Consider the following 72,089-nt stretch of genomic DNA (forward strand, 5'->3'; position numbering starts at 1 on the left):
TTTGAAAACCAACTATCCATGTAAGGTAACCTGGACTGATGTCTGTTAACTCCTCTCAGCTATTGGACCTCCCTAGAGTGCCTCCGGAGTCAGTTTCCAGAGGGGAGCCTGGCAATCTGCTAACATGGACCTGCTTGTCCTCGGTGGCAGATCGGCTGGGAGACTGCTCCAGCCACTGGTATCCTGGCCAGGAGTGGAAGGGGAGTCTATAATGATTAATCTTAATGACATATAAGCAGTCATCATCCAATGAAATGATTCATCAAAGTCACTGACCACTTGGGACTGAAGATCAGGCAAGAGATCAGCATTATAAGTCTGTAAATGTCTGCAGAGGTACTGATAGTGGACAGGATTTATTGTGAGGAGATTTTGCAGACATGAGTAACACACAAGAGTATATGAACAACAAAGAGCATGATCAATTACTGGCTCACTGTTGCATGTGAGACTTCCCTTCCATAGCTTAGTCAATGGAAGATATAATATCCCTTGATTCAACTTAAAGTCTCACATAGAATGGCATAGGACAGTTATGACCTTCTCAGCCCTTGTCTTACTATTGAGTTTCTGATGAAATTCATTATCATGATTGCCAATTGTGTTCATACATGTGGCTGTTGATACATGGTCTGGCCCCAGGTGTTCATGAGAAAATTGTCCCTGGAGTATATGCCATTGATATGAATGAAATCATGGCACCTGAGAATGAAGAGCATGATCTTCACAACATGTTTTCAGAAATATTTTGATCAAAAGTTTTTAGACAAGACATCAGATGTAGAGCTTGAGGCCAAAATTTTCCCTATGTATCCAGGGAGCATGATATAGAAAGAATGGAAAGGAACTGTTGAATATAAGTAAGTGGATTTCCAAACAGCAATAACCTTAAAACAGGCACATAGGTTTAAATGTTTGTGTGTCTCTCTGTGTGTGATGTTTGTCTTCTTAAGAAACAGATTTCAAAACTGCTCCATCTTAGATCCTAACAGACATGAAGAAGCTGCATGCTTTCAGTATTTCCCTTTTGCTCCTAAAGGTTTCTCTTATCATGTGCAGTTTGACTGATCTCAGTTGTTTTTGGAGGATAAACAATAGTGAAGATCATGATAGAGATTTGCAAAGTGACTGTGGTTTTGTCCTTTGGTTAAATGAGGAACCTATTGAAAAAAGAGTTTATAAAGAATTTGCTGATTTTAGGTAAGTTATTAACTTTATTTCCTGCTTCAATGTCATGAATTACAAATATGTAGCTGTGTACACAAACTGTGGAGTTCTGTTCTTTCCTTTCCCCTGTAACTTTAGGAACAACTGATAATTAATGATTACATCCATCACTATTTTAATACTTTCAAATGTGTCACAGTTTAGTTGGCTTTATTACATTGGTTTTCAGTTCACAAAGCTGGACAATGGGAGAGACTGGATTCCATCTGTTGAGTCTGTGGATATCATATGTAGAAAGATGCCTCTTCATCTGCCTTGAGTTCATAATTTCCACCTTTGGCAAGAGCTCAATGTGAAGAGACTGCATCACTGGCTTTATTCAATTGTATGCCAATGATTCCTGTATAAGCATGCATCTAAATGCCTTCATAAAAAGGTTATCTAATTTTGGTCTCTAATAGTTGAACATTTATTTATACCTTGAAGTATTTGTGTATGTTTGGGTCGACTTCTCCTGATTACATGTATAATATCACATATATACTTGTGAGTATACATACCCTTTAATATAGTCTTTAAATGAGCCCCTCCTGCCATTCTGGAGCTGATGCTAAATGTAGAAAATGAATGCCAGCCTTCATATTCTGTTACCAAAATAATCTCCAAACGAGATTATTGGCCCAATTATGCAAATGCCCAGTTACATATTAGGTTTAATATCAGTATCACACAGATGGTCAATGTTTATATTAATTATTAGATAAATATACTATTAGAGAAAATCTAAAAGAATAAGTATACTTATTGTTGATAAGAAACTGTTCTCAATGTGGCTACATAGTTCTGAGATCCTAAGTGTGAGATGTTATCATTTGTGCCTGAAGATCATGAGGGAACAAGTGTTAAAATCACTCACCTTTGAGCTAATCAATGTGCCTGGGACTTCTTTATTTCAGGAACTGAGGTTTCCAGTGCTTTTCTCACTCTGAATCTCATCTCATCTCCTATTCAATTTTCATGTCTTTGGTATTTAAAGAATATGTTTTCCCAATGTTAGCCACAGTACACTGTGTATATTTTGATAGCGATGATGGCTTTGCATTATTATACTTCTCTGTTGGGTCAATAAAAATTTCATTTCTGATATATTCTGTATGATCCCACACCTCATTTGAAAATAGTGAAAATTCTCATTGGTGACACTTTTGTAAGTCATATTAAGGTTTAAAATTACAAATATATGAACTGTGTCAATGCACTTTTCAAGATTAGAAAAAAAACTTAGCTCCGAACTCTCAATTGAAAAATGCAACTTTCATCAAAAGAGCATATTTGGTGTTTCTACTCCTGATGAGAAGTAATTGCTTATGGTAACAGATGAACTGTCAGCTGTGCTGGGGCAGATGAACATACTTAGCATGAAGAGAAGATCTCTGTGCTCAGACATCATTGAAGGGTCTCAAAGAATTAGGAATTCTGAGGTGTTAAGAGAAATCTGATACCTTTTTAATGAAATTGACATATTAACAAACCACTAAAATGTAACATTAAATAGATGTGTAAAAGAGCCTAAAGGACAATATTCTGGTTTTGTGTTAAATTGTATAATTTTGTGTATTTTTAAAAGGATGAAAATTTAAATGGAATGAAAATTTAAATTTAAATGGAATACATATTAAAATATAATTCTCTTTGATGAATTTTAATATAGAAAAGATTAACATTGTGTTCTACAGAGATCATGGAAAGATTACTGATAGTTTTTCTCACTGTGAATGAAATTAACATTTTTAAATGTTTAATTTCAAAAACATTTTTTCCATTTTGAAATTTATAAAATATTCTTATTGATAAAATAACTTTCATCCTTATAACATTGATAATCTTTATTACTGGATATTTTATTTACATTTCAGATGTTATCCACTTTCCTCATTTCTTCCACACCCAAAAACCCCTATCACATCCCCCTCCTCCTGCTACTATGAGAATGTACCATGAAGGGATGTTGAATTTTGTCAAATGCTTTCTCAGCATCTAGTGAGATTATCATGTTGTTTTTTTTCTTTGAATTTGTTAGTATGGTGGATTACATTGATGGATTTCCAAATAATGAACCATTACTGCATTCCTGGGATAAAGCCCACTTGGTCATGATGGATTATTGATTTGATGTGTTCGTGGATTCAGTTTGCAAAAATTTTATTGAGTATTTTGCATTGATATTCATAAGAGAGATTGGACTGAAGATTTCTTTCTTGTGTCTTCGTGTGGTTTAGGTATGAGCATAGTTGTGGCTTCAAAGACTAATTCGTTAGTGTTCCTTTTGTTTCTATTTTGTGCAGTACTTTGAAGAAAAATGGTATTAGGTCTTCCTTGAAGGTCTGATAGAATTCTGCCCTAAAACCATCTGGTCCTGGACTTTTTTGGTGGGGAGACTTTTAATGACTGCTGCTATTTCTTTAGGGGTTATGGGATTGTTTAGATGGTTTATCTTATCCAGATTTGACTTTGATACCTGATATATATCTAGAAAATTGTCCATTTCATCCAGATTTTTCAGTATAGACTTTTGTAGTAGGATCTGATGTTTTTTATAAATTTCCTCAGTTTCTGTTGTTATGTCTTCATTTTCAGTTCTGATTTTATTAATTTGGATACTGTCTCCGTGTCCTCTGGTTAGTCTGGCTAAGGGTTTATCTATCTTGTTGATTTTCTCAAAGAACCAACTCCTGGGTTGTTGATACTTTGTATAATTCTTTTTGTTTCTACTTGGTTTATTTCAGCCCTGAGTTTGATTATTTCTTACCATCCACTTCTCTTGGGTGTATTTGCTTCTTTTTGTTCTAGAGCTTTCAGGTGTGTTGTCATGGTGATAGTGTATGCTCTCTTCAGTTCCTTTTTGTAGGCACTTAGAGCTATGAGTTTTCCTCTTAGCACTGCTTTCATTGTGTCCCATAACTTTTGGTGTGATGTGTCTTCATTTTCGTTAAATTCTAAAAAGTCTTTAATATGTTTATTTCTTCCTTGACCAAGTTATCATTGAGTAGAGCATTGTTCAGTTTCCATGTGTATGTTGGCTTTCCATTGTTTTGGTTGTTACTGAAGACTAGCCTTAGTCCATGGTGATCTGATAGGATACAATGAATTATTTCAATCTTTTTGTATCTGTTGAGGCCTGTTTTGTGGCCAGTTATATAGTCTATATTGGAGAAGGTACCATTAGGTGCTGAGAAAAGGGATATATTCTTTTGTTTTAGGATGTCATGTTCTATAGATATCTGTTAAATCCATTTGTTTCATAACTTCTGCTAATTTCACTGTTCGTTTTTGTTTAGTTTCTGTTTCCATTATCTGTCTATTGCTGAGAGTAGTGGTTGAAGTCTTCCAGTATTATTGTGCGAGTTGCAATGTGTGCTTTGAGCTTTATTAAAGTTTTTTTTTTTTTTTTTTTTATTTTTTATGAATGTGAGTGCCCTTGCATTTGGAGCATAGATGTTCAGAATTGAGAGTTCATCTTGGTAGGTTTTTTTTTTTTTTTTTCTTTGATGAGTGTGAAGTGTCCTTCCTAATCTTTTTTGATTACTTTTGGTTGAAAGTTGAATTTATTCAATATTAGAATGGCTACTCCAGCTTGTTTCTAGGGATCATTTGCTTGGAAAATTGTTTTCCATCCTTTTACTCTGAAGTAGTGTTGTGTCTGTCTTTGTCACTGAGGGGCATTTCCTGTATGCAGCAAAATTCTGGTTCCGATTTACATACCCAGTCTTTTATTCTATGTCTTTTTATCGGGGGTATTCAGCCCATTGATATTAAGAGATATTAAGGAAAAATGATTATTGCATCATGTTATTTTTGTTATTAAAGATGTAATTATGTTTATGTATCTACCTTCTTTTGAGTTTGTTGGAAGATTACTTTCTTGCTTTTTCTAGGTTGTAGTTTCCCTCCGTGAGTTCAAGTTTTTCATCTATTATCTTCTGTAGGGCTGGATTTGTGGGAAAATATTGTGTAATTTTTTTTCATGGAATATCTTGGTTTCTCCATCTATAGTGATTGGGACTTTTGCTGGGTATAGTAGTTTGGGCTGGCATTTGTGTTATCTTAGGGTCTCTATAATATCAGTCCAGAATCTTCTGGCTTTTATAGTGTCTGGAGAGAAGTCTGGTGTAATTCTGATAGGTCTGCCTTTATATGTTACTTTACCTCTTTCCCTTACTGCTTTTAGTATTTTTTCTTTGTTTTGTGCATTTGATGTTTTGATTATTATGTAACAGGAGGTATTTCTTTTCTGGTCTAGTCTATTTGGAGTTCTGTAGGCTTCTTGAGTGTTCACCGGCATCTTTCTTTAGGTTAGAAAAGTTTTCTTCTATATTTTTGTTGAAGGTATTTACTGGCCCTTTAAGTTGGTCTTCTCATTGTGTCCTGGATTTCCTGGATGTTTTGAGTTAGGAGATTTTTGCATTTTGCATTTTCTTTGACATTTGTGTTAATGTTTTCCATGGTATCTTCTGCACATGATATTCTCTCTTCTATCTCTTGTGTTCTGTTGGTGATGCTGAGTCTACTGATCTCTTTCTAGTTTTTCTATCTCCAGGGTATTCTCCCTTTGGGATTTCTTTATTGTTTCTACTTCCATTTTTATATCAATGATGGTTTTGTTTAATTCCTTTACTTGTTTGGTTGTGTTTTCTTGCAATACTTTTAGAGATTTTTTTTTTGTTTCCTATTTAAAGGCTTCTACCTGTTTACCTGTGTTCCCCTGTATTTCTTTAAGGGAGTTATTTATGTCCTTCTTAAAGTCCTCTATCATCATCATGAGAAGTAATTTTAAATCTGAATCCTGCTTTTCTGATGTGATGAGGTGTCCAGAACTTGCTATGGTGGGAGAACTGGGTTCTGATAATTCCAGGTAACTTTGGTTTCTGTTTCTTGTGTGCTTGTGCTTGCCTTTCGCTATCTGGTTATGTCTAGTGCTACCTGCACTCACTGTCTCTGACTGGAGACTCTTTCCAGTTATCTTGTGTCAGAATTCCCCAGAGTCCAGCTGTCTCTGTGATCCTGTGATCCTGAGCTCCTGGGTGGAAGAGCTCCTGGGACTCAGACTGCCTATCCAATCCTGAAATCCTTCTGCTCTGAGTACAGTAGTTCCTCTGTTGTTCCGAGTAAAGTGGTTCCTCTAGAATGGTTCAGGATATGGTGTCTTCACAGGAGCAGACCAACTAGCTGATAATCTTTTTTAAGTAAACTGATCATTAGACAATATACACAGGTATATAATGCCATTTTAATACTCTCACACAATGCCAGGTGGTATCATTTAAGTGCTTTTAAATATTTTTTCTTTTCTTTTATTGGATATTTTCTTTATTTACATTTCTTTACCAGTTTCCCCTCTGGAAACTCCCTATCCATATGTCTTCCCCCTTCTTCTATGAGGGTGTTCTCACAACACCCACCCACACACTCCTGCCTCCCTACCCTGGCATTCCCCTACACTGGGGTATTGAGCTTTCATAGGACCAAGAGGATCTCCTCTCATTGATGCCAGACAAGGCAATTCTCTGGGACATATGTGGCTAGAGCCATAGGTTCCTCCATGTATTTTTTGATTGGTGGTTTAGTCCCTGGGAGTTCTGGGAGGTCTGGTTCATTGATATTGTTGTTCTTCCTATGAGGTTGCAAACCCCTTCATCTCCTTCAGTCCTTTCGCTAACTCTTCCACTGGGGACCCTGTGCTCAATCCAATGGTTGGCTGTGAGCATCTACCTCTGTATTTGTCAGGCTCTGGCTCATCCTCTCAGGAGACATCTATATTAGGCTCCTGTCAGCAAGCACTTCTTGATATTTGAAATAGTGTCTGGGATGGGTGACTGTATGGGATGGATACCCAGGTGGGAGAGCCTCTGGGTGGCCTTTCCTTCAGTCTCTGCTCCACACTTTTTCTCCTTATTTCCTCTCATGAGTATTTTGTTTCCCCTTCTAAGAAGGACTGAAGCATCCTCACTGTGGTATTCCTTCTTAACCTTAATGTGTTCTGTAAATTTTATCTTGGCTATTCCAAGCTTTTGGGCTAGTATCCAATTATCTGTGAGTGCATACCATGTGTTTTCTATTGTGATTGGGTAACCTCACTCAGGTGTTGGGGGCCAACTTTTAGCAGAAAGCGGCTATCAGCTTTGCAGCCATCTTGAGCCATATACCCTGACATGAGACTTGGATTACAATAGCCTACAACAGCTGAGCACACTCAGATAATCTTGGTTTAGATACCTTGAGATTAAAGGTGTGTGAGATTAAAGGTGTGTGAGATTAAAGGTGTGTGACTTAAGAGTATGACTTAGAAGTATAGAGAGTAGAGTTAGAGACAAGACCTAAGGGCATGATTAAAGGTGTAACTTAGAGGTGTGGCTTAGAAGTAAGACATATTAAAGGCAGAGACAGAACAGATCAGAATCAGACACATCAGACATTAGGTAGAAGACACTTGGCTCCAGACAGAATCAGACACAGCAGACAGAGGAGACAGAGAAGGAGACACTTAGAGGAAGAGAGACTGAAGAATAAACGGGATTGAATCACACCCTGTCTGGTCTCCATTCTTCGAGTCTGCCCTCACCCTCACTCTTGCTGAACCCCGACCCGCAGACCGGAGCGGCAGCTTGGGCCGGGATACAGTGGCCGCCCAAATGTGGGTCGGCCCAGGCCTCAACATTTTGCCTGGGCTGCGACATTTTTTGGCCGCCCCAACGTGGGGCTAGTGTGGACCCCAACATTATTTTGGTGCCCAAACAGGGACTAGTGCGGTTCCCAACACTCAGGATGATATTTTCTAGTTCCATTAATTTGCCTAAGAATTTCATGAAGTCATTGTTTTTATAGCTGAGTAGTACTCTGTTGTGTAAATGTACTACATGTTCTGTATCCATTCCTCTGTTGAAGGACATCTGGGTTCTTTCCAGCTTCTAGCTATTATAAATAAGGCTGCTATGAACATAGTGGGGCATGTGTCCTTGTTATATGTTGGAGCATCTTTTGGGTATATGCTCAAGAGTAGTATAGCTGCGTCCTCAGGTAGTATCTGTCCAATTTTCTGAGAGTGCTACTATCTGAAATTACTGCTAGAGTGATTTCCAGAGCTGTTGTACCAGCTTGCAATCCCACTAACAATAGAGGAGTGTTCCTCTTTTCCACTTCCTCACCAACAGCTGCTATCACCTGAGTTTTTAATATTAGCCATTCTGTCTAGTGTGAGGTGGAATTTCAGGCTTATTTTGATTTGCATTTACCTGGTGCCCAAGGATGTGAAACATTTCTCTAGGTGCTTCTCAGACATTTGAGTATGCTTAGAATTCTTTGTTTAACTCTCTACCTCATTTTTAATAGGGTTATCTGAATGTATGGGGTCTAATTTCTTGAATTCTTTCTATATACTTATTATTAGCCCTCTATTAAATATATAATTGGTAAAGAACTTTTTCCCTTGGGTTGGTTGCCATTTTATTCTATTGACAGTGTCCTTTACCTTACAGAAGCTTTCAATTCTATGAGGTCCCATTTCTCTATTGTTAATCTTAGAGCATAAGCCATTGGTGTTTTTTTCAGGAAATTTTCCCCTGTGCAAATGTGTTTGAGGCTCTTGCTCACTTTCTCTCCTATTAGTTTCAGTGTATCTGGTTTCATGTGGAGGTCCTTGAGCCACTTGAAATTTAGCTTTGTACAAGGAGATAAGAATGTATTGACTTACATTCTTCTACATACTGACTGCCAGTTGAACCAACATCATTTTTTGAAAATGCTGTCTTTTTTCCACTGGGTGCTTTTAGCTCCTTTCTTAAATATCAGTTGTCCATAGGTGGGTAGGTTCATTTCTGGGTCTTCAATTCTAGTCCATTAATCTACTTGCCTGTCTCTATAGGAATACCATGCAGCTTTTATCACTATTGTTCTGTAATAGAGCTTGAGGCCAGGAATGGTGATTTCTCCAGAAATACTTTTATTGTTGAGAATAGGTTTTGTTGCCTGGGTTTTTTTATTATTCCACATGATTTTGAAAATTGGTCTTTCAAACCTATGTTTGATTGAGTTGGAATTTTGATGGGGATAGCACTGAATTTGTAGAGTCCTTTCAGCAAGATGACCATTTTTACTATATTAATCCTGCCAACCCATGAGCATGGGAGATTTTTTAATCTTCTGAGGTCTCTTTTTTCATTTCTGATTTTGTTAATTTTGATATTGTCTCTATGAACTCTAGGTAGTCTTTCTAAGTGTTTATCTATCTTGTTGATTTTCTCAGAAGAACCAGCTCCTAGTTTTGTTGATTCTTTTTACAGTTCTCTTTGTTTCTACTTGGTTGACTTCAGCCCTGATTTTGATTATTTTCTGCCATCCACTCCTCTTAGGTGCATTTGCTTCTTTCTGTTCTAGAACTTTCAGATGAGCTATTAAGGTGCTAGTGTATAATCTCTCCAATTTCTTTATGTAGACACTCAGGGCTATGAGTTTTCCTCTTAGCACTGCTTTTATTGTGTTTCATAATTTGGATATGTTTTGCCTTTATTTTCACTAATTTCTAAATTGTCATCAATTTCTTTTTTATTTTTTCACTGACCAAGTTATCATTGAGTAGATAGTTGTTCAGCTTCCATATATATTTGGGCTTTCTGTTGTTTTTGTTGTTGTTGAAGACCAGCCTTAGTTCTTGGTGGTCTGATAGAATACATTGGATTAATTAAACATTCTTTCATCTGTTGAGATTTGTTTTGTGTTCCTTATACGGTCAGCTTTTGAGAAGGTACCAATCGATTTCTTGATGGTTCAGTTTTTAATATTTTATGCACTTTTACTATGCTTAATTCCCTAAGAATATTTTGTATGTTTTGAAACAACTTAATACTCAATATTAGATATAAGATTCTCAACTATGGATATTATTAAATATGCATTAGTGATATTTTAGGGTACAAAAGGATATGAATATAAATGTTGACCAAAATTTGTGATTTATTATTTTATTCCAAAATACTAAATATTATTAAGGTGTTTGATGTATAAAATGCATTTAAATAATAAAAATGAGAACAATATGCTCTACATTACATATATGGTTTAAGTCATGCTGTTTTTAAAGGTATCTGTTCAATTACAACTAATAAATATTTTATAATAGTATCATTCAGTAGGAATGTAATCTAGTTCAAGAATGGCATTCAGAGATAAAAACAAACTCCTTATCAATTTTCATGAATATAAAATTTATCATATCATAGTTCCCTATGTCTATGAATTCTTAAATTGTATTCAGCTTTAAAGATTTCTAATTTATGAGTCATTTCTTATTTCATGTCTAATTTCATGATATTTAGATAGAAATTTAGCATGTCTCATAGCACAAACTGTACCACAATTGTAATTTTATGTTTCAAACGTCTCCCTTAAGCACCACTATGCCATGTTTTAGAATACCAGCAAGAAGATATGAGTTTTTTCTGGTAATGTTTTTTGCTACTGAGGAGATCAACAAAAATCCTTATCTTTTACCCAACATGTCTTTGATATTCACCATGTTTCTTGCCCTTTGTGACGATACCTTGGAACTTTTGGATAAAGTATATTCAGAACAAAAAAAATGTCTGAAATTTATGAATTATAACTGTGATATAATGCCAAACTGTGATGTAGAACTTACAGGACCATCATGGAAAGCATCCTTAAAACTGACAACTTATTCTAAGACAACAAAGGTAAGACTATGTAACACTGGATGAGTTAACAACATTAAATTCCATTTACAGGTGCCTAGAAGAAAATGTGGACAACATGCATTTATGAGTGTGCTGCTAAACCATATATATATATATATATATATATATATATATATATATATATATATGTGTGTGTGTGTGTGTGTGTGTGTGTGTGTAATTATATATAATTAGACTATATATATATAATTATGTATAATTAGACTATAGTTGTACTGCATAAAAAGTGTTTTCTAGAACAATCATACTTGCAAGTAACATTCTAGATTCTAATAGGAATAATACATGATATTTATAGTATAATCTTAATGTCCTTAATAGGAGTTATCAAAGGTGAGTAATACTACTTGCATAAAGTCCAAACATTCTAACAATCATACTTCTCATTTTGATATTTCAACCTCTCTTCAACATTCTTTAGGTTTTCTTTGGACCATTTAATCCTAACCTAAGTGATCATGACCAGTTTCCCTATATCCATCAGGTAGCCACCAAGGACACACATTTGTCTGATGGCATGGTCTCCTTGATGCTTCATTTTAGATGGAATTGGATTGGACTGGTCATCTCAGATAATGACCAGAGTATTCAGTTTCTCTCAGACTTGAGAGAAGAAATGCAAATGTATGAGATCTGTTTAGCTTTTGTTAATATGATCCCAGAAACCATGCAGATGTACATGACTAGGGCTAAGATTTATGATAAACAAATTATGACATCTTCAGCCAAGGTTGTTATCATTTATGGTGAAATGAACTCTACTGTAGAAATCAGCTTTAGAAGATGGGGATATTTATGTGCTCAGAGAATTTGGATCACGACCTCTCAATGGGATGTCATCATAAATAAAAAAGATTTCACCCTTGATTTCTTCCATGGAACTGTCACATTTGCACACCACCACAGTGAGATTACTGTATTTAGGAATTTTATGGAAACAATGAACACTACCATATACCCAGTAAACATTTCTGATTCTATACTGGTGTGGAATTATTTTAATTGTTCAATCTCAAAGAACAGCAATAAAATGGATCATTTTACATTCAACAACACATTGGAATGGTTGGCACTGCACAAATATGACATAGTTCTGAGTGAAGAAGGTTACAATTTATATAATGCTGTGTATGCTGTTGCCCACACCTACCATGAACTCATGCTTCAACAAGTAGAGTCTCAGAAAATGGCAAAACCCAAGGGAGTGTTCACTGACTGTCAGCAGGTAAAGTTTCTTACATTTCATTATGCTTAGATAAATCAATGTGATCTTTTAAATGTACCCAGAGAAATAAATGCACATCCTTAGAGATTATTTTCTCAGTGGAAAGATTTCTACACTGCAAAACTCTCTAAAGAATCTTTTACATGGATAACTATCATGCACAAGGATAATATTTAATAGTAGGCTATACATGTCTTATGAATATCAGTAAGTTTTATAAAAATGTGTCTCAACATTTCACCAAAGGACTTCAAAATTTAAAATAAGAGCCAACATTTCTATCACAAAAGCCTTAAGTGATGAATAGAATATTTTTGTTAAATATTTCTGAAGGATAAGTACATGTGCTGTGATTAATAGTTAATCACTTAAGGTAACAATTATTTTCAAAACCATAAATGATTAAGATTCACATTTTATTATATTTATGTTTATTTTATATGTGTATACCTTATGAACATGAAAGACCCACAACCATTCTTTATTTTCACAATTTTCAGATATCCAGACTTACCCTTCATTCTCATATACATGGCTTCATTTTTTGAAATGTTTTTTGACAAACATGTGTCCAAACACACACACACACACACACACACACACACACACACACACACACTCACATACCATGTTATTGTTATCTGGCAATAATTTTTCTAGCATGTTTTACCTCTGAACATTAATATTAAGTATATTAACTTTTAATTATCCATGATGTATATTGTATTTTCCTATATTGGATTACTTTAATACAACTGTCTTTTCTGAAAATCATTTAAAAAATTAGGTGATATTATCAATTTGGCATTCCCTTTATTGATATGGATATATAAGCATCTAATGATTCACTTCATTTAGGTGGCTTCCTTGCTGAAAACCAGGGTATTTACTAACTCTGTTGGAGAACTGGTAAATATGAGCCATAGAAAAAATCAGTGTGCAGACTATGACATTTTCATCATTTGGAATTTTCCACAAGGCCTTGGATTAAAAGTAAAAATAGGAAGCTATTTTCCTTGTCTCCCACAGAGTCAACAACTTCATATATCTGAAGACTTGGAGTGGGCCACAGGAGGAACATCAGTGGGTATACCACAGTTTTTACTTTTTTCAAATCATCTAAATTTTTACATACGAGGCCCTGAAGTAATATCTCTGTGGTTAAGACCATTTCTACTGTTGCAAAAGACCATCCACAGACACAATCATCAAAATTTGATAACTCTCAGCTTCATGTAAATCTGGTCATAGGGATCAAAGACCTTTGGATTCCATGTTCAGTTGCACCAACATGCCTATTCATCCCATGCTAAGTGAATATGTTTATATATATACACACACACACAGACACAGACACACACACACACACACACACACACACACATATGTATAAAATTAGCATTTTGTAACTCCATAATCCATGGAATTTTCTGATTCTGTGTTAACATATTTATAGCCTAATTAAGTATAGCATTTATTCATTAACTAAAATTTTCTCCAGATTCAAGGTTTTCTGTTTTTTAATTTATACATTTTTATTAGTTTTATATTTATTTAAATTTTAAATAATATCCGCCTTCCAGGTTCCTCTGCTCTTCAGACATTGCCTTATCTGGCATCAGTGGGTAGAGGGGCCTTTGATCTAGTGGAGGCTGGATGCCCCAGCATAGAGGAATGCTAGGGTGTTGAGGCTGGAGTGGGCAGGATGGGGGGAGCTCCCTCACAGAAGATGGGAAGGACAGGTGATGGGATGGGGGTTCTAGGTTTTATTTGAAACTTTAAAAAAGCCATTAATTTTATGAGAGTCTTATTTAACATACTTTGTTCATATTCATCAAACAATGCTTTCTTGATTTGCCCTATCTTATCTCTCCATGAAATTCAGGATACTTATTCTTTTAATTATAAATCTTAAGAGAGAAACTGATGCCATATAAACATTGCTTTTGTCTTAGTCAGCATAGGAAAGAAAAGTTTTAAATTGCTCTAACCTAGATGTTACATATATAGTATTATAGGTTGTAGTAAATATTGTACGACAATCTGTGCACTGCCTGGCAATAAAAAAATCAAAATATGTTTGAAGTTGTTAAGTAATGCTGGTTGTCAAAAGAATATTTTAGCCATATCTATTAATGACCCATATATTAATCTATGGGTCATTAAACATGTGATGTATACTAGATATACACATATTACATATTTAGTATATATATATATATATATATGTGTGTGATAAATATATACTATAAGTATAAATATATTAAATTTTTAATATATATTTATATAAATATATATTTATATATTTATTTATTTATGTATTTTCTCAGGTTCCCTCCTCCATGTGTAGTGTGACATGTACTGCTGGATTCAGGAAAATTCATCAGAAAGAAACAGCAGACTGCTGCTTTGATTGTGTCCAGTGCCCAGAAAATGAGGTTTCCAATGAGACAGGTATATGCTGGCATGTAGAAGAAAAAAATGTTGAATTTGAATACCTTTTCTTTCCGAACTAGAAATATGATATGGCCTAGATATAACTGAAGATCTAAAATCTCTGTGTTTCAGAACATAATGAGTTAAATAATATCAACTTGTTTTTGACCCAGCAAATTACCTGCAATTTCTTCAACAAAAAATACATTTCTCTCACAATATGCTGGTTACTGATTTTATATTATGTAGAAAACTTTTAGGAGGACATACATGTGTAACAATTTTTTAAAAATTAGGTATAATCTATGCATATGTTTACTCTTCTTTGATTCTTTGTACAAAGAAACTTGATTAGACGATCAGTCCACAATCTTTTGATCTATCACATAGCTTAGTCCCTGACAAAGACCAGATACTCAGAGTAACAGTTGTTGTTTAATGAAATATATTGTAAGAGCTTAGATGGCTTAAAGGATTAAGCATTTCCTGTGAAAGAATTAGAACAAGAGTGATTTCAAGAATGTAGCAAGAGAGGGGATAGTGCTTATCATCAATCACAGCCTAGCTAAGGAAAGAGGGATGAATGTGAATATCCATAACCTTCACACCACATAGCTTTGAATGTGTAGTTGGAAAGAAAGAGCTTGTACCACAACAAGAGGCATATGCATAGGTCTATGAGGTATACAGCTCCAGAAATGAAAATATTCCCTTAAGCAAATAGTATTTGCATGTGGTATTATATGTTCTGGTGCTGTTTTGTAGATACAGACAAATTGCACAACTCTCAAAGCAAGCAAAGTACATAATGCATTTCATCAACTAGCATCAATAACTATGTCTGCACAATACTCTTGACTTTTACTAGTGAATTTATAGTTTGATGAATTAAATAATTGAAGATTATGCATACTATTATTCATATTTTTCTTTCTTCTTTGTTTAATAAATAATTCTTTTTCTCTTTCATTACCTATATTGTTGATTGTTTTCTTCCATCACAAAGCATAGGTTAATAGAGAGAAACCTTAAGTCAGTGGTCTATAAAGCAATAAGAAACAGACTAGATATTCAACACCAAAATATTTACTGATATTCCTCCAAATAATACAAATACACAATGATTGACTACTTAATTATGATATTTTATAAAGATTTATTGTTGATGGCCAGCAGATATGGAACAGTGTGTGATGTGTCCAGATGATAAGTATGTCAACTTAGAGCAAACCCACTGCTTCCAAAGAGCTGTGTCATTTCTAGCTTATGAAAATCTATTGGGGATTGCTCTAGGCTGCATAGCCCTATCCTTCTGGACCATCGTAATTCTAGTGCTAGTCACTTTTGTGAAGTACAAGGATACTCCCATTGTGAGGGCCAATAACCACATTCTCAACTACATCCTCATCTTTCTCATCTGCTGTTTTCTCTGCTCATTACTCTTTATTGGACGCCCCAACCAGGCCACCTGCATCCTGCAACAGATAACATTTGGAGTGTTTTTCACAGTGGCTGTGTCTACAGTGTTGGCCAAAACAATAACTGTGGTCATGGCTTTCAGCTGACTACTCCAGAGAGTAGGATGAGAGGGATGATGATAAAAGGGGCACCTAAATTTGTCATTCCCATTTGTACCCTAATTTGTTTTCTGTGGCATGTGGTTGATAACATCTCCTCCCTGTTTTAACAAAGATATACAACCTGATAACATCTCCCCCCTGTTTTAAAAAAAGATATACAACCTGATAACATCTCCCCCCTGTTTTAACAAAGATATACAATCTTATATACATAAGACCATCATTATTTTGAACAAATACTCTGTCATTTCTTTCAACTGTGTCCTGGGATATTTGGGCTCCATGGTTCTAGGGAGCTTCATTGTGACTTTCATAGCAAGGAAACTTTCTGACAGATTCAATGAAGCCATGTTCCTAACATTTAGCATGTTGTTCTTCTATAGTGTGTGGATTACCTTCCTCCCTGTCTACCACAGCACAAGGGGAATGGTAATGGTAGTTGTCAAGATCTTCACCATCTTTGCTTCTAGTGAAGGGTTGTTAGGATGTATCTTTGCCCAACTTCTTTTTTGTTGACCATATTCATATTTTTCAAAAGTAAAAAGGTAAATTGATTTTTCAAAAATTTCATACTTTTATAATATTAGATGATATTCAATATACTTGTTTTGCTTTGCCTTAACAAAAGTATCTTTAAATCATAAAAAGTTTTGAGTAATATATAAAGATAGTACTTACATCACAGTATAGCATTGTCTAAAGTAATACCAATTAGTCAGTTTTGTTGGAAAATGGTTTCATTCATGAGCTCTCACAAACCTAAACATAGTGAGAACAGGGAATGTCAATTGAGGAGGGGCTGTCAACAGTTTGCCTTGTAGGAATGTGTGTAAAGAATGTTTCTAGTTAATAATTAATATAAAGTGACCCTGCTGATTGTGGACAGTGCCACATCAAAGCAAGTTGTTTTAGGGGTTATATGAAAGAAGACTGTATATAGGATGTACATGAAGCTAGTAATCAGCATGATCCCATGGATTTTCATTGTGCTCTTGTATCCATTGTGTTCTTGTCTTGGCTTCATTCAATTAAATGTGACCAAGGTACATAGGAGAATAACACTTTCTCATATATCCCTTTTTACCATAGTGTTTTGTTACAGCAACAGAAACTAAAACATCAGCAAATTGGTAAATTGCCTTGGCTGGGATTTGGAATATCTTAGATTAATGATTCAATAAATGTATAGATTTGAAAAGAAAAAAAGTTTGAATGTTATTAGATTATTGTGCATAGTTACAGCATTGCACTTTGTTGATGGCCATCACAGAGGCAGGAGATATTGGGAAAATTTACAATGTTTTATGAAGACATTCAGAATATCAGATAACATAGTAAGAAGTGTATAGTATATGGAAAGGACTGTGGGTTTCACAATGTGCCTGCTGTATAAAGACCTTGAACTTTATATGAAAACACACCATTTCATTATGCATTGTGGTTTCATTCAGCGAGGAATAGTGGTAGTGAAAATAATGTAATACATACACCTTTTCACAATTAGTTCAGTAAAGTTTGTTAACATATAAATCACTCTAGATGAAAGATCTCATTATAAATGTTGTCAAGATAGAAGTAGCTAAAGATTTTTCAGTTTAATAGCACACTCACAAAGACACAGATACAAACACATACACATTACTATTTCTGAACACTAGTTGTGAAGGACACTGTCATTTTTTCTAAGAGTATTGTTTGTTGCTTTATTTAACTGTTATTTGGTAGTTTATTTTTGAGAATGTATTTTAATTGGTTTTTTCTCTATATTTCCTGATTCAAACATACCATTTGTAACCCTGAACTCCTAAAATGCACATGGCCCTTTATATCAATATTTATTACTGAATGAATATGTGTATTTGAATTCAATATGTGTATTCAAATACACATATACATTTTGAAAAATAAATTGTAGATACCATGTAAAATTGCATACATTTATTTTCTGATTTTGCATTATTTGGTACTACACAGCTAATTTTAAGTTTCTCTTGCAATGACAAAAGTTTTCATTCCCATATTTAGAGTTTCATCTAAATGACTGTAGAGGCTAGAAGCTTTGCAAACCTTCTTTTTTTTTCTGGCATGCACAGTATAGTGATCCCTCCTCAAATTTTATTTTTGATGTCCTATTTGTAAGACTTTTATGTCTATCTATGCTTTTTCTAGAATATTTGTGTTCCCAGACATCTTTCTCATCTTTTGACTCTCAAGATCTTTCCCACCATCTTGTTCACTTTACTCTGTTACTTTGATGAGAAAAAATTTTGTAAGAGGATACAGTCGTCTTTATTCCCCTTACATTTTTCTCTGGTAGCACAATTTCCTCTGGTAGTATAACTTCTAACAACTTGAATTCTAATCATTACAGGTAAAGCTTCTAGTTGGGGACTAGCACAACTTTTCCATATTTGTGACATAGTAAGATTTATGTTCAGGACTATCTTCTTATTACCAGTCTATGTAGAACAAAACAGGACTCAGGTTCAGGAATCTGTGTGGAAATTTGGGTCAAAAAGTATAATTGAGAGAGGTATTGGGTACCATTTAACAAAACAGGATTATTAACACAAAAAAGGAGTGATAATCATATGAACTCAGAAATTTCTCAGCATTTATAAGTCTGCACATGATCAAGTCATTGAGTGTCCCGGTACTAACAAGGAGACATGTACAACTGCAAACACATTTAGAATTTAGAATACATGGCAGTTTCTCTAAAGGAACATTCTTTTGTTATCATGAACTTAAATAAGATTATCATTGAAGTGCTCTATAGTGATGTAACATCACATGATAAAGAAATTGAAGAAAGAAAACACAAATATCTTTAATCAAAGACTTGGTAGCACCAGGAGATATATTAAAGAATCAACTCAACAACACTCAAGATATAAAATATATATGCTCCATTCTCTGCCCTCTGTCACACTGCCCTGGCTATGAAGTAAGTTTTTTAGTCCTGTGCAACAGCGTGTAGAAAACCTTTCTGGAGAATTGTACTTGATTATTGAGCACACCCTCAGCAAAGGTCAACATTCGATGAGCATTTGCATGAGGCACAAGTATTTTCAAATCCTTTGCCTATTTGTTAAGATCTATCCACAAGTTTCTTCCCCAGATGTCTTTTTCATCAAAGTTCTTTTTTCCACTTAATTTAATTTATTTTATAACCTTTAAATCTCTTCTTTGTGAATTGCATATCATGCACCCCTACAGGTTCATTTCATAAGGCATATGCAAAATATTGTGCTGGTTAATATTTATCACCTTATACAGATTAGAGTTACTTGAGAGGAGAGAATGAGAACATGACTTTAGGGTGTTTCTTTGATTAATAATCAATGTAGCAGGACTCATCACAATGTGGGCAGTGCTATCCTTAGCCTATCAGCCCTGGAAAATATAGAAAATCATGCTGGGCAAGCCAGCAATTTTATTCCTCCATGGTCTCATTCACATCCTTCCTAAGTTTTCCCTATGCCAGACTATACCCAGAAAGCCAAAAAGATCCTAAAATTTCCCCACATTGCTTTGGCTAGTGTTTTAGCACAGCAACAGAAATCAAACTGTAACTTGTTGCCAAATCCATTACAAATCAAGGACTGAGTCTTAAGCACAAAACGATACAATTGAAATGTTTTCTCAAGTAATTTCTTTTCAGAGAAAAAATAATAAATCAAGTCAGGCATGGTGGTATATGACAGTAATTTGGTCAATTGGAAGGGATTATGAGACTTTGTCAGAAAATGAAGACAAAGTTAAGCTCTGAAATTCTAGATCTTATCTTGTATTTCTTGGCATCTGTACCTTTAATAAGAATAGAAATATTTTCAAATGTCCTGTTTTTGGGGTAGGAAATATTTTTGGTAGTTAAGGGAATTTGGTTCCCAGGCTCACAACTGCCTATGAATCCACCTTCTTGCTTTTCATTGACCTCTTCTGTCGTCATGCATTCATGGACATATGAGTGTCTCCAGCACACCTACATGACTTAAAATAAATGGGGAAGACAGAAAAACAAACAACAACAAAAACACATTGAGACAGTTCTCAGTTTTACGTTTTTCTCTTAAGAGACCATCTTCTATCCCATTTTAGGCTCAAATTAAAAAACTCATACTGTTTTTGAACATTAAATTTTCTTGGAAGAATCCCTAGGGATTATGGCATGCAACTGCCCACTTCTCAGATGTACTTCCTAATGTGAACAAACAATCCAAAATATTAACCATATAACAGCAGCTATCACAACACATAAAGGTTCTTCAGGAAGCCTGTGAAGTCACTACCAAATGCTTGTAGTCACTGCAAGAAGAAGCCATATGGGAGGCCTATAAGTTCATCAAAGTCATTGCCTGCTATACTGTGAACTGATGACTAAAATGGGTGATGAGAGAATATCTCACAAGTAAAAACAAAGCATCTCTCAGCTTTGAAAGTTTCATTTTCTTATGGTAAGCATTAGGCTAGAAAGCTTGGTGGCTTCTAGAATTTTCTGGAACTACCACATTGCTTGTTCTCTTAGTCAAGGGCACTGGTATTTCAACAACAACAACAACAAAATACCACAGGTCCCCCTAAAAATCTCTATCTTCTACTATTTTTTCTCTATATATTTCTCCTTAGTTTCATATCTGTGCATTCTTAATTCTCTTCTATAATGTCAAGTTAGAATTAAGACATAAATTGAAATAGAAGTTTACAACACAGAATATTTACATGAATATCCACTAGGAGTAATTATCTAGCTAGACACTCATCACCTGTCTAGCTCCACAGGTTCACTGAAAGTTTGAAACTATAACTTAAGAAATTAGTGAAGTTTTGTATAGATAAACCCAGGCAATATTTTCTCTTCTTTCCTGGTACCTATAATAAATCATGGATTTCCTTTAGTGACCTAGATTAATTGTTTTACAACTGCTTGGAATGTGCTCTGGGCAGGAGAAGGTCTAGTTACTATCTGTCTCAGGGTAATTAACTGATAACACTGGCAAAGTTCTCTTTGCAGTTTTGAGGAACTTAATAGCAGTCCCGATATAAAAGAGCTTAATAATCATAATTTTAGGAATTCTTATAGGATCATCATCAAGACTTAAGAAGTCATCTATTTGTCTCTATAGTATCACTACAAGACAGTGCATCTTTGTGGATCTGCAAAGATCTGCTCCAAAAGGGGTGTGCTATTGCTTAGTGATTGTTGCATATGTATAATAATAATAATGGGAAAAGCATATTAGTAGCAGGAATCTTTCCTAAAATCACATCTACCACAGCCTTGCTAATCGGGCACACTCGTCACAGATTATATAATAATCCGAGGCAAGCATTTCAGGATGATCATCTGCTAATTATTAGCTTGTCCCTTTATGGCTCCTGACAAGTGTCTCCATCAGTTTTAAACAGCTGCTGGTAGAGCCTCTACTGGCTATCATAGGACCTGTCTGTAAGCACAACATGGCATCTGTAATAGTGTTAGGTTTGGTGGCTGTGCATGGGATGAATCCCAAGTTGGGCAGGTCCCTCAGTGGCAAAAAGACAGTTCTGAAATAGGAACAGAAAACTTATTGGTGGGAATCATCACAATATAGAAATTGTATTAAATATTTAAGACATTGGGAAGATGGAGAACTACTGTTCCAAAATGACAAAAAAGTGATTGGTGTGTGTTGAACACACTGCATTCTAAAAACAATTAATGACACTGCATTTGTAGGAGAGGTTAAATTTCCTCTCCCAGCAGTCTTTAGTTGTCTGGAGTCCTTTGCTTGTTGTGTGGTGTGAACATGGAGCCCCATAAAATTCGTTTCCTTTCACATTCATAAGTACATTGATATTACAGTTTTGTGGTTTTGTTTATGCTATTAGTTTCTAGGGGAAAATGTTTTACAATAGATGACCTTGTATTCTGTTCACTGCATCCTCAATGATGTGCCATGAGCCAAAGGTGCAGTAGATGTGATGCAGCTATATTTGGATGTTGGTAGCTATACCTCTCTGTGTTAAGTAATTTAAAGCAGTGATTCTCAACCTTCCTCATGCTGCAACACTTGTACCAACTCCTGACTGCATTGCCTTGTTTGTCCTCAATGGGAGTGGATATGCAAAGCCCTACAGAGTTTTGATGTGCCAGAGTAATAGGATACCCAGTGGGTACTCTACCCTCTCATAGAATAAGGGGAAAAGTGGGGGATGGAATATGGAAGAATAGAACTCCAAAAAGAGGCAGTGAATTGAATGCAAAGTGAAAATTAAATACATTAATTAATTAATGAAAAAAGAAAACCAAACAAACAATCTCTCCAGTCCTGAGAAGGGAATCTTTGAAAATATTTGTATTCACTTTAAAAGAAGTGTATGGTAATAAATACTGGGAAAAATCTCGGAACATACAGCCCAGATTTATTCTCATTTTTGTGACATAGTCTAATAATTCATCTACACTGCATCAAAAATCTAATTAGATTTCTCCCAAGTACACCTTTTTTTATTATTGGAAATTTTATTTACAACTCAGATGTTATCCCCTTACCACATTCTCTCCCCCCACTCAGCAATCCCTTATCCCATCCCTCTTCCTCCTGCTTCTATGAGAATGTATTGCCACCTAGCCCCCATTCCCACCTTCCCACCCTCAAATTCCCCCCCACACGGGGTCCAGCCTTCAGGGGACCAAGGATTTCCTCTCACACCTATGCCACACAGGCCCATCCTCCCACACATATACAGCTAGAGCCATGGGTCTCTTTGTAAGTGCTCCCAGGCCAGTGGTTTAGACCCTGGGAGCTCTGGTTGGTTGGTATAGTTGCTCTCCTCATGGGGCTGCAAACCATTCAGTTCTTTCAGTCTTCACTCTAACTTCTTCATTGGGAACCCATTAATAATTTCAGTGGTTAGCTGTGAGCCTCTGCCTCTGAATATGTCAAGCTCTGGCAGACCTCTAAGGACAAAGCTTTATCAGGTGCCTGTCAGCATGCACTTCCTGACATCCACATCAGCCTCTACATTTGGTGACTGCACATGGGATGGATATCCAGTTGGAATAAATGGCCCTCCTTTAGTTTCTGTCACACACTTTGTCTCCATATTTGCTCCCTTGAGTAGTTATTCTTTCTAAGAAGGACTGACACATCCCCACTTGGTCTTCCTTCTTCATGAGCTTCATGTCATCTGTGAGTTGAATCAAGCTTCTGGGCTAATATCCAAAAATCAGTGAGTGAATACCATGTGTGTTCTTTTGTCATTGGGTTACCTCACTCAGGATGATGTAAAGTTTTTGTAAGACAAAGGACACTGTCAATAGGACAAAATGGCAACCAACAGATTGGGAAACAATTTTTACCAATCCCACATCCTATAGAGGGCTAATATCTAACATACACAGAGAACTCAAGAAATTAGACTCCAGACAAGCAAATAACTCTATTAAAAATGAGGTATAGAGCTAAACAAAGAATTCTCAAATGAAGAATCTCAAATGGCAGAGAAGTACCTTAGGAAACATTCAGCATCCTTAGTCATCAGGGAAATACAAATCAAAACAACACTGAGATTCCACATCACACCAGTCAGAATGGCTAAGATCAAAAACTCAGATAATAGTAGATGCTGGCAAGGATGTGGAGAAAGAGGAACACTCCTCCATTGTTGGTGGGATTGCAAGATGGTGCAACCACTTTGGAAATCAGTCTGGCAGTTCCTCAGAAAATTCTCTGTAGCATTACCTGAGGACCCAGCTATACCACTTCGTGGCATATACCCAGAAGATGCTCTAACATATAACAAAGACATATGCTCCTCTATGTTCATAGCAGCCTTATTTATAATTGCCAGAAGCTGGAAAGAACCTAAATGTCCTTCAACAGGAGAATGGATACAAAAAATGCGGTACATTTACACAATGAAGTATTACTCAGCTGTTAAATACAATAAATTAGAGAAATTCTTAGGTAAATGGATGGAACTAAGTACATCTTTTTAGGGAGAATAAGTTATGTAGTATTGACAAGACTCTCATGGAGAACAGAATGTCTCAATTCCCACAGTTCAGAATATTTGTACAGGTCATGTTTCTTTTATGATTGATTGATTGATTTTGGGGGGGGGTGCAGTGAACATTTATTGATGGTATTTAAGAGAGTAGGAAGGGCTCCCTAGGTCCCTCCTATTATAATGGGGGTCTGGGATGTAAATTGTGAAGGAGATGCTCAGTGTTGGGAACAGGAACTCCTCAGCAAACGAGGGCCTCTCTCTTGCTCTCAGTGTCCTTGCTGGGGTGGGTGGTCCAGGGTTTCTTACTCCTTGGAGGCCATGTAAGCCATTAGGTCCACAACCCTGTTGTTGTAGCTGTATTCATTGTCATAGCAGGAAATGAGCTTTACAAAGTTGTCATTGAGAGCAATGCCAGCCCCACATCAAAAGTGGAAGAGTGAGAGTTGCTGTTGAAGTCACAGGAGACAACCTGGTCCCCAGTGTAGACCAGAATGCCTTCAGTAGGCCATCGGATGCCTGCTTCAATGCCTTCTTGATGTCATCATACTTGGCAGGTTTCTCCAAGCAGCATGTCAGATCCACAATGGATACACTGGCTGTAGGAACATGGAAGGCCATACTAGTGGGCTTCCCATTCAGCTCTGGGATGATCTTGCCCACAGCCTTGGCAGCACCAGTGGATGCACGGATGATGTTCTGGGCAGCCCATGGCCATCATGCCACAGCTTTCCAGAGGGGCCATCCACAGTTTTCTGAGTGGCAGTGATGGCATGGACCATGGTTATGAGCCCTTTCATGATGCCCATTATTTTCACTGAATTCTATAAAAGCCTGTTTTCTTTCTTTATTTCTTCACTGACTAAGTTATTAATAAATAGTGGTTCAGTTTCTATGAAGATGTGTTTTTACTGTTGTTTTTGTTGTTCTTGAAGTCTAGATTTAGTCTGTGATGTTCTGATAAGATAAGCGAGATTATTTCAATATTCTTGTATCTATAGAGGCTTGTTTTGTGACCGATTATATGGTCAATTTTGGAGAGGGCAACACAATGTGTTGAGAAGAAGGCATATTCTTTTGTTTCAGGGTAAAACATTCTGTATATATCTGCTAAATCCATTTGGTTCATAAGTTCTATTAGCTTCAAAGCATTTATGTTTCGTATGTTTTTCAATGACCAGTTGATAGGTGAGAGTAGATTTTTAAGGTCTGACACTATTATTGTGTGAATTTCAATACGTTATTTTGAGCTTAGTTAAGTTTTCTTTTATGACCATGAGTGTCCTTGCATTTGGGGAATAGATGTTCAGAACTGAGATTTCTTGGCAAATTTCTCCTTTGATGAATATGAAGTATTCTTGTTTGATACCTTTTGGATGAAAGTCTAACTTATTGAATGTCAAAATGAAAACTCCTACCTGTTCCTTGGGACCATTTGCTTGGAAACTTTTTTCCAGACTATTACTCTGATGTAGTATCTGCCTGTCACTGATGTGTGTTTATTGTATGCAGCAAAAAGCTGGATGTTGCTTGCTTGTTCATTCTGGAAGCTGATGCCTTTTTATTGGGGAATTGTGTTTGTTGATGTTTAGCAGTATTAAAGACAGATAATTGGAAGTTCTCACTGTGTTTGTTGTTGAAGGTAGTATTATGTGTGTGCATGTTTTTTTTTTTCCTTTTGGGTTTGTTTTGTTTTAAATTTGTATTTATTATGGAATATTTTGGTTTCTTCATCTATGATGATTGAAAGGTTTGCTGGGCATAGTAACCTGGGCTGATATTTGTGTTCTCTTCTTGTCTGCATGATATCTGTTTAGGATATTCTGACTTTTAGAGTCTGTTGAGAACTCTGATGTAATTCTGATAGGTTTGCCTTTACATATTATATGTTACTTAGCAATTCCCCTTACAGCTTATAATATTCTTTCTTTGTTTTGTGCACTTAGCATTTTGATTATAATATGATGGGAGGCTTTTCTTTTCTATTCTAATCTATTTGGTGTTGTGTAGTCTTTTTGTGCAGTATGGTCATCTCTTTCTTTAGTTTGGAAAGGTTTTTCCTTATGATTTTGTTGAAAATGGTTTTTGGTACTTGCGCTCAGAATCTTCAGTTTCTTCACTTCCTATTATTCTGTTGTTTGATCTTTTCATTGTGCCCTGGATTTCCTGGATTATTTGGGTTAGGAATTTTTTAATCTTTCTATTTTCACTGACCATTGAGTCAATATCTTTCATGACTTTACCTGAGATTCTCTCTTCTATCTCCTGTATTCTGTTGGTGGTGTTTGTATCTGTAGCTCCTGACCTCTTTCCTATGTTTTCCATTTCCAAGGTTGCCTCCCTTTGTGATTTCTTTATTGTTTCTACTCCCATTTTTAGGTCTTAGACAATTTTTTCCTACTCTATTACCTGTTTGATTTTGTTTTCCTGCATTTATTTAAGGGATTCATTTGTTTCCTCTTTAGGGGCTTCTACATTTTTAACTGTGTTTTCCTATATTTCTTAAAGTGAGTTAAAATATGAGCCACTGAAGTGATAGCCCTGTAGTTAAGACCAATTGCTGCTCTTGCTAAAGGCCTGTTCTCAGATACTAGCATCAAATTTGATAACTCCCACATTTTGTAAACCTTGGTGATAGATACCAAAGCCCTCTGTATTCCATGTGCAATTGCATCAATTTGTCTTATCACCCAACACCACAGAAACACATTTAGAAAATATAAACTAATATATATGTGTGTGGTGGGGTGGGAGATTGAGGGGGTGGGTATTTGTGTGTTTGTGTATATGTCAAATAAAGTAGAATTTTTTAACTACATATAAGCCATTTGTGATTATGTGTGAACACATTTATAGCGTAATGAAGTGAAGTGATACTTATACTCATTTATAGAAATATTTCTCCACAGTCAAGGTTTTCTATTTTTTCTATTTTTATTGGATATTTTATTTATTTACATTACAGATGTTATCCCCTTTCCCTATTTCTGCCCACCAGAAACTTCCTATCTCATTCCCCCTACTGCTGCTTCTATGAGGGTGTGCCCCAAACCACCCACCCACTCCCAACTCCCCACCCTTGAATTTCCCAGTACTAGGGCATCCAACCTTCATGGGACCAAAAAACTACTCTCCCACCAATGCCTGACAAGGCCATCCTCCCCTAGATATACATCTGGAGCCATAGGTCCCTTCTTGAGTGCTCCCAGGCTGGTGGTTTAGAACCTGGTAGCTCTGATTGGTTGGTATTGTTACTTGGTATTGATTGGTTGGGGTGTGTTATGAGCTGCACATCACTTCAGGCTACTTCTCCAAACTCTCAGACCAAGCCAATAGGCATTACTTGCTGCCAGACCCTAACCCAGCCCAAAACTGTATATAAGAATCCTATTCAGGAGAAATAAGGCATTGCAAGAATCATCCTGTTGTCCAAGAGTTTCTGTCATAAGAAACAACTACCACTTGGTACTTTGTCACACTACCACTTAGGAAGAGATCTGCTCTCCCAAAGTGCCATGAGGACCCTTTCTGTGCTCTTTGCTAGCTAGCTTGTGGGCCAGAGATCTTCATGGAAAGCCTTCTGGCACCGGGACCCACAGACGGGTACTGACTTTATATTTTGCAGAAAACATTTAGGGGACACATATATGTAACCATTTTAAAGAGAAACATTTTAGACAAAGACTATGCATATGTTTCTTTTTGGTTCATTTTTTTTCTTTTTTCTATCTTTCTTTCTTCTATTCTTTCTTTCTTTCTTTCTTTCTTTCTTTCTTTCTTTCTTTCTTTTTAACAAAGTAAGGACTACATGATCAGTCTTCTTTCCTCTTGTTCATCTTGGTTCTGACAAAGACCAGATGTTCAGGGAAACAGTAGTTCTTCAATAAAATACATTTTAAGAGCTCAGATATCTTAAAAGATGAATCATTTGTGTTAAAAGAATTAGAATAAAAATGAAGATTTCAAGAATGTACCCAGAGATGTGACAGTACTCATCAGCAGTCACAGCCTAGATAAGGAAAAAGAGATGTATGGGAATATTCATGATCTTCATGTCATGTAGCTTGGAATGTACAGTTGAGAAAAAAGACACCTTACCAAATGAGGGGGACATGCATAAGTCTATAAAGCATACAGCTTCAATAATGGAAATATTGCTAACTGCAAACTGTATCTCCATGATGAATTGTGTGTTCTTATCGCAATATGAAAATACTGACAAAGGGAACAACCTTCAAAACCAACAAAGTACATACTATATTTTATCAGCTGGTATTGAGAGCTATGTCCACACACTTCACATATTTGTGAGTAGTGTGACTAAAGTTTGAGAAACTATATAATTTGAGAATATGCATATTATTTTTCATAATGCACTGAAAACCAAAATATTTTTCTTTATTTTTCATTAAACAATTATGTTTCCTCCTCCTTTCTCTATGATGGTGCATAGGTTAATATAGACAGGCCTAAAGTCAGTGATCCTTACAACTAAAACAAACGTAATAGATGCTCAACACCATGAATATTTATTGAGTGATACAAATACTGAATTATGTAGTACAAAATTATGATATCTTATGAGAATTTGTTGTGGTTTGCCAGCAGATATGGAACAGTGTGTGAAGTGTCCAGATGATAAGTATGCCAACATAGAGCAAACCCATTGCCTCCAAAGAGCTGTGTCATTTCTGGCTTATGAAGATCCACTGGGATTGGCTCTAGCCTGCATGGCTCTGTGCTTCTCTGCCATCACAGTACTAGTACTAGTCACATTTGTGAAGCACAAAGATACTCGTATTGTGAAGGCCAATAATTGCATTCTAAGCTACATCCTGCTCATCTCTCTCATCTGCTGTTTTCTTTGCTCATTACTCTTTATTGGACGCCCCAACCAGGCCACCTGCATCCTGCAACAGACAACATTTGGAGTGTTTTTCACTGTGGCTGTTTCTACAGTGTTGGCCAAAACAATAACTGTGGTCATGGCTTTCAAGCTCACTACTCCAGGAAGAAGGATGAGAGGGATGCTAGCATCTGGAGCACCTAACTTGGTCATTCCCATTTGTACCCTAATCCAACTTGTTCTCTATGGAACCTGGTTGGTAACATCTCCTCCCTATATTGACAGAGATATACAATCTGAACATGGGAAGACCATCATTATTTGCAACAAAGGCTCAGTCATTGCCTTCCACTTTGTCTTGGGATACTTGGGCTCCTTGGCTCTGGGGAGCTTCACTGTGGCTTTCCTGGCTAGGAACCTTCCTGACAGATTCAATGAAGCCAAATTCCTAACATTCAGCATGCTGGTGTTCTGCAGTGTCTGGATCACCTTCCTCCCTGTCTATCATAGTACCAGGGGGAAGGTCATGGTAGTTGTGGAGGTTTTCTCAATTTTGGCTTCTAGTGCAGGGTTGCTAGGGTGTATCTTTGTCCCAAAGTGTTATGCTATTTTAGTTAGACCAGATTCAAATTTTATACAGAAATATAAAGATTAGTTGCTTTATTGAAACTTTTATAGTATGAAAATTTTAGATGATATTCAACATATCTTTTTCTTTGTCTTAACAAAATTAGTACTTAATCATATAAAAATTTTAAGTAATATACAATTCTGAACTTACAAACAGAACAGCACTGTCCATTGTCATACAATTACTAAAGTGCGGTTAAAATGGTTTCATAAGTACACAAACATGAAAATACTGAGAACTGGGAATCTCAATTGAGAAATGGCTACCATCATTTTGGCCTATTGTTTTGTGTGTAAGCCATATATTTAATTAATAATTAATATGAGATAGCCCTACTGACTGTGAACATTGCAACCTCTAGGCATTTTTTTCTGGAATTTATAAGAAAGAAGATGGCAGACAATATGGACATTAAGCCAGTAATCAGCAACATCTAATTTGCTTGGATGGAGTCCATCCAATTTCATGCCATGGCTTCAGTCAATATACTGTGACCAAAGTACATAAGTAAATAAACACTTTTTTCACTTGTTTCTTTTGATCATGGTGTTTGTTATAGCAATAGAAACTAAAATATCACCTAAATGGTAAATTGCCTCTGTTGGGATTTGAAATAGAATAGATTTCTGATGCAATAAAAGGCACTGATTTGAAAAGAGAAGTAAGAGTGAATGTTAGCAGAGTGTGAAGCACAGTGACAATATTGCATATTTTTGATAATTATTACAAAATGCTGGATATTGAAATAGCTTTACAATGTATTAGAAAGATGTTAAGACTATCAGATAACATACTAAGGAGGGAACATAGTATGAAAAAGACAATGAGGTTCAGATTGTGCCTGAAATATAAGACTCTGTAACTTTATTTAAAACTACAATTTCATTATGAAATGAATGTTTTATTAAGTGATGTTGGGAGCCGACTTTAGTAGAAAGCCGCTAGATCAACTTTGCAGCCATCTGGAACCATATACCCTGATAAGAGATTTGGTTTTCAATAGCCTACAACAGCTGAAGCACACCCTGATATCCCACATATTTTGTTTTGCTGTTTATTGCCCCCCAGCTGCAAGGCACATGTGATAGCCACGCCTGCAAGGCATGCAGTTCACATGCTGTCCAAGTGCTATCCAGTCCATATATGCCTGTAAGGCGCACGTGGTATCCAAGCCTGCAAGGCGCATGGTGCACATGCTATCCACACTATAGATGCCTGTAAGGCTTACATCATAGCAACACCTGCAAGGCACGTGGTATCCACGCACCTACAAGGCATGTGGCAAAAGTGTATAAATACCTCAGAATTCCATTCAATAAAAGAGACTTGAGACTTGATCAGATTTTCTGTCTTGTCTCCATTCTTCGTGTCTCTTCCCCTCCTGCCCCACTCTCTCTCTCTTGACTAGAGCACTTAGCCCCAAAGCGTTGAGGCAGAGCACGGGTCCCAACATTTTGGCCCCCAAGCAAGTATGGGCCTCAACAAAGTGAGAAAAATCACTAATAGAAATATTCCACACAAGATATTTACCACAATATGGTCACTGAATTCTATGAACCTATAAATCACTCTAGATGAAGGGTCTCATCATTAATTTTATAGAAATATGAGTACTAAAGATTATTTGACTTTAACGTTACACACACAAACATGCACATACAAACACACACACACATTATTTCTTACATCAGGTGTTGAAGGTCAGTGTCACTTTTCTCTCAAAGTTCTGTTTACTGCTTTAATTTTAAGTAGTATTTGGTAGATTGTTTTTGTCATTTAATTGCTCTTTTTGTATAATTGCTGTCTCCAAAACACCCATCATACCTGTCCCTGCATTCCTAAAATGCACATGGCCTCTTATTTCATTAATTTTTACTGAATGTATATCTATATCTATATCTATATCTATATCTATATCTATATCTATATCTATATCTATATCTATATCTATATCTATATCTATCTATATCTATATCTATTATAGAGACCATGTAAAATTACATATATTTATGTTTTGATGGCTCATTATTGGTAGTATATCACCAATATTGGTACTCTGGTTGTCCCTGGGGATGACAACCTCTTCCATTCCCAGGTTTATAGTTTCCTGTAAATGGTTGTTTAGACTATATATTGCTAGCTTTCTTCTTTCAATACTGGCATTAACACTGTAGTGACCCTTTCTCTCATTATGTTTTGGAAATTATTTTGGTAATACTTCATGGTATACCTTCTGCTAATCCTAGAAGATATATGTTCACAGCTAGCTTCTTTACCCTTTGACTCTCAAGATCTTTCCTACCATTGTCTACACTTTTCCTGTGCTTTGGATGAGGGACCATTTTGTAAGAGGTTACACTGACTGTTTTTAAATGTACATTTTGAAGAGGAGCAATATTTATGGATGGGACACACAGGGTCTTTATACCCTTTATGCTTTCTTCTGGTAGGATGTGGTGTACTTTCTAGCAACTTGAATTTTAGTCATTAGAGGTCAAGCTTCTAGTTGAAGACCAGATAAACTTTTCCATATTTGATGATATAATTAAGATTTGTCTTCAAGATTATTTCTTACTACCAGTTTATATAGAACAACAACACCACTCTGGGCTCAGAGATTTATGTGGAAAACCATGAGGAACAGATGTATAGGATGACATCAATGAAAGAGTATAATTAAGAAAAAAATCTACTTAAAGTCATATGAACTTAGAGATTTCTCAGCACTTATAAGACCTGTACTGAATCAAGTCATATAGTGACCCATATTAACAAGTAGATATGGATAACTACAAACACATTATAAATTTAGAATATGTGACAATGTCTGTCATGAAATATTCTTTTATCTTGAACTTAAATATAATTATTAATGCTGTATGTTTTTAATTGGATATTTTATTTATATTTCAGATGTTATTCCTTTACCCCATTTGCCCCCCTGCACAGGAACCCCCATCTCATCCCTTCTCCTCCTGCTTCTATGAGGATGTGCCCTACCTACCTCCCCACCCTTGAATTCCCCCACACTAGGGCATCCAGCCTTCATGGGAAAAAGGATCTCCTTTCCCAACTATACCAACAAGGCCATCCATCCCTATACATACAACTGGAGCCATGAATCCCTCCCTATGTGCTCCCAGGCTGGTGTTTTAGACCCTGGGACCTCTGGTTGGTTGGTATTGTTGCTGTCCCCATGGGGCCACAAACCTTTTCAGCTCCTTTAGTCTTCTCTCTAACTCCTCTGTCAGGAACCCCACGATCAGTTCTATAGTTAACTGTGTACATCTGCCTCTGTATATGTCAGGCTCTGGCAGACCTCTAAGGAGACAGCATTATCAGGCTCCTGTCAGCATGCACTTCCTGGCATCCACATCAGCGTCTACATTTGGAGACTGCACATGGGATGGATATTCAGGTGGAACAGTCTCCAGAGTGATCCATTCTTCAGTTTCTATCTCACACTTTCAATATTGTTGTATTCTATATTGAAGTTTCAACACCATTAAAGAAAATGAAGTAAGAAATCACAAATATCTACATGAATACATCCTAAATAAATTAAAGCAAAAAGGCACATGAGTCAATTCTCTTTTCTACAATTGTTCAGGTGGCCTTAGCTGACATTTATAAAGTTTTAACCATTTTTTCTTTGAATTTGACACACAGAACAACAATCAAGCAACAAAACTAAAACATAGACATAAACTGACAGACATGGAGAGATTGGTGCACCAAGGACAGACAATACACAGAGAGAGGGAAGAGAACTAGATGTGCCAAAGGGACCCAGATATTCTGCCTAAGGGACCAAGAACCACAACTGAGCATTTCTCCAGTAGAAGCCAGAGAGGAAGCAGGACATCTCCTGACCTCCTCCTGTCCCTACAAGAGCTCTGAGGCAACTTATATTCATGTTCCTTCTCTTTCGCCAAAGCATCCCCGATAGGCATGGAGGACTGCTTTTCTCAAACCCATTCTCTCTCTCAAGTCTAGAGACTAAACTATCTCTAATCAGGTTACAAAGACTTAAAGGACCTATGAGAATGATCTTCACTTCTCTATATTCTATCATAACTCTAAACACATATACAAAATACATTCTACCATTACCTTGTCCCTTTTTACAAGTTTTATTCCAAATCTACTTTATTTTTGTTAATCTTTCATTTTCAGTCTACTATTATTGTGCTCTTTTTACAAGTTTTGTTTACCACTGGCCCACATATTTTTTTTTTCTTCTTTACCCTTCACTTTTCTTTATTGTTTAATTTCATTTACCATTCATTTTCCTTTTTGAGTGCTCCTCTCTCGGAGGTGTTATTCCCTGTATTTTCCTTACTTGACTCCAATGTAGAGGCACCATCTGATGAAGCCAACTTAGTCAGTCAACAGGGTCTCAAGCAAGGGAGTAAGGATTGAAAAAGAAATAGAGACAAAATTATAACATGACTCCAGCCCAGACTGAGACTGAAGCAGTTTTATTCTTTCCCAGTCTGCTTTTATATCATTCTAGGTACATTCAAAAGACATGGTCAGTTCTTAGATCAAAGACAAAGTAATCAAGCAAAGTAGTAAACAAGATCACACAAGAAAGTAATTAAGCAGAGTAATAAGCAAAAAGATCACATAAGGTAATAATTAAGTAAAATAGTAAATAAAGTCCCACGTTCACTGTTTCTGATACTTTGATCTAACCCCACTTCCTTGCCTGAGCCCAGAGACAAATGCCAAATTCCTAAAAGCTCTCAAGACCTTCCTATGTGCCTCAAAAAGGGTGTTTCCCCTCTACTCTCACTTTCAATGGGGCGTAAAGTCTCAACAGGATTAGGTGTATCCTCTCCAACTGAGGCCAGACAGGGTACTCCCAGACAGTAGGCCTCTATCATCTTTATAAGATTGAATTTTTGCTCATTTTCTTGAGCTTCAGTTATGTTAGGATATCTTGGATTGCTGTAAAAGGCTTACTATATTCTGAAGGTTTCATGTTGCCCTAGGTTTTGTTGATTGTGTTCTTTCAAGGATCTTTAGCCATCAGGATGGATTTGGTTATTGGATGTTCTTGTTTCAGTAGGTATTATGAGGGGGATTAACCTCGATGGTCCTGATATGTCAGGCTCCTGGTGGATATCTTTGGGCTGGATAGTTTTAGATCTATAGGTCTGTATGGTTCAGGATCTGCAGGTCTGTATGTTTCAGGATCTGCAGATTCAATAAAAGTTGGCAGAGAAGTGGCAGGAGAATGGATGTCTATCTAGGGTAACAGCCTGCTCAGGGTAGCTTGGTTTCTAGAGGACTCCACAAGCAGGTAATATGGGTGGGAGAAGGGAAGCATACCTGTATGGTTCAGAATCCACAGATCTAGTGAAGGTAGATTAAGAGGTGGGGGAGAATTGGTTTCCCCTATGATAGCAGGTTGCTCAGAGTAGCTTGGCTTGTTCCAGAGTATTCAGCTAGCTGGGAAGTTGGGTGAGGAATGGAAATGTTACCTGTACAGGTTCAGGCTCAGCAAGTCTGATGAAGTTGGGGGTAGAATTGGTGTTGGAAGTGTGTAACCAGTCTTTAAACAACAAATTCCAGGCATAGTCTATGCATAAGTTTAATCTTCCTTAATTCTTTGTACAAAGTAACTTGACTCCATAATCAGTCCACAATGTTTCTCTTCTATCCTCCAGCTTGGTCCCTGACAAATACCAGATGCTCAGGGTAACAGTTTTTGTTTAATAAAACATATTTTAAGAGATTAGATGGCTTATAGGTGAAGTATTTCCTGTCGAAGAATTAGAATAAGAGTGGAGATATCAAGATTCTACCCAAAGATGTGATAGCATTCATCAGCAATCACCACATAATTAAGGTAAGAGGAATGAATGTGAATATCTCTAATATTCATGACACCTAGCTAGGAATATGTATGTGGAAAAATGGTACCTTACTACAATGAGGAGGGCATCCATATGCCTGTGAACTATACAGCTTTAATAATGGAAACATTCTTTTACATAAAAAATATTTGCATGAGGAATTGTGTATATATCATACATGTCCTTTTGTGTCTGTTTTACCTCACTCGGGGTGGTATTTTCTAGTCCCATCCATTTGCCTGCAAAGTTCACGATGTCCCTGTTTTTAATAAATGAATAATTTTGCACTGTGTAAATGAACCACATTTTCTATATCCATTCTTTGGTTATGTGACCTCTGGGTCATTTCCAGCTCCATTCCTCGAGTCTGTCCTCACTCTCTCTCTTGATGAACCCCGACCCGCGGACCGGAGCAGCAGCTTGGTCCGGGAAACACTGGCCACCAAGCGTGGAGTGGAGAGGGCCTCAACATTTTTGGCCACTGAAAGTGGGCCAGCCTAGGCCCCAACACCATATCCCATCCCTCCTCCTCCTGCTTCTATGAGGATGTGCCTCCACCCACCCATTCCCTCTTTCCCACCCTGAATTCCCAATCAGTGGGGCATCCAGCCTTCATGGGACCCCAGACTTCCCCTCCCACCTATGCCCAACAAGGCCATCCTTCCCTACATATACAGCTGAAGCCATGGGTCCCTCCCTATGTGCTCCCAGGCTGGTGGTTTAGACCCTGGGAGCTCTGATTTGTTGGTATTGTTGCTCTCCCCATGAGGCTGCAAACCCCTTCAACTCCTTCAGTCTTTTCTCTAACTTCTCCATTGGGAACCCCATGAGCAGTTCTATGGTTAGCTGCTAGCATCTTCCTCTGTATATGTCAGTCTCTAGCAGACCTCTAAGAAGACAGCTGTATCAGGTTCCTGTCAGCATGTACTTCCTGACATCCATATCAGTGTCTGCCTTTGGTGACTACACATGGGATGGATACTCAGGTGAAGTAGTCTCCAGATGGCCATTCCTTCAGTTTTTGTCTCATACTTTGTCTCCATATTTGCTCCCATGAGTATTTTGTTACTCCTTCTAAGAAGGACCAAAGTACTCACACTTTGGTCTTTCTTCTTAATGAGCTTCACCGGGTCACTGCCTTGTATCCTGAATATTGTGAGTTTTGGGGCTAATATTCACTTATCACGGAATTCATACCATGCATGTTCTTTTATGATTGGTTACTTCAGTCAGGAAAGTATTTTCTATCTATTTGCTTAAGAATTTTATGCCTTGTATTCCTAAATGTGTTATACAGGCACAATGCTCATGAGAGTGTCAATATTCATCTCACTTTTATATCAATAAGAAGCTCATACCAATGAAAATCTTAAATTTGAAATCAAAGTGAATTTTGTACCACTTAGGAAATTGTAACTTCATCTTGATAATAATTATACACATTTCTACCAATAGGTTATGGCTATGCAATAAATTCTAGCTAGTCCTCCTGTTCCAACAAAACCACTACTTTTACCTAGAAAGACAGCCCAGTGTTAACCACCTTAGTCCCCAAACCTAGGGAATAGGGGCTTGGACTTCCAATACTATATTGAATAAGTAGAAAGAAAGTGGGCAGCCTCATGTAGTCCCTGATCTCAGTGGGATTGCTTCAAGTTTCTCTCCATTTAGTTTGATGTTGGCTACTGGCTTGCTGTATATTGCTTTTACTATGTTTAGGAAAGGGCCTTGAACTCCTGATTTTCCAGGACTTTTTACCATGAATTGATGCTGAATATTGTCAAATGTTTTCTCAGCATTTAGTGAGATGATCATGTGGTTTTTTTTTTTCTTTGAGTTTGTTTTATAGTGGATTATGTTGATGGATTTTTGTATACTGAATCATACCTGCATTCCTGGGATAAAGCCTACTTGATCATGATGGATAATTGTTTTGAAGTGTTCTTGGATTTGGTTTGCAAGAATTTTATTGAGTATTTTTGCATTGATATAAGGAAGATTGGTCTGTAGTTCTCTTTCTTTGTTGTGTCTTTGTTTGGCTTGAGTATGAGCATAGTTGTGGCTTCAGAGAACTAATTATATAGTGTTCCTTCTGTTTCTATTTTGTGGAATAGTTTGAAGAGAATTGGTATTAGGTCTTTCTTGAGGTTTGATAGAATTCTGCACTACAACCTGAATTCTGTACATCTATGCTCCAAATGCAAGGGCAACCACATTCATAGAACAAACTTTACTAAAATTCAAAGCACACATTGCACCCCAAAGACTAATAGTGGGGTACTTCAATACCCTACTCTCAGCAATGACAGATGATAGAAACAGTAACTAAACACAGACACAGTGAAACTAAGAGAACTTATGAACCATATAAATTTAACAGATATCTATAGAACAGTTCATCCTAAAACAAAAGAATATACCTTTTTTTCAGCACCTCATGTTACCTCTTCCAAAACAGACCATATAATTGGTCACAAAACAGGCCTCAACAGATACAAAAAGATTGAAATAATCACTTGCACCTTATCAGATCACCACAGACTAAGGCTGATCTTCAATAATAACAAAATCAATGGAAAGCTCACATATACAGGAAAACTGAACAATGCTTTACTCAATGATAACTTGGTCAAGGAAGAAATAAAGAAATCAGACTTTTTTTTAGGATTTAATGAAAATGAAGACTTTTCATACCAAAACTTATGGGACAAAATGGAAGCAGTGCAAAGAGGAAAACTCATAGCTCTAAGTGCCTACAAAAAGAAACTCGAGCGAGTATACACTAGCAATTTGATAGCACACCTGAAAGCTCTAGAATAAAAAGAAACAAATACATCCAAGAGGAGTAGATGGCAGGAAATAATCAAACACAGGGCTGAAATCAACCAAGTAGAAACAATACGAAGTATACATCAAATCATCAAAAGCAGGAGCTGGTTCTTTGAGAAAATCAACAAGATAGATAAACCCTTAACCAGACTAACCAGAGGGCACCGAGACAATATCCAATCTAATAAAATCAGAACTGTAAAGGGAGAAATAACAAGAGAGACTGAGGAAATTCAAAAAATCATCAAAAAGCCTACTACAAAAGCCTATACTCAAAAACTGGAAAATCTGGATGAAATGGACAGTTTTCTAGACAGATACCAGATACCAAAGTTAAATCAGGAGCAGATAAACCATGTAAACAGTCCCATAACCCTTAAAGAAATAACAGCAGTCATTAAAAGTCTCTCTGCCAAAAAAGCCCAAGACCAGATGGTTTTAGAACATTTTCTTAAGTGCTTATCAGCCATATAAGATTCCTATGTTTAAAAATTTTTCATTAGTTTTGTACCCTATTGTTTGTTTTGTTTGTTTGCTTGTTTGTTTCTTATTGGATATTTTATTTACATTTCAGATGTTATCTCCTTATCCCATTTTACCCCAGCCCAGGAACCCCCATTCCGCCCCCACTCCTCCAGCTTCTAAGAGAATGTGCCCCCATCCACCCACCCATTCCCAACTCCCACCTCCACCCTTGAATTCCTCCACACTGGGCATTCAGCCTTCATGGGACCGAGGATCTCCTCCCCCACCTATGCCTGACAATGCCATCCTCTCCTACATATTCATCTGGAGCCATGGGTCCCTCCCTATGTGCTCCCAGGCTGGTGGTTTGGACCCTGGGAGCTCTGGTTTGTTGTTATTGTTGCTCTCCCCATGGGGCTGCAAACTCTTTAAGCTCCTTCTGTCTTCTCTCTAACTCTTCCTTTGGGAACCCCATGAGCAGTTTAATGGTTAGCTGTGAGCATCCACTTCTGTATATGCCAGGTTCTAGCAGACCTCTAAAGAGACAGCTGTAGCAGGCTCCTGTCAGCATGCTCTTCTTGGCATCCACATCAGTGTCTGCCTTGGTTGAATGCACATGGAACGGATACTTGGGCACAGGTGGTTTTAGAACATTGCCTTAAGTGCTCATCAGCCATTCAAGATTCCTCTGTTTAGAATTTTCTGTTTAGTTTTGTACACTATTTTTTAAATTAAAAACAATTACGTATTCATTTCTGTATTCCATTTTTAATGGGTTATTTGCATTGGTGGTGTTTAACTTCTTGAATTCTTTATAAAATTTGGATATTGGCCCTCTGTCAGATGTAGGTTTGGTGAAGATCCTTTCCTAACCTGTAGGCTTTGGTTTTGTCTTAGTGACTATGTCTTTTCCCTTACAGAAATCTTTCTATTTCACAAAGTACTATTTATCAATTGTTGATCTTAGAGCCTGAGCAATTGGTGTTCTCTTCAGGTAATTGTCTCCTGCACAAATGCATTCAAAGATATTTTTTAAAATGAGATTTAGTGCATCTAGCTTTATAATGAGGTTCTTTATCCACTAAAGCTTGATATTTGTGCATGATGATAAATAGGGATCTATTTTTACTCTACTATAAACAGACATCCAGTTTATAGGGCAGCATATGTTGAAGATGCTTTATTTTTCCATTGTATTGTTGTGGCTACTTTATCAAAAATCAAGTGCCCATAGATGTGTTGGTTTATTTCTCTTAAAGAAGTTTATTGACACATGCAGTGTATTTGACATAATTCTAACAACTCTTAGGATGTTTTAGGGATACATAGGGAGCTTATGAATTTTAAGAATGCTGCTCTGATGAGTATTGATGCAGTAGAGACTGCAGATAAAATTAGCCATTGCCTGAGTTCAGTATTTATATTTTGGTCAAGCTTCAAAAATGGCATATATAGCTTGATCTTGCTAGCCTTTTTGTCCTGGGAATCCTTTTATTCCTGCCCATTGTGTTAAAGCTTTTCTTCAACAACATCAACATGTTGGCAGTCAAGTACATGGCTAGAACCTGAAAATGGACCCCCAGGGAGAATTATTAATTTAACAGGCTGGCAAGCCAAGGATGAGTAAGATTCTTCACAGAGCCTTACCAACCTAAGACATAAGTGCATTGCTTTTGATAATGCATATTCTATGATGGGTAAGGAAGGTATTCTTGTCAGAACAACCTAAGACAGGCTCAGTCTTGTTAATGAATTAAAAGGGGGGAGGATGTGGAGAGTGTTTGGGGCTGCTTAGTAGGAATCTGACATGAACCAAGGACAAGGAAGTGGGGCTGCTTGACAGAAATATGACATTGGCCTAGGATAATGAAGTAGGCTACAAGCAGGAATCTGATATTAGCAAAAACAAAGAAGTAATTTCAGGCAAGAACCTAAATATTAGGCTAGAACAAAGAAGTAATTTCAGACAGAAATCTAAATTTTAAGTTAGAACAAGGAAGTAGGATTCAGACATGAAAATGACCTTGGGCTAGGACAGAGAAGTAGGCTCAGATACTTTGGTCATCCTGATAAGCCCTTAGAAACAGTAATTCACATTGTTGGGTTTAATGCCTTGCTTTTTCTTTGACTATTCAGTATTTACTGTATTGATTGTTCCTTGACTATTTGCATCTATTGTATTGCTAGACCCTCAACCCAGAACTGACCTTAATACATGCACGTAATCAAAATAGTATAAAAGAATAAAAGAGGAGGGGTGATGGAATAGGGTGTTTTAGGGAAGAAAAATGGGGCAAGGGGATGACATCTGTATTGTAAATAAATAAAATATCCAATAAAAATGAAAAAAATAATTGCAAGCAAACAACAATCACCTGAAATGTGTGCTGGGTGTGTCATTTTTCTCACTCACTTCCAATACCTGTTTTTCCCCAGTTCCCAATCCAAACCTGTATGTTTTATAAGTTTACTGAGTTTGTGATTAAATTTAAAATTTCTTACTTGGATCAATCTGCACTATGAATAAAATGTAAATGTAGAGCCAGCCCCCAGGAGTCCTTCCTCTGCAAACCTTATGGTACAGACCTGAGCCAAGCCTGCCTAGAGCTTGGCTCCCATGCTACAACTTGCCTCATGGAGAACTCCTGATTGTGTTTTAATTAAAAAAAAAATGTGTACAAGCAAACACAGTACTTCAGGTCTGCAAAAGGCAGCCTCAAGTACTCAGCCCTAATTTATGCCTTGTCATTGAACACAAAGATGCAGCAAATGCAGATCTGAATTCCAACACAATCTGGTGTAGGCCCTTACAGGCATGTGCTCTTGGTTGAGTTTCTCTGTGTGATGCTGGCAGATCACAAACCCCAGCCTGGTTAAGGCTTCAGAAACTATCAAAATGAGTTTTCCAAAAGGCCATCTTTTTCTTCCAGCATATCTGTCTACAAACCCCAATTAGCCAAGTGACTCCATTACAAATCTGCTTATGGGATGAATAGATGAAGTCACTTTCTGAGCTAAAGGTTTGAGATAAATGTTAATCATAGCAGCACAAAAACATTCCATTTTGCTATTTGCTTCTCAGTCAACAGTTTTAGTAAAATAGCTTTAAAAAAAAACCAGGGGCTTTTTCAACAGGCCACCACCACCACCAGGGCATGAGGAGGGCAGTGTGAGACTACCCACAGTCTGACAGCTGGGACTTGGACTAAAATCCTCAACCACTTTCTGCAATTTACAATCAGCCAGTTTCCTACTACTTGATGCCTGGCCATATGTGAACAATTTCCGCATTGTTTCTTAAACTCCTAAAAGATCTAGTTGTAAGTTTCTGAACGCTGTTCTAATAGGATGCTCAGGTCAGGAGTGGGAGGGGTTTCTTTTTGAGATTACTACTTCACCAAAATGTAATCTTCCAAAAGGCTTGAGCTGCCTGGCTGCTGGGGTTCTGGCTGCTCTACTAGTCCTTCCCAAGGCTAAAAAAAGATTAAACAATGCCTCAGCTGTGCATGGTCATGGGATTCTGGCTGGTAGAATGCTGGGTTCATGTTGGGGATTCCTTTATCATTCTAGCAAAAGGGAATTCCTACTTCACTGAAATTAAAGTCTTTAAAAAGAGAGACAAACTGTAACCAAAGAGCAAATGCTCAGCCAGACACAGTTTCTCCTGACATCACTGACACTGTTCATTGCAATCCTCTCATGATTATCTTAGTGATTTCAGCCAGAATGTTCAATTCACCTTAAAAACAGAAAGGAACAACAGGACTACTTCAGGTGACAAACTATAAAATATGCTAAAATTGCTGGTAGAATCAGCAGCATTTCATATAATGCTTGGACTCAACCAGTTTAAGTAAAATAAATAAGAAAAACAAATCATTATAAAGCCAGTATTTCCCCTTGGGGAATCAGGAAACCAGTTTTGACCAGCTGTTCCCTCCATTTACATACACTGTGTATGGTCATTGACTTCTCCAGAGAAGCAGGGTGTCTTTGACCTCCTGACACTGGGATCTGTGTCTGTGCCTGTGCATCAGGAAGGCAACAGCAAGTGTTGGGCCCCAAAGTACTTTCCGGAATGCTTCACAAGACTGCCACTGCTCTCCCATGCACAGTATATGCATCCCAGTGGACTGGCATACAGTGCAGTGTGCTCATCAAACTAGCACATTCTAATTCTTCCACTGCCCTCCAGAGGAACTCAAATCATCATTTGTGCAATTACTACAGAAAATGCGTTGGCAGCTGGTGTTGGTGTGGGTGTTCTTTGAAGATGTCATCTGTCCTTGCCTTTTCTTGATTGTATTCTTTGAGGGTCTTTAGCCAACTGAAAGGTTTTGGTCCATGGATATTCTTATTGTAGTGAGTATTGGGAAGGGGTTTGTACATTCTTGATCCTGGTGTGGCAGTCATTTGATGGGTATCTTTAGTATGTCTGTTTCCAGACCTCTAGTTCTGTATGTTTCGGGAGCCTTAAATCAGATGGAGGTGAGTGGAGACATGGCAGAAGAATGAAGGTCTTCCTGGAATATCAGGCTACTGAGTGAAACTTGGCTTGGTGCAGGGGGCTCAGAGAGCAGGGAAGATAGGTGGGGCAAGGGAAGATAAAGTGTATGGGTCTGGAATCTGATGAAGTTACAGAAGAGGTTTGTGATTTCTTTATTGCTTTTGTTTCCATTTTTATGTCTTGGTCTGTTTTGATCCATCATCTTTTAAATTGTATTTTCCTGTATTTCTTTGAATGGTTTATTTCTTCTTCTCTAAGGGCTTCTACCTGTTTGCCTGTGGTTTTTTTGTATTTTTTAAAGGGGTTATTTTATCCTCATTAAAGGCCTTTGTCATCTTCATAAGAAGCCAGTTTAGGTCATAATCTTGCTCTTCAGGTGTGCATGGGTAGCCATGGTAGGAGAACTGGAGTCTGATAATGACAAATTACATTGACTTCTGTTGGTTATATTTTTGAATTTGTCTTTTACTATCTGTCCATCTCTGGTGTTAAGTGGCCTGGGTGTCTCAGACTAGAGAAGGCCTCTTTGGAGACTGTCTGACCTGGGTTTGAGCAGGCATCCTGGGAGTCATGCAAGTGCAGTCTCTGGTTAGGGCAAGCCTTCAGTGTTCCTATGTAGTGTGACCCTCATGCATCCTTGTGTCTCTGGTTAAGGCAGACCTCAACAAGACAATTTACCCCATCTATAAGTCTGCAAACATACTGAAAATATTTAAACTGACAAAGTCATAATTCAACCAAAGTATGAAACAAATTCTTAGTCATAGTAACTAAGATAGTACAATAAACTCCATAGCAAAATTCTATCATAAGCCAGTGATATACCAATGATTATAAAGATTGAGTTAAAGACTTTACTTAATTCAGTATGGATATTATGGCAAAAATATAAGGTAGTTAAAAATACAAATCAAATTCAATGCTGAATCTGTGTCACTAATTGTAATCTAACCAAGTTACATAAATTAGCATTACAGATGTACATCTGTATTGTAACAATGTAAGGTAAGATGGAACTATTTTAAAACAAATACCAACTAGACATGAAAGAAAAATACAAGGAATATAAGGTATATACTAACATTAGCAATACAATTGTCTCTCATAAATGACACCTACATTCTTTCATTCCATTGAGGAAAATATAGAAAAATTTTCTCAAACTTCTTAATGAGGTGTGAACAAACATCAACCAAAGAAATGTTTTATCAAATGGCACTGACTGCCAGGGACTGATTATCAGGCAAGAGATCAGCATAATAACTCTGTGAATGCCTGCACAGGTACTGATATTGGACAGGAAGGGTGTTGAATCTCTATAATTTCAGGCATGTTTGTGTTTAACACAAGGACATGTTATCCAGGTGATAGGAATCACAGGACGTTTGAGGAAACTTTGTAAACATGACTAGCATACAATAGTATATGAACAACAGAGAGAATGCTCAACTCCTGACTCAATGTTGCATTTGAGAGTGCCCTACCCTACAATAGACAATGGAAGACATAATGTCCCATGATACAACTCAATGTCTGAATGAATAATGACCTTCGCAACTCCTCTCTCACTATAGAAAATCTGATGAAATTCATTGTGTTAATACATATGGCTGTTGACACATGGTCTGGTCCAAGCTGTTCAAGAGAAGATTTTCCCTGAGAATATTTATGGCATGGATATGAATGAACTCATGGCACCTGAGGATGGAGAACATGATCTTCACAACATGTTTTCAGAAATGTTTTGATCAAAAGTTTTCAGACCCCAGATGTAGAGCTTGAGGCCAGAATTTTCCCAATGTATCCAAGGAGCATGACAAAGGATGAATGGAAAGGAACTGTTGAATATAATTAAGTGAATCTCCAGAGAGCAGTAGCCTTAAAAAAGTCCCAGAGGTGTAAATGTACAAGTGTGTGTGTGTGTGTGTGCGTGTGTGTGTGTGTGTGTGTGTGTGTGTGTGTGATGTTTGTCTGCATAACAAACAGATTTCAAAACTGCTTCATCTTAGATTCTAGCAGGCATAAAGAAGCTGTGTGCTTTCACTATTTTCTTTTTACTCCTGAAGTTTTCTCTCATCTTGGACTGTTTGATTGAACCCAGTTGCTTCTGGAGGATAAAGAGTGAAGATTATGATGGAGATTTGAGAGGTAACTGTGATTTTTTTTCCTTATGGCAGACAAGAAACCTTATGAAGACATTGTTTTTTAATGTAGATTTTAGGTAAGTCACTATTTCCTGCTTTGATGTTATTAATTAGGAATACTTAGCTGTGTATATGGGGTTTTGTTCCATTTTACTACTTGTAAATTTAGGAACCTCTGAAAATTAATTATAATGTCAATCACTATTTTAAGACTTTGAAATGTGTCACATTATAGTTTAGCTTTACTAAGTTGGCCTCCAGTTTACGATGCTGAACAATGAGAGAGACTGGATTCTACCTGTTGAGTCTGTGGACATCATATGTCAAAAGATGTCTCTTCATCTGCCTTGATTCACAATTCCCACCTTTGGCAAGAGATCAATATGAAGAGGCTGCATCACTGCCTATATTCAATTGTCTGAAAACGATTCCTGAATGAGCATGCATCTAAATGCCTTCATAAAAAGGTTATCTAATTTTGGTCTCCAACACTTGGGCATACATTCATACATTGAAATATTTGTATGTGCAGGTCTATTATACCGGATTACATATATAACATTACATTTACACTTGTGAATATATATATACATATATATATATATATATATATATATATATATATATATATACATGCATATATATATACATATATATATATTGCTTTTTAGAATAATCTTTAAAAAATGTTCTAGATTTGGCATTGATTGTGGAAAAAAGATTGCCAGGCTTTATATTCTGTTACCAGAATAATCTTTTGGTCCAATTGTGCAAATGTCTAGTCACATACTAGTTTTATTACCAGTATCAGATATTGTCAATATTTCTATTAGTTATTGAATAAATATAACATTAGAGATATACTTCCACTGGATATGAAGCTGTTCTCAACACCCAATCCTACAAAACCCAGAGGAGGCAGGACTCCCAGAAGCTTTAACCCTGACAGTATCTTAAGTAAAGAGACAGCAACACCCACCTCAAACAGGGAGTAACTGAGACCTACTGTGACCAGGAATTCACTCCTGGCTAGGGGCACTGGTTCCTTCCGGTCTGCACCCAAGTACTGAGGAGATCTTGGGCTTCAGCTCTTCACTCAATCCACAAAACACAGAGGAGGTGGAATTCCCCAAAGCTCTAACCCCACCAGTATTCTAGATAAGGAGACAGCAACACCAGGTTCTAGATAAGGAGACAGCAACGTACAGGGAGTACCTGGGACCCACTGGGACCCAGGAATTTGATCTTGGCCAGGGGCACTGGTACTTTCAGGTCTGCATCCAAGCAATAAGCAGATCTTAGGCTTCAGCTCTGGATGCAATCCCACAAAACACAGAAGAGGCAGGACACCCAGGAGCTCTAAGCCCAGCAGTATCTTAGGTAAGGAGACAGCAACACCCACCCCAAACAGGGAGTAACTGAAACCCACTAAGACCCAGGAATTTGATCCTGGCCAGGGGCACTGGTTCTTTCAGGTCTGAGCCCCAGCACTGATCAGATATTAGGCTTCAGCTCTGCATCCTATCCCACAAAACCCAGAGGAGGCAGGGCTTTGAGAAGCTCTAACCCCAACAATATCTTAGGTAAAAAGGCAGCAACACCTGCAAGAAACAGAAAGTAACTCGGACCCACTGGAACCCAGGAATTCACTTGTGGCCAGGGGCACTGGTACCTTCAGGTCCACACCCAAACAATGAGCAGATCTTGGGCTTCAGCTCTAACCCAGCAGCAACACCCACCCCACACAGTTCTGATACAACCAAGATAAAAGAAAAGACAGGGACCCACTGGAACCCAGGAATTCACTTGTGGCCAGGGGCACTGGTACCTTCAGGTCCACACCCAAACAATGAGCAGATCTTGGGCTTCAGCTCTAACCCAGCAGCAACATCCACCCCACACAGTTCTGATACAACCAAGATAAAAGGAAAGACAGGCTCCAATCAGAGACAGTGAGTGCACGTAGCACTAAGGAGATCCAGATGGCAAAAAGCAAGCTTAAGAGCATAAGCATCAGCAACACAGGGTACTTGGCATCCTTAGAACCTAGTTCTCCCATACTAGAAAGTCCTGAATTCTTCATATCACCAGGAAAACAAGATTCAGATTTAAAATTACTTCTAATGATGATGATAGAGAACTTTAAGAAAGACATAAATAACACTCTCAAAAAAATTTAGGAGAACACAGGTAAACAGGTAGAAACCCTTAAAGAGGAAACACAAAAATTCCTTTAAAATTACAAGAAAACATAACGAAACAAGCAAAGGAATTGAACAAAACCATCCAGGACATAAAAGTGGAAGTAGAAACAGTAATGAAATCACAAAGGGAAACTACTCTGGAGATAGAAAACATAGGAAAGAAATCAAGAGTCATAGACGCAAGCATTACTAACAGAATACAAGAGATAGAAGAGAGTCTCAGGTGCAAAAGATACCATAGAAAATACTGACACAACTGTCAAAGAAAACACAAAGTGTAAAAAGTTCCTAACCCAAAACATCCAAGAAATCCAGGACACAATGAGAAGACCAAACCTCAGAATAATAGGTATAAAAGAGGGTGAAGATTCCCAACTTAAAGGGCCAATAAATATCTTCAACAAAATTATGGAAGAAAACTTCCCTAATCTAAATAAAGAGATGCCCATAAACATAAAAGAAGCCTATAGATCTCCAAATAGACTAGACCAGAAAAGAAATACCTCCTCTCAAATAACAATCAAAACACCAAATTCATATATATATATATATATATATATATATATATATATATATATATATTATATATCATATATATAATATATTAAAATATATCTATATCTCTAGATCCAGATCTAGAGATATAGATATAGATAGATATAGATATAGATGATATAGATATAGATGATATAGATGTATTAAAAGCAGTAAGGGAAAAAAAGCCAAGTAACATATAAAAGCAGACCTATCAGACTTCTCACGAGAGACTATAAAAGCCAGAAGATTCTGGACTGATATCATACAGACCCTAAGAGAACACAAATGCCAGCCCAGACTACTATACCCAGCAAAACTCTCAATCACTATTGATGGAGAAACCAAGATATTCCATGATAAAACCAAATTTACACAATATCTTTCCATAAACTCAGCACTACAAAGGATAATAGAGGGAAAACTTCAATACAAGGAGGGAAATTATACCCTAGAAAGAGTAAGAAAGTAATCTTCCAACAGATCCAAAAGAAAATAACCATACATAATGCCACCACTTATAACAAAAACAAAACAAAAGCAAAAAAACAAAAACAAAACAGGAAGCAACAATCTGTTTTCCTTAATATCTTTTAACACAATGAACTCAATTCACAAAAAAATTCATAAAAAGACATAAAATAACAGACTGGATATGCAAACAGGACCCAGAGTTTTGCTGCATACAGGAAAGCCACCTCAGTGACAAAGATAGACACTACCTTAGCGTAAAAGGCTGGAAAACAATTTTTCAAGCAAATGGTTCTAAGAAACAAGCTGGAGTAGCCATTCTAATATCTAATAAAATCAAATTTCAACTTAAAGCTATTAAATAGGATAAGGAAAGACATTTTGTACTCATCAAAGAAGTCAACCATCATGAACTTTCAATTCTGAACATCTATGCACCAAATGCAAGAGCACCCACTTTCAAAAAAGAAACCTTACTAAAACTCAAAGCAAACATTGCACCTCACACAATAATACTGAGAGACTTCAACACCCCACTTTAAGCAATGAACTGGTCATGGAAACAAAAACTAAACAGAGATACAGTGAAACTAACAGAAGTTATAAACCAAATGGATTTAACAGATATCTATAGAACATTTCTCCCTAAAATAAAAGAATATACCATTTTCTCAGCACCTCATGGAACCTTCTCCAAAATAGACCATATAAGTGGTCAAAAAACAGGCCTCAACAGATACAAGAAAACTGAAATAATCCCATGAATCCTATCAGATCACCATGGACTAAGGCTGGTCTTCAATAACATCAAAGACATTGGAAAGCCCATATTCACATGGAAACTGAACAACACTCTACTCAATGATAATAACATCAGGGAAGAAATAAAGAAAGAAATTAAAGACTTTTTAAAGTTTAATGAAAATGAAGATGCATCATACCAAAACTTATGGAACATGATGAAACAGTGGTAAGAGGAAAATTTATAGCTCTAAGTGCTTAGAAAAATAAACTGGAGAGAGGATACAGTACCAGCTTGACAACACACCTGAAAGAAAGCCCTAGAACACAAAGAAGCAAACACACCAAAATGTTTTTTTTTTTTTTTTTGTACAAAAAACTTGACTACATGGTCAGTCTACAATCTTTCTCTCCACCACTCAGCTGAGTCACTGACAAAGACCAGATACTCAGAGTAACAGATGTAGTTTAATGAAATATATTTTAAGATCTGAGATGGCATAAAGGACTAAGCAGTTTTGGTCAATGAATTAGAACAAGAGTGAAGATTTCAAGAATACAACAAGAGTGGGAGTAGTGCTTATCATCAATCACAGCCTAGCTAAAGAAAGAGGGATGAATGTAAATATCCATAACCTTCCTGCCATATAGCTTGGGATGTGTGGTTGGGAAGAAAGAGATCTTACCACACCAAGAGGGACATGCCTATATCTATGAATGTTAGTAGAGTGTAGAGCATAGTTACAGCATTGCATATTGTTGATGGGCTTCAAAGAGGCCTGAAATTTTGTAATAGATTTGTAATGTACTATGAAGATATTCAGAATATCAGATAATGTAAGAAGTAGAGGACAATATATAAAAAAGACTATGGGGTTCGGAAAGTGCCTGATGTATAAGGCTCTTAAACTTTATATGAAAACTCACATTTTCATTATGAAATGAATGTGTTTCATTCAGGGAAAAAAATTCATAGTGAAAAAAAGTCACACACAAGACCATTATCACAATAAAGTCAGTGTAGTCTATGAACATATAAATCACTATAGATGAAGAATCTTATTAAAAATTTTATCAAAATAGGAGTAACTAAGGATTATTTGGTTTAATATTACACAAAAAGAGACACATCCAAACACATACACATTATTATTTCTGAACATGAGTTGTTGAAGGTCAGTGTCAATTTTTCTCAAAGTATTGTTTGTTGCTTTAATTTTAACTGTAATTTTGTAGTTTATTTTTGATGGTATAATTTAATTGTTTTTTTTCTTTATATTTCCTGTCTCTAAAAGACCATTTGGATCCTCTTCCTGCATTCCTAAAATGCAGATGGGCTCTTATATCATTAATTATTACTTAATGTATATATTATTTGTATATATATATACCTTTTGAAGTATAAATTGTAGACACCATGTAAAATTGCATGTATTTGTGTTCTCATGGTTGTTATTTGGTACTACCTGTCCAATATTTGTTCCCTTCCCTGGCTTTGACAACCTCCTCCATTCCCAGATATATGGTTTCCTGTAAATGGTTGTGTAGGCTAGAAGCTTTGCAAGCTTTTTTCCTTCCATGCTGGCATGCACAGTGCAGTGGTCCTTCTTCAGATCATATTTTGTGGGTCATGTTAATAAGACTTCATGGTCTACCTATGCCATTCCTAGAATATATATGCCGACAACCAACTTCCTCATCATTTGACTCTCAAGATTTTTTCCCACAGTCTTGTTCACTTTTCCCTGAGCCTTGGATGAGGGAAAATTTTGTAAGAGGATAGGTTGTATTGTTTCCTTCAACTGACTGCCCTGGCAATGACTATCACTCTATAACAACATGTTTAAAAACAAAGAAGATTGAAAGGAACTCTGACATTATTATCTCAGGAAATACCACAAGTTCTAAGAGTTTTATTAATGTGGTTCATTGGAGTTTGTGGCACATATCTGCCTGGGTGTAGGTACCAAATGTCACTTCTCACAAAAATTAATTTTAGAAAATTACAGTGAAGTGCAAACACATAATAAACAGTCACTTGTAACTGCTCCATTTCATAAAAAGGACCTTGGAGTAGCTAATGCTGTAGAGATGCAAATTCAAACAATTCTTTTATGTTTTAGCTTTTCATTTTCGCCTGCTTTTCATTTTCATGCTGGAGAGCAAGAGGAGAAATGTATAGTTGAAGACATTCCAAGCAACACATTAATAACAGGTAAGACAGATTTTTCTACTGACATTGTTGAGAAACAATGTCATTTTATGCTGTAATGCTAATCTCCAGAGGTCTGTATTATTTAGCAGTGATTATAATGCTAAATAGTTTTGTCTTTGATATATATATATTTTTAAGTTAAGTAAAACTGACATGAAATTTTCCATAGGAGTGAAATTTACAATTTGTAGAACTGAAGCCTATTTTTGACACCTCAGAATATAACCTTGATTTACTTTGGGGCTGTCATATTTCCTCAAGTATAAAATCTCTGAGGTCACTTAACAAATTAATTATAATTAAATATTCAGAACATGCATGAAGATTTCTGACAAGTCTAGGACACACAGCCTGAGACTAAACACATCAAATTTCCTGAACTCAATGAAACTCCACTATCAATGGAGGAAATACCATGAGGAAGTCCTACCCTACAGAACCTGACTATGCTAACCATACTGTTACCACAACAATTTCCTTATGCTCTCAGATACAAACACATTGCTACATAGCTGAGCTTCACTCATCTTCTGAGAAGAATATATGCACTCAGTAGTTACTGAAAGTCCTACAATTTTTCTAACATGTAATTCAGAATCAATATCAAATTCCCTAATTTTTGATGCAAGGAGAAAGTAGAAGCTAAATGTAACATGATTCATGACTAATACTGATTATGTCTTTCATTGATTAATATTGAATCATTTCAGTTCATCTTGACCATTATTCAGTGTTCTAATATAAAGAATAATAATCTGTTTTGAAATTTTTAAATAAATTCAACAAGCATGTAAGGCAGAGATTGCAGCAAGCAAAATGGAAAGATACATTATAGAATCTCTATGCAGTATAGTGGGAAACTGAGTAGTACTGCAGCCCTCCATGCTGTCAGTCACTGAGGGAAGAAGTTGTTTTTAATGCTGGAGTGTTTGAAAAATATCCTGAGTTCAGACCTGATCCCTGATACCTCCCACTGAGCCCTCTAGCTCTACCTCTGTTACTGTGCTTGTAAAAACAATGGAGATGATATAACAGAACATACTTCTTTGGGTTATGAGTATATGTGCCTAGCACACAGGAGACACCAGTGTCTGCTCAGTGGGTCCTCTGTGAGTACCTGGATAACTGGGTAAATCCTAGTACAGATGATGATTTTCCTAGCAACTCTCGAATTTTTAAATTTACAAGTCAAGGAGCAAAAGAGCAATAAGATATACATCATCTGTATATTGGTGGCATGGAGCTGAAAAGCCACTGGGCCACTGGAGTTGTTAAAGAAGGAAGACCAGTGTGACTTCACAGTGCTCTTACAGCTGCATGAGGAGAGGTCACACAGCCCTTCTTTTTCATAATGGATGGCTCTACTCAAGCTCTAGCTGTACTCACCTCCAATGCCTTCAAACCTCTCATTTCCCAACTATAGTCCCTGCAGGTATCACTCTATGAAGCGATGCAGACTAACTTCCCTGTCTATATTTTAACAGTGTTTTTTCTTAAGATTTACTTATTTTATATATGTGAGTTCACTGTCACCACCTCCAGACATCCCAGAAAAAGGCATCAGATCCCATTACAGATGGTTGCAAGCCACTGTGTGGTTACAGAGACTTGAACTCTGGACTTCTGAAAGAGCAGTCAGTGTTCTTAACTGCTGAGCCATCTCTCTAACCACCTAAGTGCAGTTTCTTTTTTTAATTTTAACTAATCATTCCATTTGTTTACATTGCAAATGATATCACAGTTCCCTGTTACATCCTCTACCCATCCCCCATCCCATGATATTCCACTTCCTGACTCCTCCTCCACCATCCAATACGATATCTTCTCTCCCCCCCCTTTAGTCTTTCTGAAAGTGCTCCCCCAGCCAACTACACTTTCCTGCCCCAGCATTCTAGCATCTCCCTACTCTGGGGCATTAAACCTCCTCAGGACCAAGAGCCTCCCCTCTCCTTGCTGTCTGGCAAAGCTATCATCTGATATGAATATATCTGTAGCCAAAGATCATTTTGGTTCACTCCTTGGTTGGTGGTCTAGTCTCTAGGAGAACTGGGTGGTCAGGTTAGCCTGTGTTGTTCTTCCACTGGAGTTGTAGTTTCTTAAATTCAACTTCAACTATAGAAAATTTTGAAATATGACAGGTGGCATGTTTTGAAAAATATCAAATTATTAAGACCCCCAAGACAAACAGGCAATAGAAAGACATCCACAGACAATTCAAAAAGGGAATTACATAATTTTAATTTTTGAAAGAAAACAGGGAAACAGATGTAAATGTGTGTTTTAACTATTGGACTCTTCTAAAAACACACATACACAAATGTACACACAAGAATCAGAAACTACAAGATCTTAAATTTGGAACTCATGGAATGGATTCAATAGAACATGAGGAGGAAAAATAAATAAATGAAGGAGAATGGTTTACAAAACTAGAAGAGGCCTCCACAGAAAAATTAATGAAAGACCAGAAAAGACTGTGGGAGACATGGGGGAGCCAGGCAGGTGAACATTCTCATACCTGAAGTCCACATGGAAAGACAAAAGTAATAGATGCACTATGAAAAGAGGTGTGTGAACTGATGAAACTGAAAGATCTCAGTGTGCTCATGTAGAGTGAAAAATTGTAAAGACCATTTTATGAAATATGTAGACTTTTTCTTTGCCCTTAGACCTGGGTAGAAAAAGTGCAGGTTCCAGAACTCGGAGCTGAAAATAAGATTTCAGGCCTTCACTGCCCCGGGGCACATTCTGGGTGGAGGACATTATCCCTGAATCAGAGGACACTTGCTGGATTACATTCCTCAAGCCTCAGGCAGTAGACCCACCTGTGGGTGGGAAAAGCCCAAAGCAGGAAGACACATTCCTGACCACAGAGAAAGATGCAAGCCATCTAGGTGGGGCTATAGCCAGAAGAAGTGAAAAATAGTTTACCTGAAATAGTTAGTAATGATCGTTTAGGGTAGATTCCTCTGAAATGTTCCACTGTTCTGGGTTACCCCCCCCCCCCCGGTCTTGCCAGTGGTACAACCTGTTGGTGTTCAAACTTTGTAAAGCAACCAATCATGTGTAACTGCACGAAAATTCCTCCCTTTCCCTATAAAAGAAACCCCCAGCTTTCGGGCCTTTTGTCAAAATTCTGTTCCTGCATGGACAAGCAGTTTTGACCTTGATTAGCCAACTCCCCAACAAACCTCTGCTGGTTGCATCCAGGTATGTTTTCTTGTTATTCTTGGGTGGTCGTGATTTCCTGAGACTTGAGGAAGACTCCCAAGTATGGGGGTCTTCACTCACAGGAGGGTGATGTGGGAAGCCACACCCAGGACACCACAATCCAAGTGCTAAAGGCCCAACACCAGAGCCTTCTTTTTAATCACCACTGCATTTCTAGATATTTCAGATAATATACTGATATAATTCTGAACATTTGTTTTTTTAAAATCCCCTGAGTGATAAGAATTTATTGTATGTTTATTTTTTGTTGTGAAATGTTATGAGCTCCTTTAAATTCTGTTCAGAGGCAAATCAGGTTTTACTTCCATTTGCTGTGTGAATACACAAGGACAGTTCACTGGGCTCAGTCAGACATGCCTATGTTGCTTGCCTGTTGTTGAAAGGCTCTGAAACCCCCCAAAGGGGACCTCACTCCAGTCACAGGATGGCACGCACCCAAAGGACACACAAGAGACCAACTTGCTGCAAGAACACAAGGTAGTTTAATGGCGGAACGTTCAGGGCCTACACATGTCTCAATGTAGGAGACAGGGGCATAGACCATGTGGCTCCGGGATTTAGGGTTAATATAAGCTCGGGGTGGGGAAAAGGAGAAACTTTCTCGAGGGTGCACATGATTGGTTGTTTTCCAACTTTTGAATATCAGGCCAAACCAGTCCATGGAGGCAGGGTGCAGTTCCTGCAGGCAGATGTTTATCTCTCTTATCTTCATTCCTGGGATGACTCAGCAGCCCTTTGTCCTGTAACTCTGCATTCTTTGTTAACTGATTAACTGGGCCTCTGGTTGGCAAACCCTGAAGGCAGCGGCTTCAGCTACTCAGGTTAGGGAGAAGAAATCTACAGGGCCCTTTTTTATGTAAGTTTTTCGTGGGATCCATTAAATTTTCTTTTATTGTCAGCAAAGACTCTGTGTTCTCATGTTCTTGCTCCACTGTCCTGAACATCCTACAGAGCCAGTGGCAATCCTCAGCTTTCCATGGTGTATACATGATCACAAAGGCAGTATGAAACACACCATGGAAAGTATTGATAATTAAAAATAGACTCCCATAGTAATGTTGAAGTTAATAGTAAAATACAAATGCACATCTAAAATGACCTGGAATCTGTGAAACCTTGGCCTATGTCCCAAGGTCCCATAGGTACAGCAAGAGCACATGTGAGTATGCTGTGTCTTCATCCATATCTTAACCTGAAGAATGAAAAATTATAAAAATCATTTTTATAGAATATATACATATATAGATACTTTTTAAGTTCTTTTAGGGACATGGAAACTTTTCTCTGAAACAAGCCAGGCCAGTTTCAGGAACTGGCTGTAAAGAATGAAAATCATTCAGGTGGTAAAAACACAATGACAGGGCTGTGGCTCTACGGCTGGAGCTAGTGAGAAATAGTTAATAGATAGTTGACAGGGTAGGGCAGTGATATGGTAAAACCACATTTTTGAGAAAAATGATTGTACTGAGTAATTTCCATGGCTATTAACCTTTCAGGGTGGGTTTCTCTGGAATGTTTCACTATTCTTATGTATGTATCCTTGGCAACCCCTCACCCCCTTCCCACTCCCCTGGTTTGTGGCTTTTCCCTTTAAAACCTTCCTCAGACTGGCAGGCAAGGTCAAACTCTACTCCTGCCAAAGTATGTAGTCAGACTGCTGGCTGCCAGCTGTCTTCCCTAATAAACCTCTGCTGATTGCATCCAGGTATGGTTTCTTGTGATTCTTGGGTGGTCATGATTTCCTGAGACTTGAGGAAGGGTCTCCAGAGTTTGGGGGTCTTCAAACCCTGGTAGTCTCATGAAAATGCACCAATCCAGAAAGTTCAGGAGATGACCTCAGAGTCAGTGGTCAAAAGATGTTTTTCTCATTAAGGCTAAACTTGGACCACAAAGGAACTGCAAAATCTACCACTTTACAAAGAAAATGCTTTAAAGTCCCTTTGACTGTCTAATAGCTGGTGGCTCTGAGTCATTTCAGTTATCAGGGAACGAAGGGTCCCTGGGAAGAAAAGCACCTGGTATATCCCTGACTTGCTGCAAGTGTTTTGTCAAGGTTGGTTCTCACTTCCTGAACTTTGTCTCTAATGTTACAAATGTGGCTTCTGAGTTCCTGCTCTAAGCATGATGGAGAAGCACGCAGGACCTCAGCTCTAATCCCGGAAGGAATGGAAAGGAGTTGTTTGAGGAGCACAGGCCTATGCTGGAAGTGGAGACAGGGACCATACAGGACTTGACAACTAAAGGAACTACAGCAAGCCCAGCCTAAGAAAGCCTTGCCCGGAAACTCCTGTGGTACATTCTGTGTATTCAAACTTGCTTTCCTTAATTTTACTTATCAGTGTTTCTTAACAATAAATTACATATAGTTCTGTGTGGACAGAAAATGAAGACATCTTTAATGGTACATATGAAGGCCAGGGTATTCCTCAGGCTTGGTAAGCTTCTTGAAGATCTTTTCTCAGTTTTTTTTTTCTTTTTTAAAATAAAAAGGTTTTATTTTATTTTTGATTCTCTGTGTTTGTTAGAGAAAGTGGTATATGCACATGACTGTGGTTCTTTACTGTGACCAGAAGAAGGTATTAAATCATTAGGGGCTGCAATTGCAGGCAGGTGTAAGCCACCTGATGTAGGTGCTGGGAAGTAAACTCCAGTACAGCAGAAAAGCAAGCAAGAGCTCTTAACCACTGAGCCTTCTCTCTAGCCTCTCTTTTCTTTTTATCCTTCCTTTCATTTTCTAAAAATGAGGTAGCTTGTTCCTTATAACAAGGAAAGACTGGGAGACAAGTAGACTTCTTGGGAAGACTAGTGATCATTTATAAGTATAGACTACTAAAGAAAAAGTACTGCTGGGCATGAAGAAGACCTGAATATTCCTTTCCTTTGAAAGGGGTTTTGATAGTATCCTATCCCTCTGCATCAGTATAGCATGGCTTTTAAGTACAAGTCTTATTACAGACCATGAAACAAGAGAAGAATGGCAAATTAAATAAATATGACTCAAACTCCAGTAGAGTAGACCTCATTCTGGACTCTACTGGAAAAATCACTGCACCCAGCACTGCCCTAGATTTGGAGCTCTTTGAAGCAGAATGTGATGCAAGAATTCAATATTAGTGATTTGCTGAGGAAAGGCTCCAAGAGAGAAGGAGAGATACTGAGAAGGAAATTCACATCCACTAACACCCATCCTGAATTCTTGGGGGAGCATAGGAACATGGGATAACTACGAACATATGACACAGAAATTCCACTCCAAGGTTTATAACAAGGAGAACTGAAAGAGGGCCCTACAGAGAACCTTAAGTGCCATTGTTCACAATAGTCAATAATCAAAAAGAAGATAGGTAAATGCATGGACAACATTAAGAATTTAAACTATTGGAATCTTAAAAAAACAAATATGCATACAAGAACTTAGAAATACAATATCCGAAACTAGTAACTTATGGAGTTTATTTTATAGAAAACAGCAAGAAGATATAATTAAAGGAAACTGTATTACCAAAGTAGAATAGTCCTCAAACACAAATGGCAAAACACCTTGTCCCAGAGGTGAAAGTCTGTGGAAAGCTCTGACCTCTCTCCCAAGCTTACTCCTCCTCTAATTAATGTTTCCATTCTGACATCTCCTGGCCAAACAGGGCATAACACCTCCCTTTGTTTTTCCTGATTGCCTGAGGCATAGAATGGACATGTACTTAAGGCTAGAGGAATCTGGACAAAGGCAAGCAGAAATTACCCAACACTTCTGGTAATGTAATATTACTGGTATACTGGGATTGTAACATGAGGATCACATTTGCGTTCCTCAACTCAAAATCCCCAATTTAGTGAATATCAATCATGTAGCTAAACACTATTCTAGACTTATTACATTATTTCTAGGCCTGGAAATTATTTTTTTAAGAGGAATAAAATATCTCTTGCTCTCTAGCACCACAAAGGATGTAGATAAATGCAAATTTTGTTACAAAAGGCATGCACAGAAACAAATATACTAACAAGAACAGTTCCATGTGAGCTGTTGTTGGAATGAAACTTTAAAAGTTCTACAAAAATAAGTTGTGGCCACTGACAGAACAGTGGTACTCAAACCATCCCATCAAGCTGCAAGGGGAAAGGGTCTGTTGACAGAACAAATGGAGACCCTGATTCCTTACACAGCAAGGCACTGGGAGAACCTCAGCAGGAAAGATGCAGCAAGAACCAGATGTTTCTGTGAATGACAAACACACAACAGATTTCTAACAGTCATGTATTTGGATAGTTATTGTTCTCATTCAATAAATGAGGTTTTTTTTCCTCCGGGAGCCTTCAACTATCTCAGCAGAAGTGCTTTGTCACCTTTTGGCCCTTCTGCCTAAATTGTCCAATGTTCCAATGTACTTGAAAAATAATGTGTTCCGCTGTTGTATACCACAGTGATCCACACACATCAGGAGGATCTGTTAGTGCTGCAGTTCTTCTGTGTCCTTGTTTATTTTATGTCCAGTTATATGAGATAGAGAGCTGTGAAAGCATCAATAACACAAAGTTGTTTAGTTAATATTTAGGCTCTATTTCATTTATCTCCTGTGTTTGGAAGCACTGTCATTTGGTGAGCATATGAAGGTTATGTCCCTTGATGTTTCTTATGCCTAGTAACTTTTTTGCTCTAATATCCACTTTATCTGAGCTATTCAAGCCTTTGTTAAATCATGCCAGAATGGACTTTCTTTTACTTCTTAACCTACCAGAATACAATACTCAAAATTATTTTCTTGTAGACTGCATTATAATTGGGTTTTAAAGTCCATTCCTACAATCTTTGTCTAATCCTTGTTTAGACTGTATTACATATCATGTAATTATTAATAGCAGAAGTTATACCTGGCACTTCATTACTTTTGCATTCTTTTTTTGTCTTTTGGTTTCCATTTCCTATCTACCTGTGGGTTACTTGAATGTTTTATTTTTTTTTCACCTTATCTATAGTGGTTTTTCACTATATTGTTTCTACAGTTTTATTACTTATTTGTATCTCCTTGTCTGACGACTTTGCCATTTTAAAAGGGACATAAAACCTTATCTCTACCATTTGTAATTATCTTAAATATAACCTCCACATACACTGAAAGGCACAGTATTGTTAAAATTTTTTGCTTTCAAATGTTAGCCACGCTAAACTGTCACTTTAACAAGTGGAGAATTGCAGGTGTAATGGTGTGGGCCCAGAACTCAGGAGACAGAGGCAGGCAGATCTCTGTGAGCCTGGCCTTGTATACATAGTTTATTAAAGGACACCAAGGATACATAGTGAGACCATAAGATTAAAGGTGTATACTACCATGCCTGGTTAATATTTCTTTTGCCAGGGATAGTGCTCCAACAAGGTCAGGCACTGAGGTGGGACACAGAATCCAAGCAAGGCCACAGACTGATGGCCTCTGACCTTTAATTTTCTCTTACTGTTAAGTGGGTCAGAAGCTGATGGCTTCTGACAATTTAAGTCTCACTATTCTGGGAGCTTCTGGAAATGTAATGATCTCTTGCAATTCTGGGGCCAAAGGGTGATGACTCTTGGCAATTTCACAGAAAAATAGAAAGAGAGAGAGAGAGAGAGAGAGAGAGAGAGAGAGAGAGAGAGAGAGAGAGAAACACACACACACACACACACACTTTGCAACTGACCCAGCTTAACCACTTGTTTTTATCAATTTCACAAGTGCAATACGTGCTTACACACACACATATAACCACATACATATGTATGCACATACATATAGACATTCTACACACACACACACACACACACACACACACACACACACACACACACTGGTGGATGGAGGAGAGCCCCAACAACCATACTTTATTTTTTCTCTTAACATTTTTTGTACCTTCTTAGACAAAAGTTCTTTATAACATTACCTCATAGATAAAATGTTACATAAAAGAGGAGTTACAGAAAGATGTTGGTAGTAAGTTTGAAGCAGTGTTTCATTATATAAGTTCATTATAAGTTCAAAGTAACTGTTTCATGTGCCCTTACTTTATCACAATGCACACCTATGACCTCATCCTTAAATGTGACCTAGAATGTTTTTCCTTGGTCACAAATTTGTTCCAAGTTTATTTCTCTTCATAGTGAAATTTATAAAAGTTCACTGTATTCCTTATTATGCAGTCTTTACTTACTATTCTATGAGGAGGGGCCACATTCTATTCTTGATTCTAACTTTATTACATCTTTCTGGCAAAACAACCAAAACCATCTCCTTAAACTTTCTTCCTAAAATTATTTGAATAACAGCAGAAATTCTACAAAGTCAATAACTCATCCAAACAGCATTAATTCATGAAAGTTTATCTTCATGTTGATCTGCAGGAAATTTGCCCAGTAGTATGGGCTGATGCCCAGGAATCATTAGGCCACGTAGTAATGGCAGGAAGGGCATATCAGCAGTGAGAAGCAATCCTGGGACAAAGTCTCTGGAGCTGTGCCTCACCAGAGTGCACCCATTGCAGCCATGCAAAAAAATGGGCTATCTCCAGGAAACTCACTTGCCTGCCATTGCCTTTCCTAGAAGGCTTCTGTTATTCCATTACCTCTATTATTGAGTTTCTTAATCCTAAATTTGCATTGATCTAAGAACATCCTCAAGGATGTTTTGTCTAACAAAAGATTATGATCAGCATTGTTTCATTGTTGAAGCATGTGGCACCACCTACTGGGGTTTCTGCTCCTGATGTCATTCATCATCACTGACTGTAAGTTATGAACAACATTTCTCCTAATATTTCTCAGGTTTTTTTCTGGCATTTGATTTTGGAAATGGATTGTGATGTACATGGAGATGGACTCTTTTAGAGTTATAACCTGCTGGGGTATGCTGAACTTGAATATGTTACATTTATATCTTTTACAAGATTTGAGGTGTTTTTCATTATTTTCTCCATTTTTTCTAGCCTAACAGTCTTTTTTCTTTTCCCCTGAAACTTCACAAATCTTAGACTTTTAATGTTTTGTAGTCCATGAGGCTCTATTAAAACACCATTCTTCTCAATTGTTCAGGCTTATTTGTTTCCACTGATTAGTTTTGCTTCACAGTCTCTCCAATCATCTTTGCTCTTTTGTTGAGTCTATTCAGCAAGGTGGGATTGTTTTCTAGATATAAATACTGTACTTTTCTGTTTTAATGTGTTTATATTGTTCTCATAATTACTACTTTTAATTGATTTCATGAGTATGCACTCTGCTGTCTGGAAGTTTTTTATGACAAATGCTTTAAATTTTTTTGTCAGATTATTGAAATAGCTGTGTCATCTGGTACTAGTGTTATAGAATTGTCTTCTCTCAATCAAGATGAAATTTCCCTTGTTCTTTACAAAGGTGAGCAATACTTTGGGCATTTTAAATATTATACTATGACTCATATTCTTACTTAACAACTTAGATTAGAAATATGAATCTTAGTTTGATGTCTGGACTATTCTAATGCATGGCCATGGCCTAACACCCAGGTTGGATCTTTTCCTCCAACTCTCTCCTCTTCAGAATCCTCCTAATTCTTTATGTAGAGAAAAGTTTCTCTATGCTGTTTATTCAGTGTGAGGTAGGTGTCTTTCTAGGGCTCCACCCCAACCTCCCCACAGCTGAAGTAGCCAGCATACAGAATGCAATTTCTTTCAGACAACTCTTCCAAACCAGGTCATGTAACATCAAAAGAATTTCATTCTCCAGAGATACATCTCCTTTTCTCCTTTCTTCCTTTCTTGCAAAATACAAAATTTTTACATATAGACTATAATTTGTAAGAATGGTAAAATAAAACAGTTGTTGACTTGTGCTGAGTCTTGAGGTCCTGAGCCAGTTCACTGCCTTTCTTTAGTTTTTAGTCTTTGGTTGTTTCATACCTTTTCTAGGGTTTTAGTTGGAACTAACATGAAGAGAAAAGTAGAAAATATTTACCCTATCTTATCCTGATTCATCAATAGGAATTCTTAAATAACACATTGAAATGAACTATCCAAAGAGTATTGAACATATATTACACATATGGTTAACAAACTTAAGGAAGAAATGGAAGGAGGACAGTATTATGAAAAAGCTTCCTTGTCGTGGCCCAAGCTGTCCTACGTTTGGGGTCCAGAAATGTTGAGAACTGCACTACCCCATGTTTGGGGGCCAGAAATGTCTCGGACTTTCTGTCAGTGTTGGAACCCACACTGCCAAAAGCCTTGGGGACTAATTTGTTAGCCCGCACTGCCCCAAGCAACTCCAGTCTGTGGGTCAGGGTTCAGCAAGAGAGAGAGTGAGGATGGACATGAGGAATGGAGACCAGACAGAGTGCGATTCAATCCCATTTATTCTTCAGTCTCTCTTCTCTCCAAGTTCTTTTCCAAGTCTTGAGTTTCTAGTCCCTAGTTCCTACTCCCTAGTTCCTCCAAGTTCCAAGTTACTTCTTCCAAGTGCTAAGTGCCTAATGTCTAATTCCAAGCTCTTCCTCCAAGTGCCAAGTGCCTAAGAGCTAATAACTAACTCCAAGTTGCACTCTAAGTTTTACTGTCCTAATGCTTAATTCCTACTCCCAAGTTGTAGTCCAAATTGTTCTCCAAGTTGTTCTCTGAAGTGTCTGAGTCTCTGTTTCTCCAAATTGTACTGATTCCCTGTTGCAAGTGTCTAACCTAATGTCAAGTAATCTGTTGCTTTCTCTGTCTGCCTCTCGCCTTTTATATGTCTCACTTCTAAGCCACGCCTTTAAGCCACTCGTTTAATCACACCCTAGGTCTTGTCTCTAAATCTGATCTCTAAGTCACTGCCTTAAGTCACACACCTTTAAGCCTCACACACCCAAGGGAAAATCCTGGGTATCTAAAGCAAGATGTTATCAGAGTGTGCTCAGCTGTTGTAGTCTATTGTAATCATGTCTCTTATCAGGGTATATGGCTCAAGATGGCTGCAAGGATGATAGCCGCCTTCTGTCAGCTCCCCACACTTCCTAAGCCTGAAGATCCTGAAGTACAAGCAGGAACCAAGTGTAGGCTGCAAGTTTCTTATCTTGAGAAACTTTCTCTCTGGTGTCCCACAAGGGGATTTATCTTAATTAAGGTTTTTATTGCTATGATTAAACACCTTGACCAAGAAGAAATTTGGGGAGAAAAAGTTTTACTTAGCTTACACCTCCATATGGCTTCTTGTTAATTACTGATGGAGGTCAGGACAAAAACACAATCAGGATCCTTGAGGCAACAGCTGATGCAGAAGTCATGGTGAGTAACAGAACTAATAGAATGAATCTCCACTCCATATATGTATGTATGTATGTACAAACATATATATCTACATATATACAGATACACACACACACACACACACACACACACACACACACACACACATATATATATATATATATATATATATATATATATATATATATATATATGTATACACATACAAATACACAAACACACACATATATGTAATGTGTATATATTTCTATATGGCATAAACATTCCCTTTTAATGATATATTAAGAGAAATATATGTAGCAAGATTCTTTTTCAATTAATTTTTCAATCAAATCAAAATTTGAAGACATTTAAAAACAGAATTGTATACATATATGTATGGTGATGTTTGGATAGTATGTATAGTAAGCTGAGCAGTACTTCATCAACTAGTAATCAAGAAATTCCTCATAAACATATCCACAGACCTACCTGAAAAAGACAATTTCTCAATTGAGACTCCTTTTTAAGGTAACTCTAAGCTGTGTCAAATTGACAATTCTAACTAGAACACAAGGTCAACTTCATTTTAGCTTTTTATTATGAGTTTTAAAGCTTCACATTGTGTTAATTATTTTTAAATATATACAATCTGTGTCCTGAGAACTTCTTTCAGTCCCTCTTTTTGGTTTAGCTCAGACATCATTTATCCTACCTCTGTCTTGTCCTTCACCAGGAGAGGTGTTTCAGCCTTCTACTATAACCTCTCCAGCTCCCAACCTCTCCCCTGCTCTAGCAAGGTGTTCTTGGATCCACAAAGCAAAGTGGCTCCTCAGGTTGCCACCATGTATCTAGCCAGCATGTGTCAGGCCAGCATGAATCCCCTCAGTTTGGGCCTCCCTTGCTCTCTCTTAGTCTTCCACCTGACTGGATAACTGCTTTGAGAAGTGCTTGTCTATAGGGCTGTACCGGTTAAAGAACCAGTTTTCCTACTCACCAGGGGCTTCTTAAAAGATTTTGCCTCCTCATAGTTCCTGGGGTGTATTTCCCAGATTTTATCCTGAGTTCACCTACATGCTAGTTACATATGTTTCCTAATCTTCCCTTTATTCTAGCCTCCTCTCCTTCAGTCCCTCCTGCTTCTTCCTCAATGTCTTCTTCAGCATCTAAACCTCTTATCAAGCTGCAGAGACAACTCAGTAAAAGGAATGGGTCCTGAGGACAGACAAAAGAATCAGAGACACCCCTACTCTCACTGTTACAGATATCCTTTCCTCTTCTACCTGATCCCTTCTATCCCCAAGCCCACCTGCAAAATCTATTCTATTTCCCCTTGCCAAGGGAATCCATGTGTCTCCCCCTTGAGCCCTCCTTGTTACTTACCCTCTCTGGCTCTGTGGATTATAGTATGATTATTCTTTGCTTACCAGCTAATGTTCACCTGTAAGTGATGACATACCATGTTTGCCTTCTGGGTCTGAGTTGCCTCCTTTCTAGCGCCACCATTTGTCTATAAATTCCATAATGTCTTTTTCCCTAACAGCTGACTAATACTCCACTGTGTAAATGTACCACATTTTCTTTATCCTTTCTTTGGTTGAGGGTCATTGAGTCTTGAGAGGAAGGGACATCCCATTTGTGACTGAGCATTCCACTCACATTTATTCTCTGCTCTTTGACCAGTTGTCAGCCCCTCTCATTTTAATTTTAGCTTCTTATTGTGCATAGGTATTTTATCTGCTTATATGCTTCATATAAGCCTTTGGAGGCAAGAAGAGGGTATCAAATCCCTTGAAACTGGAGTTATAGATGTTTGTTAGCTACTATGTGTGTCCTGGGAATAAATCTAGATCCTCTGAAACAGCCATTAGTGCTCTTAACAGCTAAGCCATCTCTTTAGTCCTGCTCATTTTTGAAGCCTATGAATAACAAGTTTTTTTCATTTTTCACAAGTTGTCCTAGAACTGGCAATAAGAAAACCATAAGTCTATTTCAAAAGTTAATTTGTTACTTTACAGATCATGTGGAAATGCTTATGAGCTAAGAATTCCTAATTATCCTGGTTTTATATAATCTCACTTGTACATAGATAGTATCAATAGGTAAATTATTGCTAATATCTGGAGAAACCATTATGTTAAATAAACTAAGATCAATAATTTTTAATGTTGCCTCCACTGATCCATTCTCTAATACGCACTTTTCTTTATGCAGATTTTATCTTCTGGCCTATGTAATCAGTGTTCTTATTGGAGAACGTCCTTTAACATTTCAGAGAAGGCAGTTCTATGGCTGACACATTCTCCCTATTCTTGTTTTTTTCAATATATTTTCTATGATCAACTCTTAAGGACGATTTTACAAACACCTAAGTTGGTGGGTTCTTCCCTCCTGAAACACTATTACCTATACTCTCCTCTTGTATAGTTTCCAAAAAGTCAGGCATCTTTACTCTTCTATAGGTAAATGCTCCCTTCTATGTAATAGATATGATATACATAAGTGGAGCTTTGTTGTGACAGTTTGCTTTGCATTGGCATTAACCTAGCATGGTGTTTCCTGAATTCTTTACAACCACATCTGATATCTATCTGACATTAATTTGAATTTTTTATTTTTATTTTAAATCCACTCCAAAGTTTGCTTCAGGTTTGTTCATTGCCACTTGAAATATTTATTTTCCTTTCTCTCTCACTTTCTGATACCACAAGTATGAGTGTTATGTTTTTATAGTTTCCTCCACAGTTCTTGGATATTCTGTCCCATGACATCCAACTTTAAATTAAATGAAAACTAAAGTCATTCTCACTAAAATCAGGGACAGGAGAAAGTTGCCTACTCTCTCCCTACCTATTCAATGTAGTACTTGAAGTTCTAGCTTGAGCAATTTGACAAAAATTAGATAAGGGGGTACAAGTTGGAATGCAAAAAGTCAAAGTATCACTAATTGCACATTGTATAATAGTGTATATAAACAACCCCCAAATTGCACTAGAGAACTATAACAGCTGGTAAACAGTGTCAGAAAGTTTGCTGGATATTAAATTAACTCAAACAAACCAATAACCTTCCTTCATACAAATGATAAACAAGTTGAGAGAGAAATTAGGAAACAACACCTTTCATAGTAGCCACAAATAGTATAAGATATTTTGGTGTAAATCTTACCCAGCAAGTGAAAGATCTGTATGACAAGAACTTCAAATCATTGATGAAAGAAATTAAAGAAGACCTCAGAAGATGGAAAGATTTCTCATGCTTATTGATTGGTAGGAATAACTGTGAAAATGGTCATCTTTCCAAAAAAAATCTACACATTGAATACAATCCCCATAAAAATCCCAGCACAATTATTCACAGTTATGGAAAGAACAATTCTTAACTTTATATGAAACAAGAAAAAAATCCAAGATAGCTGAAAAAATTCTCAAGAATTAAAGACCTGAGGAAATCATCATCCCTGTCCTCAATCTGCTGCTGGATTTGGTAATGTTGTAAGAATCACCCAAGTGGTACTGGCTTTGAAGGCATGAAGGTGTTGTGAAGAGCATCTGAGGCTTGGCACCATGAGAAGCCATGAAAGGCCATTGGTAAAGGTGCAGCCTCAATTGCAGTTGATGGTCCAGGACTGATGGGTTCATGAAAAGAAGTTGAGGCTAGGCACCATGAAGAGAGCCTATGAGAGCCAATTGGTATTGCCTAGTTGCAACAAAAGACTCCCAGGTACTGGAGATGCCAGTACCATTGGATGATCACCTAGAAGAGCAGCAGTAGCAGAGTGGAATCAACCAGAGCCTGGAGTTCTACAGAGGTCAGAGGTACAGATATGACCCAAGCACTTTGGAGGAGTCCAGAAGATCATATCTGGATCCCAGTCATTGGAACAAGAAGCTGTAATATTGAAGTTGCCCTGGAGACACCAAGATTTTTTTTGAGATGCCAGAGATATGAGATATCTACTAAAAATCTGCTAACAGGGCATAGAACCATTCCATGAGAAAGAAGTTTTTGCAGTCAACAAAGATGAAAATGCAGTCGGAGATCTCAAGACAACTTTGACATCAGACATGGAGATGCAGCATTTGCTCAGCTGACTTCCTGTCTTTCTTTGGGTATTACAGTTGCGATATGACATGAATCTCAGAAGAGAATTTGAACTTTGAATTCTATCATGCTTGAGATTCCTATAGACTATGAGGACTTTGGAAATTGGACAAAATGTACTTTTTTATTATGCTATGGATATGTATGGCCCCCACAGATTCATGTGTTTGAACAAAGTTATGAGAGCCAGGGAGTGGAATGTGATGGTTTGTGTATGCTGGCTTACAGGTTTAGAGGTTCACTCCATTATCATCAAGGTTGGAGCATGGCACCATCTAGAAAGGCATGGTGCAGGCAGAGCAGAGAGTTTTACATTTTCATCTGAAGGCAACTTGTGGAAGATACACTTCTGGGCAGCTAGGGTGAGGGTCTTATAGCCAACACACACAGTGACACACCTAATCCAACAGGGAAACACCTAATAGTGCCACTCCATAGAGTGAACATAAACAAACCATCACAGTATACATACAGATCACACAAACTCTACCAAAGAAAGTCTACAGCCACAAACAACTTCAGCAAAGTAGCTAGATATAAAATTAACTCAAACAAATAAGTAGCCTTCCTTTATAGAATGGGCTGAGGAGAAAATAGGAAAAGAAGACTCTTCATAGTAGTCACAAATAATATAAAATACCTTAGGGTATTTCTAACTAAACAAGTGAAAGATCTGTACAAAAATAACTTCAAATGTCTCAAGAAGGAAATCAAAAGGACCCCAGAAAATGGAGGTATCTCCCATGCTCATGGATTGGTATGATTAATATAGAAAAATTACCATTACACCAAAAGCAATCTTCAGATTCAATGCAATCCCTTTCAAAATTGCAACACAATTCTTCAAGTCATGGAAAGAACAATTCTCAATTTCATATGGAAAAGTAAAAAACCCAGGATAGCAAAAGCAATTTGTAAACATAAAAGAACTTCTTGGGGAATCTCAATCTCTGACCTCAAGCTATACCACAGAGCAATAGTGATAAAAATTGCATGGTATTGGTACAGAGACAGACAGGTTGATTGAAAGAATAGAATTGAAGACCCAGAAATAAAACCACACATGTATGTATACTTGATCTTTGACCAGAGATCCAAAGAGGCTAAAAATATACATGGAAATAAAACATCTTCAGTTAATGTTGCTGGTTTAACTGGCAGTCTGTATATAGAAAATGAAAATAGATCAATATTTGTCACCTTTCACAAAGCTCAAGTCCAGTTGAATCAAGGACCTCAACATAAAACAAGATACACTGAATTTAAGAGAGCAAATGTGGGAAAGAGTCTCAAACTCATTGGCTGAAGACAATTTCCTAAACAGAACTCCAATGGATCAAGATCTAAGATCAAGAATTGATAAATGGGACATCATGAAACTGAAAAGCTTCTGTAAGGCAAAGGGCATGGTCAATAAAACCAATTGGCAACCAACAGATTGTGGAAAAATCTTCACTAAACCCACATCTGAAAGAGGGCTGATAAACAAAATATATAAAGAATTCAAGAACCTAACCTCCCCCAAAAATTTGAACAACCCAATCAAAAACTTGGGTATAGAACTAAACAGAGAATTTACAACAGAGGAATCTTGAATGAAAAGAAACACTTAAATAAATGTTCAAAGTCCTTAGTGATCAGAAAATTCAAAATCAAAATGACCCTGACAGTCTACCTTACAACAACCAGAATAGCTAAGATAAAAAACTCAGGTGACAGCACATGTTGGCAAGGATGTGGAGAATGAGGAACACTCTTACACTGCTGGAGAAATTACAAACTGGTACAACCACTATGGAAATCAATCTGGAGTTTCCTCAGAAAATTGGAAATAGTTCTACCTGAAGACCCAGCTATACCACTGTTTAGCATATATCCAAAGGATGCCCCACTGTAACACAGGGGCACATGTTCCACTATATTCAAAGCAGCTTTATTTGTGACGGTCAGAAGCTGGCAACAATTCAGATGTCCCAAACAGAATGGATACAGAAAATGTGGTTCATTTATACAATGGTATACTATTCAGCTACTAAGAATGAGGCCATCATGAGTTTTTCAGGCAAGTGAATGGAACTAGAAAATATCATTCTGAGTGAGGTAACTCAGACCCAAAAGGACATGCATGGTACGTACTCACTAATAAGTGGATATTAGCAATAATAATAATAATAATAATAATAATAATAATAATAATAATAATAATGAAAGTACAGAATATCCAGGATACAATCCACAGAACTCAAGAAGGTAAACAAACCAAAGGGCCCAAGTAAGGATGCTTCAATCCCACTTGAGAGGGAGAAGAAAGCAATCATGGGGGACAAAGGGAGGAAGAAATATGGGTCAGAGAGGGGACAGGGTGGTAAAAAGTGGAACATGATAGAGTATTGGGAGGGGGAACAGGTGTGAAGCACAGACGGCCAGCAGAATGAATGAAAATATGCAACCTCGTGATGTGAGAGGTGGTGGGCCCCTCTAGAATGTACCATAGACCTGGGAGGTGTGAGACTCTCATGACTCAGAGGGAGGGAGGGACCTTAGATGAAATGTCCAACAGTGGGGAGGCAGAACTTGTCGAGTCCACTTCCAGTAGAAAGGTACAGCATCAAGTGGAAAGACAGGTTGCATTTCATAGTCAAACCTCTGACCTGGAATGGTTCTTGTCTGAGAGAACTGCAGGGATAAAAATGAAGAAGAGACTTGGAGGAAGGAGGTCCAATGACTGGCCCAACTTGCTATTCATCTCAAGGGGAGGCTCCAAGGCCTGACACTGTTACTGATGCCATGATGTGCTTACTGACAGGAACCTAGCACAGAGGTCCTCTGAGAGGCCCACCAAGCAGCTGACTGAGACAGACTCAGATAATTACACCCAACTAATGAACTGAAGTTGGGGTGGACCAGGAGGGGAATAATGACTGGACTGTAAAAAAGATAAAAATAAATATTTTTTACATACACAAAAGAATTGAAAAAAAAAAAAGCCTTGTGTCTTACGAGACAACTGTGGTTTAAAGTGGGACTTCAACAACAGCAGAAACAGCAGAAAGCCTATGCACTCATTGAAAAAGAACAACTCTTATGATCTCTGGGACAGAGAAGAAATAAAGTAAAACCTTACTAGAATCCAGTGAAAATTAAGGCACGACATACCTAAATTTTTAGGACACAATGAAAGCAGTGCTAAGAGGAAAATTCATAGTACTAAGTACCAGAATGCAGAAATTAGAAAGTTTTCATACCAACAATTTACAAGTACACCTGAAAGTTCTAGAAAAAAAAAGAAGAAAGCACATCAAAGAGGACTAGAAATCAGGAAATAATCGAAACAAGGGGTGAAATCAATCAGTTATAAACAAGAGAAAACAGTACAAAGAATCAACAAAACCAAAAGCTAGTTCCTTTTTAAAAATTAACAAGATAGACAACCCCTAGACAAATCAAAAGACAGATAGTATCCAAAAAATCAAAATGAGAAATGAAAAAAGACATATAGCATCCTTTGTAAAAATTCAAAGGATAATTAGATCTTGCTTCAAAGCCTGTACATATTGTTCTCTGAGAGGCACCACCCAACAGCTGACACAGACAGATACAGACACCCACAACCAAAACAGTTGAATGGAGCTTGTAGACTCTTATGAAAGAACAGAAGGAAGGATTATGGGCCCCAAAGGAGATAGGGAAGACCAACAGAGTAAACTTAAGCTGAACTCTGAGAGCTCTCATAGTCAGAACTACCAAAGAAAACACAGGCTGAACCTAGGCCTCCCCACACATATGTAGCACATGTTCATCTTGGTTTCATGTTTTGTTCCAAACCACTGGAACAGGGGCTAACCCAAAAGTTGATACCTGTGTGTGGGATATGCTCTACTAGCTGGGCTACCTTGTCAGACCTTGGTGGGAGAGAAAGCGCC

At 37.3% G+C, this 72,089-nt stretch overlaps 1 protein-coding gene across 6 annotated transcripts; it reads left to right on the forward strand.

Annotated features, from left to right (window-relative positions):
- The first annotated feature begins 994 nt into the window (after nt 1–994).
- LOC117723914 (vomeronasal type-2 receptor 116-like) lies at nt 995–29,668 on the forward strand. Of its 6 annotated transcripts, none has more exons than XM_034523496.1 (6): nt 995–1,200; nt 10,631–10,913; nt 11,356–12,159; nt 13,018–13,242; nt 14,490–14,613; nt 28,773–29,668. In XM_034523496.1, the coding sequence occupies exons 1-6, from the start codon at nt 995–997 to the stop codon at nt 29,666–29,668; spliced, it is 2,538 nt and encodes an 845-aa protein (XP_034379387.1). The 6 variants fall into 6 exon arrangements, with proteins under 6 accessions (XP_034379387.1, XP_034379389.1, XP_034379390.1 ...); XM_034523498.1 differs by having other exon boundaries at nt 28,776–29,668; XM_034523499.1 differs by lacking the exon at nt 14,490–14,613 and having other exon boundaries at nt 13,018–13,246; nt 28,776–29,668.
- The last annotated feature ends 42,421 nt before the right edge of the window (nt 29,669–72,089 follow it).

The sequence above is a fragment of the Arvicanthis niloticus genome, chromosome 19 (genome assembly GCF_011762505.2).
Source record: "Arvicanthis niloticus isolate mArvNil1 chromosome 19, mArvNil1.pat.X, whole genome shotgun sequence".
Taxonomy (NCBI): domain Eukaryota; kingdom Metazoa; phylum Chordata; class Mammalia; order Rodentia; family Muridae; genus Arvicanthis; species Arvicanthis niloticus.

What these genes read in the sequence shown, in the direction of transcription:
- LOC117723914 (XM_034523496.1), top strand. Translation starts at nt 995, where the DNA reads ATGAAGAAGCTGCATGCTTTCAGTATTTCCCTTTTGCTCCTAAAGGTT. An exon ending in CTTATTCTAAGACAACAAAG is followed by an intron (nt 10,914 to 11,355) that starts GTAAGACTATGT and finishes AACATTCTTTAG; the next exon opens with GTTTTCTTTGGACCATTTAA. An exon ending in GGGCCACAGGAGGAACATCA is followed by an intron (nt 13,243 to 14,489) that starts GTGGGTATACCA and finishes GTATTTTCTCAG; the next exon opens with GTTCCCTCCTCCATGTGTAG.